Source organism: Amaranthus tricolor, chromosome 15 (assembly GCF_026212465.1).
Source record: "Amaranthus tricolor cultivar Red isolate AtriRed21 chromosome 15, ASM2621246v1, whole genome shotgun sequence".
NCBI classification, from domain to species: domain Eukaryota; kingdom Viridiplantae; phylum Streptophyta; class Magnoliopsida; order Caryophyllales; family Amaranthaceae; genus Amaranthus; species Amaranthus tricolor.
In genome coordinates this window covers 11204076-11268197 of record NC_080061.1, presented here as the reverse complement: position 1 = coordinate 11268197, position 64122 = coordinate 11204076, and the positions used below count along the sequence as shown (strand labels likewise).

The 64122-nt window shown below is 33.6% G+C and overlaps 3 protein-coding genes and 1 pseudogene across 10 annotated transcripts in view; 2 read left to right on the top strand and 2 right to left on the bottom strand.

Moving 5' to 3' along the window:
• Nucleotides 1-4993: 4993 nt before the first annotated feature.
• LOC130800629 (ankyrin repeat domain-containing protein EMB506, chloroplastic) lies at nt 4994-14845 on the bottom strand. 2 transcript variants are annotated; one of them, XM_057664182.1, is made up of 9 exons: nt 14640-14845; nt 10653-10975; nt 9193-9635; nt 7413-7492; nt 7169-7267; nt 6991-7089; nt 6823-6921; nt 6639-6737; nt 4994-5636 (listed from the first exon to the last, which is right to left on the bottom strand). In XM_057664182.1, exons 3-9 carry the CDS (start codon nt 9587-9589, stop codon nt 5532-5534), a joined length of 978 nt encoding a protein of 325 aa, XP_057520165.1. In that variant the 5' UTR covers nt 9590-9635; nt 10653-10975; nt 14640-14845; the 3' UTR covers nt 4994-5531. The 2 variants fall into 2 exon arrangements, with proteins under 2 accessions (XP_057520165.1, XP_057520166.1); XM_057664183.1 differs by having other exon boundaries at nt 6854-6921.
• Nucleotides 13022-13150, top strand: LOC130801981 (U5 spliceosomal RNA; annotated as a pseudogene).
• A 38775-nt stretch (nt 14846-53620) lies between the features above and the next one.
• On the top strand, nt 53621-55307 carry LOC130800628 (uncharacterized protein At5g39865). Its single transcript, XM_057664181.1, has one exon. It carries the CDS (start codon nt 54045-54047, stop codon nt 54930-54932), a length of 888 nt encoding a protein of 295 aa, XP_057520164.1. The 5' UTR covers nt 53621-54044; the 3' UTR covers nt 54933-55307.
• A 3031-nt stretch (nt 55308-58338) lies between these two features.
• The window catches only part of LOC130800626 (probable ADP-ribosylation factor GTPase-activating protein AGD11), an 8030-nt gene continuing 2246 nt past the window's right edge, over nt 58339-64122 (bottom strand). For 2 of the 7 annotated variants that reach the window (XM_057664175.1, XM_057664176.1), the window contains exons 3-11: nt 64045-64122; nt 63816-63900; nt 62877-62952; nt 60569-60732; nt 60370-60467; nt 60218-60300; nt 59656-59772; nt 59485-59580; nt 58339-58953 (exon numbers count right to left, since the gene is read on the bottom strand). The exon at nt 64045-64122 is cut by the window's right edge and continues 279 nt beyond it. In XM_057664175.1, the coding sequence (XP_057520158.1) occupies nt 58672-58953; nt 59485-59580; nt 59656-59772; nt 60218-60300; nt 60370-60467; nt 60569-60732; nt 62877-62952; nt 63816-63900; nt 64045-64122 (1079 nt within the window). In that variant the 3' untranslated portion in view covers nt 58339-58671. Of the gene's footprint in view, nt 58954-59484; nt 59581-59655; nt 59773-60217; nt 60468-60568; nt 60733-62876; nt 62953-63815; nt 63901-64044 lie in introns of all 7 variants that reach the window. The other 5 variants (XM_057664177.1, XM_057664179.1, XM_057664173.1 and 2 more) reach the window with 3 other exon arrangements.

Genomic DNA, 64122 nt, shown 5'->3' with positions numbered 1-64122 from the left:
TCCCACAACGATACCAGGAAATGAAATTGATGTTTTTAAGCGTACAATCAATTTGAACATCTAATTTTTGCCCAAGGACCGATGATTAAAATCCCAAATTAAATTGGAGAAGAACACAAAATTATACTCCTTAAATGTGAAATTAAGCAATTAGAAATGAATTCAAAAGTAATTAAATAAGACACAAGGTTTAACAAGGTTCACCTAATGTAGGCTACGTCCTCCCAACCTAAATTGTTACAATTGATGAGAATTGAAGCTTCTTAAAGCTTCAACGGAGAAGTTACATTGGTTCAAGAGCTGAAGAAGAGAGGGTGAGGGTTCTTGATTACAATTGAGAAAGAGAATATGAGGGATCAAATATCTAAGCATAATGAATTAATGTGAGATTAACGTATTTATAATTTACTAGTTGTGGGGCTGCGTGCTATGCACGCGATCTCCCAAGTTACATTATTAAATATAATAATGTAGTTTGATACATTTTTATTAAGAATATTGCGAATGAAAATATCAAAATGTAAAAACGTTGTAAAGGGTCACGATGCAAGGGTCGAAGGTGTATAGTTAATAGCAAGGAGCATAATTAAAGTGAGACATGGAAAATATTAAAGTCGAAATATGTGCAAGACACTTGTCTTGTTATGAATGTTTATATTTGTTTCATAGATCTACATTGCCAAATTGTTTTTTTTTTGTTTTTTTTTTTTTTTTTTTTTGCCTTTTGCCAGTCAATCTGAGTTTTTTTTATCTTTCAACACAAACTTTCCATTACAAACACATATAGTCATCATTGTAATTATGTTAACATCAGTTTGTCTAAGGTGTTAACATCTGTTGATTTAAGAAATTGAATATCATATTTAAGAGAATAATTTTGAAAAAGGAAAAAAATGAACTATTTAATTATAAGACTTAGCTTTATTAGCTAGAACCCTAAATCCCTAAAATGACATTGTACTAATGTAGCAAAACTCAAAAACAAATTGAAAATCAACCCCAAACAAACATAAAGGAGAAACAAAACTCACAAAATGCAATATTTAATCATGACTCTACACACCTGAAGTTGGTATGAAATTTTGCCCTCAAATCAAATTACTTCTATAAAGTAAAACAAACAAATTCAATATCATTATTTACATCTTTCAACAATTGATCTCAATGTACTTACGATAACTTAGTAGATAACAAACAAAAAATTGGCAGCAAGTAGACTTCTGTATTGGGGCAGATAAGGGTTGGGTCAGAATTAAATGAGACGGGTCGGGTCGGGTGGGGCCAAGTCTTACAAATGAAATGCGGGCTTATTACTGGATCTATTCATCCTCGGTTGATGAACAATTCTTTTGCCACTGGACTGCCACGTTGTATGCCATTTCATCAGCTATTTTGATTTTCTTTTCTCATTTTTCCCTTTCTTCATGTTCTCTCTCAGTTTCTTCCATTCTTATTTTCTTTGTCATTTTTTCAATTTCTTCATTTTCTCTCTCAGTTTCTTCCTTACATCTCAAATTCTGCTATTTAATTCAACAAAATCGGTAATTGTGTTGGTTTTTTTTATTTGATTTGATATGGGTTTATAATTCTTCTAATATCTTTTTTTTTATTTCCATCTATTACTTATAAAATGTAGAAAACAAAATACATCAGAATACACAATTTCCATCTATTAATATTCATAATAATATATATATATATATATATATATATATATATATATATATATATTTATAATATTAATACTAATTATTAATATTAAATAATAAATACCAGTTTGATCAATCAACAAGCCAAAAGCCAACCAAAAACCTAGACAAAAAGTCATAAATCAAACAACCTCAAAGTTATGAATAGTGAAAACACTATTCATCTTTGTTGAAATGAATAGTGTTAAAATCTTAGTCACATTTTATAATTAATTAAATAATAAATAATAGATAACAAATTTCTTCATATTCTCTCTCAATTTCTTCCTTACATCTCAAGTTTTGCCATTTAATTCAACAAAATCGATAATTGTGTTTAGTTGTTTGTTTGTTTTTTTTTTTTTGATTTGATTTGATATAGGTTTATAATTCTTCCATTTTCTTGTAATTTGTCCTCATCTCGCCATATTTCTTGTTTTTGATTTCCATATATTACTTATAAAATGTGCAAAATAGAATACTTTAGAATACAAGATGTCCATCTATTAATATTCATAATATTAATATTAGTTAATACTAATTAATATATATTAATATTAATATTAATTGTTAATATTAATTAATATTAACAACATTAATAATAGATAATAGATAATAGTTTGACCAATCAACAAGGCAAAAGCCAAAAGCCAAAAGTCAACCAAAAAGATTAGGCAAAAAGTCATAAATCAAACAACCACAAAGCTATGAATAGGGAAAACACTATTCATTTTTGTTGAAATGAATAGTGCTAAAACTTTAGTCACATTTTATAGTTAATAGATAGACACAAGAAAAGCAAATCCCAGCAAATGCATGATACTACCAGCAAAGGAAAGCAAATGTCAGCAAAGGCTGATGACATAGCGTGTGACATGGCATCTTGTTGGCAAAAGAACTATTCATTTTGCAAATGTGAATAGTGTTGAAGGTTTGTCCACATTTTATAAATTCTAGATTATAGATATAGATATCTTAATCCATGTACAAATGAATCAGTTGGAAAAAAAAGAGCAAAACAAATAGCACTCAAAGCATAAAGCCAGAATGGCTGCCAGTGGCCAGCCAGAAAAGCCAATCGGCTTATACATTAGCACCAAGCTCCTTTTATTGTTTAAGCCGACTCAACTTTTGGTCCATACCGAATGAAAGCCAACTCCACTTTTCCTTATGGACCAAAAGCACAACTTTATTTCTCCTTTACTCCAATGCCAGCCTATTATTCCCAAACAATAGCCCATAATAAAGCTGAACAAAGTTTAATCTAAAGTGCAAATCAATCCAGAACAAGACGTAGTTTAAGCAAATGGACTAATCCGATTAATGTTTTAAACAAATTATGGTTATCGGTTTGCACCTGATTTTTTATTTTTTTGACCATACTAATCTGAAAACCGTTGTAGAGTATAATACAAAATGAAATACTCGGTCCCAATATTGCATGCCCAACTTTTGATAGAATTTTACTGTCAGATTTATTATTCATGGTATTACACATAATACTTGTATAAATAATTCGATCAGCAAGCCCGAATTGAGAACCAACAATGTAAATTATAATTTTTAAATATTGGGTAAGAGGATATTTCATGATATACCACTGAATTTCTTCAAAATTCACCATATACCACACAAAATGTTTTAATTCACCATATACCATTGAGTGTTCGTCCGTTAAAACAGAATACCATTAATGACAACTGCCGTTAGTGTTCCGTTTGTGGTAAAGTATTAATTCACTATATACCATAATTTTTTTTTTTGCAAATCAAATACCATTTTTTTTAAAAAAATATAGCCGTTGGAATTGTAATAAACAAAAGAATTGTCATACAAACCAAGTAGTTAACGTTTTGTTCAGAAACAACTTGATACTAAACATTGTTCACCAAAAAAATACCAATATAAACATTGTTTTTCTTAAGTGCAATAACATGGAATTGTCTTCCAAATTTCAATGTCCTTTCTTCTCCACACGCCTTCAAAACACTACATATAGTATGTTCATTCAGAAAATATCTGTTGACCAACATTCGTGATAGCAGTGAGGGCGCTTTCTCACTGTAACCCTGTTGCGAGCACGAAGTGATCACCGTAGTCCAAGCAACTATATCCCGCTTGTTTATCCTATAAAAGATTCGTAAAGCACTTTGAAATTCACTAAATTGTGCCTAGAAATACAAGATACCACTTTCTACAATCAAATTGCTCCATCTACCTTTGATAATACAAGCATGAACTTACTTGCCTAGCTCATAATTCAGCCTCTTTCCACACATAATCAACACACACACATACATCGTCCCATTTGCTTCAATACCCGACTTCATAAACTCTTAAAAAATCAAATTTCAAATACCTATTTTGCATTGCAGTCCAAAAAACAACACTTCGTTCAAAGATTTCATCGAACACCTAACGGGCTTCCTCTAACTTTCCAAATCTCAAATACCCATTAATCAAATTATTATCTACAAACACATATACTTTCATTTTACTCTTCAAAATGAAATCATGTACCACCTTAATTTCTTTCAATTTAGAACGTGATTGAAGGCAAGAAATCAACCAAAATGGATCACGTTCAACCCCATCACAAACTCGTGTTCCAAAAATTCAGCAATTAAGTTTTCAGCTATCGTCAGATTTGACAGAAAAAAAAATTAATGGTATATGGTGAATTAATAATTTACCACAAACGGCACACTAACAGCAGTTGTTATTAATGGTATTCTGTGCTAACAAAAGAAAACTCAATGGTATATGGAGAACTAAAACATTTTGTGTGGTATATGGTGAATTTCAAAGAAACTCAGTGGTATATAATAAAATATCCGTTTATTATATATTGAGATATGACAAAGAGAATGATTTTTAAGTTCGTGTTAGGTTTTGCACAATTTACAACTTTGTCAATTAAAAGTTTAGGTTCTATATTTTCCTATTTACTTTATTTATGTTTTTGTCAATTTCAGTTGATGATTTAATTGCATAATTTGTATTGAATTTTATGTAATTATGACTTATTACACATTAAATGGTATCATGACTAATGTAGATTCAATTGAATGTGCAAAATATTTGCATAAAATGTACATTATCTTAGAAAAAAGATTTAAAAAGCAAAAAATCGTTGTCAGTGTAGAACAATATGCTATGGTCAATTCTGGTTTGTAAAGGTCTGAAAAATTTTGGAATCGAAAAATTTGTAGTCTATTTTGATTTTAGCGTCAGACCAAACCAAAAATGAACCACGTGCACCCCAAGCAGAAGTAAAGAAATCAAAAGCAATGGTTAGAACTTGCTTTTCTGTCCAAATCATTTAGTCTCATTAATTTAAAAAGAAAATTACATTTTTTGGTCCAAACTAAAATGTTGAAATGTCCATAGTCCATAGCTAGGTTGGACTTAGGGGTGTGGAGGATTCAACACGAGTGTTTGAGGTGTCAAAGTCTTGCTCTGAATAATGTAATTTGGAGCAATTAATGCCTCCAAAGTTGAATTTTGACTGCACACTCATACAAAACAAACCACATAAATCAAATCCATATCTGGTGCCTTCTGGTTTGTCTTGTCTAAACTAGCTAAGCAGCACTCAAACACTAATATAGTCTATAATAGCCCAAATACCCCATTGTACCGAACTAAAAAAGGAAAGCGAAAAAGAAGGCATAAAGAAAACATAATTCCGTTTTTAAAAAGAAATAGGGAATTTAATTCTAAATTATTCAACTTCTAGAGAATGAACATGGAAAATAAGCCTTAATATCCTATGAAGATTCTAACACCGTCGAAAATAGTTGGCATATACTACACTTACAAAATTAGGTCCATCTCCAACACTTATCGATCTCTGTTGGCAACTACAATCTTCAACAACTTTGTTAGATCATACGATTTGAAGTCTTTTCCATACGCTAAGCTCAGATCCAAAGGTGTCTTTCCATCCTAAAACATAAGGCGGGTAAAGCAGATCCATTAGATCAACTTAAAGCAATTCTTTCCTTAGGTTAGAATTAACTTGCAAGAATCATTCATGATATTTGCAACATGTTCCATATTTAGCAGAAACAAAATGTTGCTTACCATGCACACCTTGTCTAGCCAAATAAAAAATGAGAAACACGTGTGTGCGGTGGGGAAGAAGGGTGAGCGGTGTGCATGTGAGTGTGAGCATGCTTGTTCATGTAATTTTGGGATGGGAAGGGAAGATGACAATTACAATGACAGGCAACATGAGGATCATTGGAAAAAAGAGTTTTCTGAATAAAAAATGATATAATCACCATTCCCAAAGATGGCAACTTCATTGACAGTCCGAGGTGATAAGTTCGATAGTTGCATTGAAAAAGAAAATTAATTTCTCTCTCATTAGCTCCTGAGACTGAACACGCACAAGCGTGCACATGCACAGACATACGAGAACATATATACACAAATGCACAAAGATTTAAACCGATATAATCAGAGGCCAAGCCACAATGATTTTCTTTGTCTGAATTATGCTATTAGTATTTTGAAGAACAGCATTCTTCTTCCAGACTTATGCGAAAAATAGAAATAGCTTCTGTTATCATGAAATGAGCATAAGCAAAGACCAAAATTTATTTAGCTCATCTTTATTCTTTATAGGGCCAAGATCTATTGCATAGTCAAGATATTGCCAAAGTTTTGACATAAACCTCAAAACAAATTTGTCTTCATAGCACAACAAAAAAAATTCAGTAAAATGAACAGGTAAATCTTCTCCAAATTTTTAGAAATTCTCCTTCAATTCTTCCAAGAGCAAATGATAATTAGATGCAGTTGGATGTAGGGAAAAGAGTTGAGACATGAGAGTACTGAGGGTAGAAGATGGAAAAGAACATACAAGACATGATAAGTATTTCAGAGATGGGTCTCAAATTTTACATGTTATGCTACCGGATGCTAAATCATTGTTGGTTTTACCTTATTTTTCCTTGATTTATCTGCACCATTAATTATCAGGACTTTTGCAATGTCTCTGTCTCTACTTTGCATGGCAATATGTAAGGGGGTCCATCCCTCCTGTTGAAAGGAACCAAAACCAAAAAAATGAGCATAGTAAAAATTTGGAAAAACGAAAGGTCTAGAGACAAATTTATATTTTTACATTGTCTGAGGCATTCACATCTACATCGTACTTAATCAATAGCTTCACGGTTTGAATGGCACTAACTTGTACTGCATAATGAAGGGTGCTCACACCATCCTGTGAAAAAAAGAGTAAGTTGTTTTAATTGTAGTAGAGTTTGAGATTAAAAATCCGTAGGAGAATTACCTTGTCTGTTATATGAGGATTTGCTCCTTTTCTCAAAAGATGACTAATAACAGCTTCCTTCTTACCAATAATGCTGGCATGGAGAGCAGTAAGACCATTCTGCTCAAAAAAATTTTATGTTATTCCATGAGAGAGCTCCCTCTCCTCGAGAAAATACAATACATTGGATTAAGCTAACCTTATCTTGAAGATCAATGCTGGCACCCTTTTCAAGTAGCTGGTCAAGAAAATGGACTTGGCCAGATAATGCAAGGGTGTGAAGAGGGCACCAATTTGCCTACAAGGTAATTAAAAGGTAAGAACTTTAGTACTACTAAAGAAGTGAAGCCTAAAAATTCGACAGATACGCCTTTACAAATGATGCTTGACAGCGAAAGGAAATATGCAGAAGTACAGAACTTTCAATCTTCCTGAATACTCACAGTTGATATCCTCTCAAAATTTGGAGCTGGATTATTTTGCAAAATTTTCCATTCTTCTGGTTCCAAAAGGTGTTCGATCTCTAAAAAGTAGGCATAGTCAAAGTTCAGATTAGAAGCATGATGCCAGGAGATCCTTAACAAAAAGAATACTGTTAATTCTTGGAAAAAACAAGGTTATCATCAAATCTCCATTAAAAAGCCTTTAAGCTGTTAAAATTTCAAAAAATAGAAAGCAATTTGGTATCTTATTGCCAAAGATTACTTAGATATCTACCACAGTATATCCATCTAGAGAGAGATTTAACATCTTTATCTTCTGTATTCACAAGTATACACATACACAGTTAACACGAGGTTTAATCTCATGTGACATATTGATCTGGTGACAAGAATTCATCATCTACAAAACACAGCATAATACTTCTAGGAATTCTGCAATGCATCAAAATGGAATTTGAAAACACTAATACTTTTGAAGCTAGATTAGTCAATCAAGCACTGTACATGCGCTTCTTATCCAAGTATCCAACTAGTTGAGTAGAGCTTAAGATATCCTTCGTTACTGGAGCTTCTATACAACTTATTTAAATAGAATGGCTTGATTCCTTAAGACTCATTTTTGTTAAGCTCCAGAGAAAGAATACATGAGACCAATAATAATCGAATACTAAATGTCAAAACCTTAATCCCAACCAACAACTATTCAATATGGATTACCAAATTCAAATATATGCAGCCTAAGACTAATCAGTGTAGAACGAGAGATAAACGGGACTGTATTCCCAGATAAATAAACAACCAGAGTTATCATACAAATAGCAGCAAAATTGTATCAATGACCCCAATAAACATTAACCTATATTCCTTAATCTCAATGCATAACAATTCTCATACGATGTTTTAAATTTTGTTTCCACAAGCCAAACCAACCACTATTGACTTATCAGCAACAACAAGATGATGACTGGTAAATTTTCTGCACTACCTATCTCAATGATCAATCACTTCAGCTGCCCGTAATTGCATTAATGGTATTTCTATCCTAAGTTCAATGTCACGGAATTCATAATAATCACCAAGTCCCACAAAATTATCGCACTTTTTCTGCTCAAAAGCCACTAATGGACTTCACTGAAATGTGAAGTATTACACAAGTTGCTCAAAAATGTGAAACAGTTTCTGTTTAGTGGGTTGACTTACATTCATCCTTCAATCCCCATAAAGGATATAAGTGTATGACACAGGATATCACTTTCACCAGTGCTCTTTTAGACATTTTTATAAAATAGCATTTAAAGACACTGCCCAAGATGATTAGAAAACAAGTGAAAACATCGTATATTCATTTCAACACACTTCCGATTGAGAATTTTTTAATGGTTAAGTGTTGCAAAAAACCAGTTACGTATTTCCAATTTACAATCAAAATGAATAACCAACGTGTTATACCTGTTAATTGCACCCGTGCAACATAGAATCCCAATGGAATAATGAAATAGAATTAAGAAACAAAATAAACATCATCAAAAGAATAAAATAACAAACCATCGTGTTAAACCTGTTAATTGCACCCATGCAACATGGAATCCCAATGGAATAATGAAATAGAATTAAGAAACAAAATAAACTTCATCAAAAGAATAAAATAACAAACCATCGTGTTAAACCTGTTAATTGCACCCATGCAACATGGAATGCCAATGGAATAATGAAATAGAATTAAGAAACAAAATAAACATCATCAAAAGAACAAAATAAAAAAGGTGCTACTATTCAAAACCTTTTGCAAGCTCATCCTTGTACTTGAGTGTTGTTTGTTTATTATCTATTGTGGCAACTGGAGAGCCTTTTTCTTCTTCCCAGTCACTCTCAAAATCTAGATCGTTTTCTCCAAATTCCTGCTCTTCATCATCATAGTCACTTCCACTTCCATCATCAGGATCTTCCCATACCCCAACATTTGAATATACAGAAGTGTGCCCTGAGCCAGCCACACTAGCTCTTCCTTTTGAGTATTTACGAATGACATAAGAATTGAAAATTCCTTTGCAATGGGGATTGAAAGGTTTGAGGCAACATGTCAAGCAGCAAGACGCAAAACCTGATGTTCTAATAGGAACAGCAGACAATAAAGACAGCTCCTTCAGAGGCAAGGTAGCGGAACCACAGGATGCCATGCACACAACTTAAGATAGTTCTCAATTTTTGATTTGGAGCTAGAAGCTACAAAACATACATGTAAATGCACCACTCAATGTCATTTTTGGCGAAAGTAGGTCACAAAGACATCAACGCAAAAGTTTTAAAAAAACTATTACAGGAAATATTTATATTTGCATTTTAACTATTAACATTCCATTGATTTAGCACCTAGCAATGGACAAGCTCAAAAGATAAACCACAAGAACTGTGTTATACCAAACCCCAACCAAGTCAGACAAACCCATTAAATTCATCATGTTATATCAGACAAGCTCAATCACTACATTACATGACACATCAGACAAGCTCATTAGATTGATTCAACCTAGGGCTTGTTAGGCATCCAAGCCCTTGACCTTGGTGTCACAAAAACTCGTCGTTTGTTGCCTATTCAAATGCGGTAACTTCAAATTAACGGAAAGCATGCCCATCCACGCGTGATGAAGCCTAATATACCCTAATGAGCAATTATCCAACCAGCTCAATAACAAGTTATCATGATCCTAAAGTCATTAAGTGCATGCCATTTAGGCAGATTTGAGGGATAGGATATATGCAATGTTGCTCTTTGATAGCAGAGGTCATGCTAAAAGCCTGTAAGTGTTTTGTCCACTACAATGATACAACATCACTTCACTACAACACAAGATAAAAATATCCAAGCTTTTGATCAAACAAACAACTTACTCCTACATAAGGTATACTCGTATTCATAATGAATACAAAGAGAATAGGGTTTTGTCTCATTGGAGTAAGTATAGTCTCCCCTTCCCTCAGCCTATCATGTTATCCGTAAAAACTTCTGACTGGTTGAGTTGACACAAAATTAAAGATGCAATCAAAAAACAAAAACATAAATCACATTATTGCTCAAAAAGGGTATATTACAAAATTTATAAAATTTGTTCATACATTCGAGAAACTGTGCCAACAAATACAACAAGAAAGTAAGGAAAAGTTAATACATGTAGTCTAAATTGAAACTTGAAATAAAAACAAAACCCTAACTTTTGGGGATTTCAAAAATCAAAATAATACCTAAGTTGAATTGAAGCTGGGTGGTGGGCCGTCGGCGTTGATGGGCCTGATGGCCTTGATTTCACATTCACCAGTTCACGGCAGCAGCAGTAGCAGCCAGCAGTGGGTTTGCGAAGTGCGAATAGGCGAACAACGAACTGAGTTTTAGGGATTTTAGGATTCGTTCAGTGAGCAGCAGTGAGGGGTGGCGACTAGCGAGAGATGCCGGCGAGGGGTGGATGGTACGGGTCGTCACTCGTCCAGTCGTGGGTGGCCGTGGGTAACTGAGTTTTAGGTTTTTTGTTTGTGGGTGGGTAATGGTTAGGCACACGGTCCAGTTTGATCTGACATTAAAATTAAATCAAATTAAAAATTTCATTTGGAAAATTTTCAAATCGGAATGGATCGTTTAAATCACCAGACCGGATTGGACTAAACCATTCTACAACGGTTTGGTCTTGTCTGGTCTACCATTTTTTATTTTAAATTTTTTGCCAAATTAATATATGTATTTATACAAATATATGGCACCTATAATCTTCAAATATAACAATCCTTCCATTCCTTAATGAAGTTCCCAAAAAGATTGTTCACGGAAAAAAAAAAAGAATACTTTACATAATAGATATATTATTTAATTGATAATAAATTTGATCGGAGAAAAGTATGGACCACAAGCATTAAAAAAATATTTAAAAAAAAGTTAGTAGAAAAAACATGGGGACCACAACTAATAAAAAATTAGTTTATAAAGTTAGTGGGAAACATATGGGGACCATAAGGAATATTAAAATGTTAAATTGAAATTAATGGAGGATATGTGGGGCCCATAAGCATTATAAAAATATTAAAGTGAGTATAAAGAAAATTATTTTTGTTCAAAATTTGTTACATAAATGAAAAGATTCTCTATGAGAACAATGAAACACCCCAAAATGGCAAATAGGAACTTCTTTAAGAAACGGAGGGAGTAATTTGTAATTAGTTGATTTCATTACCATTATTCAAGTATATATTACTACATAAAAATAAGGGAAATTCCACATGGTAGCATCCAGTTTTCATGAAATGCCAGTGGTAGCACTTTTTAAAGACAAATCCACATGGTAGCATCCAGTTTATGCACAAACTAATTGTCGTAGCATTTTCCGTTAAGTTCTTGTTAATTCATCATTTTGTAAGTTTTTTCCACATGGTAACATCCAGTTTTTTTTTAATTCACAATTTTAACGTTTAATTTACCAATTTAATGTTTAATTCACCGTTTAATTTCTTAACGCCCATAAATGTTGTAATAATTTTGTTTTCATTCAAATTGTTGGCATTATAAGGTTCAAAAGGTAAGTAGCCAAGTACTAATACTAATACATATTTACTTCAAGCAAAATTAGAAATAATTCTAATAATAAAAGCAAGTATTTTCCTGCTAAAAAAGATTTGCTACAAAAAAGTTACCTTTTTTTTTTCTTTACAATTTATGAAAAAAAATGTATAAACCAATATTACAAAAAGCTAATGATTAATGCCGTTAACAAACAGGAAGATGGCAAGTAAAATTTGGTGTTGATGGAGACGATGGGGAACCAGTGTTCATAACCTCTAACAAAACCTTAGCCTTTTGTTGTATTTAGAGCTGTTCAAAACAAACCCGACCCGAAAATCCGACCTGGAATCGAAAATTATCCGACCCGAAAAAATGTAAGTTTTTTAGGTTTACCGAACCGCAATTACCCGAACCGATACTTCACTCGAACCGTTTGATAACCGAAAAGGGCAAAATCGAACTCGAACTGCAACCGAATTTTATAACCGACATATAAACCTTAATCGATGTTACCCGAACTGAACAGTGATCGACCCGAGTCAAATCCGACCCGAATTATGCACGTAACCGAATGTAACCTGACTAAAACCGATTAAGATCGAACTGTTTTTAACCCGAACTGATACAAACCCGATCGATTATAAATCGAACTGTTTTTAACCCGAACTGATACAAACCCGAACCGATTGTAAATCGAACTGTTATAAATCCGAATCAAATTTTCACCTAATTTTAGCAAATTAAGTCCAATTTCAGTTTTCTAATAATACGGAAAAAGGAAGAACACAAGTTCTATACAGAAGAGATTGCATGCAGAATATATATATATATATATATATATATATATATATATATATATATATATATATATATATATATATATATATATATATATATAAACTAATTGAAATAAATTGATCTGCCTATTAGGGCTGGCAAAAGCTGACCCGACCGGCTAACTTGATGACTTTCACTAACAAAGGAAGTTGTCCCACACTGGCTATGAAAGATATTAATAAAAGAAAAATCCTTTAAATCACTTCCACAGATCACATACCAACTTACGCAGCCACGCCGTGAGCACAAAGCGAACTATTCTTTCGCCTTTTACTAAAGAATACCGTGTGCTCGCTGCACTAAGATTAAATGGGTCAAATGACCTGAAATATATGAATTTAATGACCTAAAAAAAAATAGGTTAAATGGGTCATTAGCAGGTTGATCCGATCTGCTACAGATCAGGTCGGGGTTTCAATTTTTGACCCATTAAATAAATGAGTCAGGTTCAGGTAAAGGGTTTATTGACCCATTTATATATGATCCGAACCTGAAAATGACCCAACCCAACCTGTTTGACACCCCTATTTGCTATATCTGATAAAACAATCGGTATTTATTTTTTGTAAGTAAATGAGCATACATCAATTAAAAACCTGACTACTAACTTATTTCGATATTGACCCGATCAATAGTTATCTGTAACCGATAACTACTTGAAAAATAAAGCTCGAACCCGATCTGTACCCGAAAAACCGAACCAATTAGTAATCGATGACAACCCGAGACCGATTGACACTCGACACGAACTTCAACCGACACCAAACTGATGCTTACCCGATAGCTTGAATAACCGATCTCTAACCGAACCGTGACTAACCGACTCGACCCGAGTGTGACCCGCTGTAACACACAGCCAAAAAATAACCGATTCAAAATGCAACCGAACCGAATAACAACCGTCCGAAATCGACCCGATCAACCGAATGAACACCTCTAGTTGTATCCACTTGTGCATCATTTTATTATTATTAGAATTATCTCTAATTTTGCTTGAAGTAAATATGTATTAGTATTAGTGCTTGGCTACTTATCTTTTGAACTTTATAATATCAACAATTTGAATGAAAACAAAATTATTACAACATTTATGGGCGCTAACAAATTAAACGGTGAATTAAACATTAAATTGGTGAATTAAACGTTAAAATTGTGAATTAAACAAAAAATGGATGCTACCATGTGGAAAAAAATTACAAAATGATGAATTAAACGGAATTTAACAAGAACTTAACGGAAAATGCTACGGCAACTAGTTTGTGCATAAACTGGATGTACCATGTGCAATTTTCTTAAAAAAGTGCTACCACTGGCATTTTATGAAAACTGAATGCTACCATGTGGAATTTCCTAAAATTAACTATATCTCGAAATATTAAGGTAGCAACACATTTGATTTTTTTTAAAAAAAGATTATTGGTCATAGAATGGTTTGCGGTCTGGTCTGGTCTAAAAAATAAAAAACCAAGACCAGACCATAAACCGTAATGTTTTTTGAAAAAAACCTGTGATCAAATCGTTTAGACCGTAAACTAGACCAAATATTAAAATTACGATTTGGTCCGATTTATTTTGCGGTTTAGACCAAACTTTGTTCAGCCCTAGTAATGGCGAATTTGAGAAGAGAGGAAGGAGACAACGCCACCATTAATTTTTTTTCCTTTTTTTATTTTTTTTTTAAATGCCTAGAGGTACATGCCTCCTCTACAGATTTACCTCAAAAAAAAACAATAAGATAGGCATTACCACTAAAATGTAATAACAATATTATTTCTTCATTAACACTAAGCAATTGCAATATGAAAGAGATAGAAAGAGAATGATTAGTTGGGTGTACAAAAACTGACCTTTATGTTTGTATCAATGGTGTTAGAGAGCCCTTGTTGCAGAATAACCGGCGCTATTGCGTGGCTGTGTTGTCTTGGGGTTGTTCTAGTCCTAAAGAAGAGAAGTGAAGAGAAGAGATTTGATGAAAAGTGAAGAGAACAGAGGGCATTGTTGAGAAATGACCTCTCAAACTTAGCAGCAAGGGAACTCCAGATAAAATTTAATTTTGTGAGTTTCCATTTGCCCAACTACTTATGTGCTAAGTTTTTCTATTATACATATAAGATATGGAAAAATGTCAGAAACAACCTAAAAATTCTAACTTTTTTCAAAAACTATCTAGAATATTTTTTTTTGTCATAAATTATTTAGAATATTTTTGTTTTGTCAAAAACTATTTAGAATATTGTTTTGTCAAAAACTACCAACAAAATTTTTTTTTTGTCTAACACTACGTTTAATGGTTTTCATCCAAATTTTCCGTTACTTCTCTCACGTTTAAATCACATGACTATAGTTCTTTAAATCCAATGCCAAATTCATACACTAATCTTGCACTATAAACTCCTATTTTCGATTGAAACAGGTTATTTCTTCAAAAAAAACATGTTCCTTCTTCTTCCCCATTAAAACCTTTTGTGCTCATGCTTTGAAACTCACGCTTCTTGATCTATGTCGCAAAATTGTTCACCTACTTACCTCATTTGTATCAAATGGCATCAAAATCTACTAGTAACTGAAATGAAAATTTATGTCTTTAGGGTGTTCCATATACAAAGAGGGTTTTATGGACAAGGGAAAGTCCAGGAAAAAGATTCATTAGCGCTTGTAAATCCCATAATTTCAATTTGAATTTACTAAATTTTTCCAAGTTCCATGTCCATGAAATTTTCTAAATCCCTAATTTCAATTTGTGTGGAAGATTATAGGATTTAGGAAAATAGGAATAGTGTGGTATAGTATAGATATGTTGTTGCTAAAATCAAATCAGAGTGCACGTGATTTCTAACACATGTTTAACAGTAAACGTTAATAGATAGTATTTGACAAAAAATTAAATTTTGTAGGTAGTTTTTGACAAAAAAGATTATTCTAAGTAGTTTTTGACAAAAGTTAGATTTTTTTAAGGTTGTTTAGGGATTAGGACAAGTTTCCCGGTAGATATACCCTCGTAAAATTGATCCCATCTAATTAACATGAAATCCAACCAAAAATTATGAAAATTTGCCATCTGGCCCAAAAATGACTTAAAAGGAAAACAACTAGGTCAAATTTAACCGAAACAAACTCAATTTTGATCGATTAACGGTTTAGTTTAGCATTTTCAATCCAAGTTAACATTTTTAGTTGGGATCCACTATATTTTAAGCGGATTTTTTAATTTTGAATCATAATTTTTTATTTTGGCCCAAAAATCGATATATTAGTATATTTTATATAAAAACATATTCTATGAAAATAAAATAAACTATTATATATACTTTTTCGAAAAAATTGAATACAAGTAGAACTCCTTGACTTGTTTGATTGACCCAAATAATATGACCCACAACTAACCGACTTGAAATTAATCTGACCTGAAACTATTCCAATCGGTGATGACCCGATCCGAAACCTGCCCAACCGATCGTTTTGAATGGTCTATACCCCCAACTCTATTTGTTAATCTAACATTTATATTGATATGAAATTTGAACGAAAAATTGAAGAAAACACTAGTTAAATTCAGCCATTTTGACAATTTTATCAATGAGGCTTTTTACATTATTATTTATTATAATTCAGCAAATTTTTAGTTTTTAAATTTTTAGTCAAAATTCATTTATTATAGCTTAAAAGCCTAACGATGCAAAATCGGTAGCCAACAGGTGCCTAAGAAAGGTTATAATCATGGCTTGATGACGCACTAATGAATTTATAATATTTGCAAGTATTACGATAATTTAAGCATGAAAAAACCGATGCAAACAATAACACAAAGATTTAACATGATTTACCAATAATTATCCTATATCATCATGTTAGGCTAGTGTATTTCATTATGACTTTAAAGGTACAAGAGCTTGAAAATTCTATACAAACTTAAGAAATTACATTCATAATTTAAAGAGTGTATGTGAGAAAATGAGTATGAAGTAAAGAATATAACACATCATGTGTAGCACCATTCTATAGAATATTGATGATAACTTAAAAGCTAAATAATACTCCTTTCATTTTCATATGTTCTTCTCAAATAGAATTTACGAATTTAAGTGTCAAACTTTGACTATGATTTCTCATCGATCTATATAAAAAAAATTATTCATGTGGGATCTTGATAGATTCATCTCAATATATATTTTTAAGGGAAATTCCATGTAGTAACCGTGAAGTTTTGAGTTTTCCACGTGGTAACCAAAACTTTTAAAAAATCCACGCGGTAACCTTGAGGTTTACTAAATTGTTCCACCGTGACTAGTGATGGCCACGGTCCGGGTTGGGCCGGTTCCGTTCCGGTTCCACCCAGTTCCGGTTCCATGTGGAACCTGATTCGAACATTCCGGTTCCAGGCGATTCCAAATGGTTTCTTGGCGGTTCATGAGGCAGTTCCGGCAGTTCCAACTCCCGGGTCGGACCATCAGTTTCATTCTTATTTTTCCTTTAAATATAGTATAAAAATACTATAATAATGCGGACGTACCTATGATGATTACTTGATTATTAGCGAATTTATTGCTTGTCATCATTATTAAAATATTTACTAAAAAGAAGGAAAAAAAAAATTAATAAGAAACGATACAGATGATTAATAAAAAAAAGGGAGAAAATGGACTTGAACCTAGTACCCGAAGGAATACTAAGCTGCCTACGTATCCCGAAGGAATCAAAGCCCACGTAGTTCTTTGTTATACCTTTTATTTGTAATTGTTGAATGTTGATTGATCGTTGTCCGATATTCATGATCCTATTCATCTTCGTCATCATCATCTTGTTGCTTAGATGCTTCTGCTGACTCTCCTCATGACGATGATGCAGATGTATCCATCATCATCCGTGGATCATCATCGTCTTGATCATCATCGTAATTGAGTCCTTGTGTTCGGAGCTCCGCTTGATCCCAATCTTTCTTGCAAACACATATTTGAATAGCATGTGGAGCAAGACGAGATCTCTTTTCGTCTAGAATTCTTCTACCTGCACTAAAAGCAGACTCCGACGCAATCGTAGAAGCAAGAATTGCAAGGATATCCTTTACAATTCTCGATAATATGGGAAATTTTATGGATTTTTCTTTCCACCATTCTAAAATATTATAGCTACCTTAGTCAATTTCAAAGTGATGTTTAAGATAATTATCTAATTCTAAATATGAAACAGAGGGTGAGGAAGAAGATGGTCCTACAAAACTATCATCTTGGCTTATTATGTTAACTATTACGGGATTATAATAAGTGGGACGTGCTGAGACGCTAGCACGCCTAGACGTATCGCGACTTGGGTTATATACACTAAAATAGTAATCATAAAGTTCTGCTAAAAGTTTTTTACAATTTCCAACATAATTATGTACATCACTAGGCGATCGATCTAATGATTGGTAATAAAATCCAATTACTTTAGTAAGGATTTTCGTCTTAAAACATGGGTCTAAAATTGTTGCAATTCCATAAATAAAAGGAAAATCAGTAAAATACGTCTTCCACTTGTCCATCATATCTGCAAGAATCGGCTTTAATAATATATTAGTATCATCATGCGAATGTTTAAGAAGATGATAAAAAATAGTAATACATTCACTTATTACTAAGTGGACGTTTGGTTCGTAAACATATAAAAAAATCTTAGTTGCGTGGACATACGCTTCTAATATTTTCTGTACAACCTATAGCTAGTTCCCATGTTTCATCCCTTATATGGCTATCTGTACACTCACTATACAGTTGTGTTATAACCGGACGATAAGCAATAGCCTTTTTTAATAAATCATGGGTTGAGCCCCAACATGTAGGAGTATCTAATGACTAGGGGTGTTCAAAACCGGATACCGGGTCGACCCGGTTTTCCGGATAGCTAAAATTGTATTCCGGATCCGACCCGATTTAAACCGGGTACCCGGTTTAAACCGGGTCGGAAACCGGGTACCCGGTTTTGTTACTTTTTTTTTTCTTATTTCTTTTTGGTGTGGGTTTAACTGGGTCAAAGGCTTAAAAGGGTTTTTAGGTTAAAGGGTTTATTGTGGAAAAGGAAAGTTTCACTTCCTTTTTCTCTCTCTTGCGCCGCATGGTCATCTTCATCATCATAAACTTTCTGATTTCCTTCTTCTTTTCTGTGATTTAATACCATACAATCCATTCTTCCATGGCCGGTACTAATATCATCTCCACCATCTGGTGACCTTTTGCTGGGATCACCTACAGCCACGAGACGCGTCTTGCCGCCGGTTTCAGTTGTTGGAACCATGGAGGCGGTCGTCTCGTAGGGTGTAAAAGTGTGACGATGGTTGTTTTGCCGCCGGAAAGACAATGATTGAGGTAAGAAAAAATGGAAAGAGCGCCCTCATAACCGTTTACAGCCCCGACATTCTTGGTGAGATTTGGTTTTGTTTGTCCGTGAAGACTGGAATAGGCGGCCCAAGGTAGAAGGAATCTGATAGATTAAGTCATTTAGGGTTTTCAATTTCATTTTTGACATTTAAAAAATAATAATAATAATAAATTTACTCAAACCGGATACCGGGTACCCGGTTTTCCAAAATTCGTGATCCGTATCCGACCCGAATACCCGGTTTTAAAACCGGGTACCCGACCCGGATTATCCGAATTTGGAAAACCGGGTAATTTACCCGGTTTTAAAAATCGGAAATCGGGTTTTCGGATCGGGTTTTCAAGACCGGATATTTTTGAACACCCCTACTAATGACCAATACACTTTTTTTGGTTGATAATGGTCACATAATTGCTTATATCTTCTCTTTACTTGTCCAACTCTAAACCACTTCACTATGTCTTTAATGCGATCTAATAAATCACTTAGTTGTCTAATACATTCTTGGCAAGATAAGTTAACTATATGAGCACAACAATGTACGTGTAATAATCTACCACCAAGGATAAAACTAAAAGTAGGTTCATTATACAAAAGTTCGATGCATTTAATATTGGCGGTTGCATTATCGGTAGAACAACAAAATATCTTATCTAACAAGTTCCATTCTTTACATATTTCTATTCATCTGTATTTTATGTTTTCACTCGTATGTCTTTCGAGCATTACCTCAAAAGCAATTATTCTTTTTTGAATAATCCAATTTTGATCTATCCAATGTGTTGTTACACACATATAATATAAGGTTCTAAATGTGGGGGAGCTGTAACACCCTCAAAATAGGTCGGACTTTTGAAAACACCTTTAATGAAAAACATGAGCCAAAACCTACTCATGGGAGTGTTACCGCCACATCTATTTCTAATAAAATAAATGTAAGGCTTAACGACTAAGAAATAACTTAATAATTTTAAATCCAACAAAGGGTCTTACAACATAAGAAAAGACTGAAACGTAATCTATGTCCATATAAAATTTAAACAACCTAAGGTAAAATTTAAACTGAAATAGGAATCTAGTAAAAGCTATATTTCTAAGTGATCCTCACTCCGCGATTCTCATGCAATCAATATCCTACAACATAAGAATGCAAGAAAAACAAGGGAAAAACTCCCAAAATCAGAAAATTGAGTAATTCCAACTCCACCCCGTAAGACGATTAAGTTTGAAAATGATTTAACAAAATAAAATATAATCAAATTGAAAATAATTTTAGAAAATAACATATAGCTGAGTTTAATAGAAAAAAATTTGAGAAAACAATATATATAATATCACATAAACCAATTTATTAATTTGATAATTAATAATGACAAACACATAATCAATTTTTAATTTGAGGGAACGAGAACGCCAGTAGGCCGAGGCTTTACCCCTATACCTACTTCATCAAGAGGTCGTCACCCCAAATAATTCAAGGCCAGCAGAGTAGTCTCAGGGAACCCTAGTGTGCACACCCCTTCTACTTGGATCACAACAAATAGAAGGAAGACCAAACATCGTATCAAGTATCAGAAATAATAATACTTGTCGGCAGCTATACTAACCAAGCAGGACAACTTGTTCATCACCCTTATACTTGGATCACAACAAATATAAGAGCTTCATTTCCCTCATGTTACACTTTACGTGATTTAATATATTTTAATAATTAGTCGCGAGCACACAAATATACATTATACATTTTATTTTATGATCATAATTTTTCCCAATAAAAATATATCTCAGGAATATTCAACTGAAATCTCATTTTTCAAATCGTCATTCTAACATTAATTTGTGGCAATAGGAATTAATATCATAAATATTTCTCTTTCAAATAAATTGTATCAAATTTCGATATTAAAATAATAATATAAATTTTATCAAAATAATAATTATAAATTCAAGTTTAAAAAAAATAATAGTAATTATAATTTGAGAATATATAAAACATAACATCATATAAAATAATGTCATATAAAATCATGCATTCTATTTAAACACATTAATTATCACTTAGCACATAATACTAACGGGATAGTCCTAATTAGATGGACATTGGGAATTACCTTGTCACGCGATCCTAGACAACGTACGCTCCTAATAATCTCTGTCTACGAATCCGCTGTCTACACGAGAAAAATAATATATCTCAATTTAATACCCCGATTAACCCATCGAAATAAATAAATTAAAAGACTCTTTTTTTTATATATAATTTATTCAAAAAGGTAGTTTCAAAATTTTGTTATAAATATTAAGAGTATTATAAATGATTTTTAAAAGAAAAGGACAAAAGTTAACATAATAAAATTTAAAAGAAAAAGAAAATAGATAATATTTTATAATAAGTATAATAAGGTTAAAGGATTAAAAAAAAAAGAAAATAAGTGGGTAAAAAAACCCACTGTACCACGTAGAAAGAAAGAAGAGGGAGGGAAGAAGAGAGAGAGGGAGAAAGGAAGAAGGAAGAAGGTGAAGGTGCCGGCCGGTGGTAGCTCCGGTGGCCGCCGTCGCACGCCGGTGGTATCCCGGTGACTGCCGTATCGCCGGAATACTTAGGTCAGAAATATTTATTTTTTTTATCAAATACAAAATGTGTAATTTAGATTGAAATTGGTAAAACAATATTATAAAGAGATGAAATTACATACCTTTAGTATCAAAATCTTGCCTTTTTTTTTATTAAATTTTAAGCAATTGCAAGATGGAGGAAGAGTTTGTAGGAGAGAAAGAAAGTGTGAGTAATAATGTGAATGAAATTAAGGGTGATTGGTTTAATTTATAATAGGTAAGTGAGGTTGGTTATAAGATTTATAGGGAGAAGTGGGAAGTTATTGTTAATTGGGAGTTATGTTTTATTTTTATTTTTATTTTTATTTTTTTTTCTGAAATTTATTTATTTATTATTATTATTATTATTTAAAAAAAACGGTTGTTACAGGAGCAGACCAAACATCAGTTGTTTTGCTAACCCTACCATTAAAAGATTTAAACATTTCTACTAATTTATAGCGCTTTGATTGATATAATTTTATTGTGCCTCGTTTAAGAGTGTTTCTAGGGATTACTCTATATTGTGGTTGCAAAGTTTTTCTAGTGTAATACTCGCATGCCTTACTTTCACCATGGTTAAATGGAAATTCATCACAAATTACATATTTAGAAAATTCATCAATCATATCATTACGATTAAAATTAAAAGGCATACCTCCGCCGGAAATGTCCCACTGTCGGCTTCCACTTGTGGTCTCTTTGCCGCTTGCTGCATGAATTTCTTTTGTGATTCAATGCTTCTTTGCCAAATGTTTGTTAAAAGATCTCGTACCACCACTTAACACGTATTCATAAAACACAATAAATGAATTTTTAATACATTCTTGATTTACAAAATATAAATATCATGTATGTATAAAAACTTATAAAGTATTTACCCTTGACTTTCACAAATTTGACAAGTGTATGAGAAAACATTCGGATTGTCGGTTGGTTCTTTTGTAAAATACGATCACACATGTGAAACAGCTCTACCACTAGGAGGTGGCATTGTCGGAAAAGGTTATCTTACTGGTTCATCTTCATCTAAATTTAAATATAAAGACATACTCAAATACCACAATATATAAATAAGTAATAATTTAAAATTTAATCAATTTGAATTAATCAATTTGAAGAATAAAATTATAAAACTAACCGATACTTTGGAAATTGATTCGTTTACCACGAGCTTGTCTTTATTGTTGTTGTTGTTGTAGTTGTTCTTCATGTGATCTCGTTGATGACTGTGTTGTTCATACTGACGGAGTTGAAGTGGCTTTTCTTTTGAAGCTAGAACCTCCCAATGATTTTGCCACTTTAGTAACTTTTTTAGAGGCTTTTTTCAAAAAAGAAGACATGATAATATTGAAATAATAATGAAATTAAGAAATAAATAAATTAATTAAAAGACTAATTATGTAATTAAGAAAATATTTATGTAATTAAGTAATTAAGTGGAGAGAGTAAGTAGAGAGAGTAGGAGAAGAGATGAATTGTGAATGAAAATGATTGAAAGTGTGGTGCATTTATACAAAAAATCCCCAACGGCTAGTTTTTGACCGGTTCCAAAGAACTGCTAGGCCCGGTGAACCGCCCGATTTCGGGTTTGATTCCAAGGAACCGTTAGGCCGGGTGAACCGGTCCTGTCTGGTTCTCGGTTCCGGGGCGGTTCCTTGGAACCGGTGGTCCGGGTGAACAAAATTCAATGATGATGTCATTGTTATTATAACTTATTTTTATATGTTTGACTTTACTATAATCTAATCATTGTTTTTTACTTTCTAGGTCACATCAATTAATGCATTAGAGAATCATATACTTCATCTGTTTCATTTCAAATGTCTCATTTGATTTTTACACGTTTGTCAATGCACTAATTTAATACTTAATAACGATGATTGTGTATAATTAAAAACTATAAAAAACTAGATATTAATAAACCTTATGTTGAGACAAATCAAACGAGATCTCACTTGACTAATGCATAGATTAAGAATAAAAATACAAACTAAGAGTGATTGATGAATAATAACCCAAAAGCAAGTAGGACATTTGAAAAGAAATGGACGGAGTACTTTGTTAATTGTATTTTATTCATATTTTATCCCCATTTTTTGTTTCGATTATATTGGAATTTGGTACAACTATACTTGTTTTATTTAGGATTTTACGACTGGTTGGTGCTTTGTTGTTTTTGGGCATTTCAGGTAAAACTTGTCAAAAACCAAGCACAAACCGAGTTCATATGGCGCATACACTGCTCACCAACTCCGGAGGCTGAAAGAAGCAAACCTCGATGAGCCAAGTCAAGAAAACAAGCCCAAAGAAGACAAAGTAGGCCATTCTAAGCCCACTTGACTAGAATTAGGTCGACCCAAGGTAGCTCAAGCAGCCCAGAGGCCTGCACTTGAGAACAGAAGCTGAGCATGCCCTTTTGAAGGTCGCTCGACTTGGTTGAGCAATATGGCTCGGGTCCAGTGAGTTGCAACTTCATTTTTAGTAGCTTTTGTTAAACTGGTAGAAGCAATCCAAGAGGACACAGGTCGAGCGGAGCTACTTTCCACATTCTGTCTTATTTTTGAAGCTTCTGATGTTGTACATGATGGTGCCTCGACTAGGTTGAGTGGGCTGGCTCGGATCGAGCGATTTGTGTGATCAATAATAATTACCACTAGTGGAAAAAATCTTATTTGCTGCGGTTTTTTTAAGGCAGCATTAAATGGCATTAAAAAACGAGGGAAAAAATTACATTATATGCTGCGGTTCCTTGAAAATCGCAGCATATAATGTAATTTTTGTTTTAAAAAAAATAAAAAATACCTTATATGCTGCAGTTCTCAAAAAACCACAGCATATAAGGTGTGTTTTAATTTTTTTTGTACAAAAAACGCGCCTCTATAGTCTTCGTGAATACGCATTTGCTTAGGTACTGTTGTATTCTCCTAAACCCACGAAAAACCCTCTGCTTCTTGTTCTTCTTCATCGTTCTTTATCATTCTTCATCATCTTCTGCTTAAACCCATGAAGAATATGTTGCTTCTTCATCTTTCTTCGCATACATTCTTCATCATCTATTTCGTTCTTCGTTGTTCTTGTTCAACCCATGAAAAATCTCCCATTGTTGTCTTCTTCAAGTTCTCAACCCACGAAATTTGGCTTAGTTCTTGTTCTTCTTCAACGTATAATTTCTTAAAGCTTATTTAAGTTGTTCAAGCTTCATTTTGTTTTAGGGCTTAGTTTTTTTTTATACTAATTTTGACTTTTTTTCATTGTATAGGTTACACAACCCAAAGCCCACGAAAGTTCAAGGTATAATTTTCATTTTGATTTTGTTTGATATTTTTATGTGTTTATATATTTGATGTTATAATTAGTTTACATTTTTTTTATAGTATAGTTTAATGTCATTATTTTTTAAGCTTATATATTTGTGTTTATATATTTGGTATTTTCATTTTTTTTAATTAATTAAAATATTCATAGTTTGAATAATTTAAATAATATGAAGGTTAAATAGAGTTAAATAGGTTAAATTTGGGTTAACTACGGTTAAGTATATATATACTTATATATGTATTGTGTATTAATTTTGTTTTGAAATACTTAATCACACTTAGGATGACAAAAGGTCATTCTTGGATGTATGGAAGCATTGAATCGTTAGAATTTATTGATGGCGTATTAGAATTTTGTAGTATTGTCATTGAACATCAAATTAGGACGAGGGAGTTGGTTTTTATTGCCCATGTGTCAAGTGTGGCAGTGTATCAAAGGTAGATAGTGTTGATATCCTTAGGGAGCACATACTTCGACGTGGGTTTAGGCCTCAATACCATGTTGGGGGTTGGCATGGTGAGAAGGGAGTTTACAAAGAAAAGAGTGTTGTTGAGGATGTCAATAATGTGGATGTTAATAAGGATGTAGTAGATCGTGTTGATGGGTATGAGACAGATGAACAGAATGTCGATGAGGATGTAGATCGTGTTGATAAGATGATGGAGGGAGTCGAGGATGAGTTAGGAAAACGTCCTCATGTTTTTGACTTGTTGACAGAGGCTTCGCAAAAATCTTTGTACCCTGGATGTACAAAGTTCACCAAACCAACAGCTGTGTTGACAATTTTCAACATTAAGTCAAAGTTCAATTGGAGTGACACTAGTTTCACAATGTTATTAGAAGCGTTCGGTGAAATGCTTCATGAGTGAAATGAACTTCCAAAGTCAATATGTTATACCAAAAATCTCATGTGTCCTTTTGACTTAGAGTACCAAAAGATTCATGCGTGTCCGAATGATTGTGTGTTGTATCAGAATGAAAATGAGAACTTACAAGAGTGTCTGCTAGCTGCATTTTATTCATGTTTTATCCCCATTATTTGGCTTTATTGTATTGGGAATTTGCATAACTATGCTTGCTTTATTTGGGATTTTACGCTTGTTTGGGTATTTTGGTGTTTTTGTGCATTTTAGGTAATATTCGTCAAAACTGATCACAAACCAAGTAAATTTGGCGCGTACAATACTCATTGAACTCTGAAAGCTCAAGTAATCAAAGCCTTGATGACCCAAGTCAAGGAAACAAGGCAAATAGGAGCTAAAGTAGACCATTCTAAGCCCACTCGGCCAAAATTGGGTCGAGCCAAGCTTGCTCGAGCATACAAAAAACTTGAATTAGAGATAGAAGTTGAGCAGGACCATCCCGAAGGCCGCTCGACCCCGTTGAGTAATGTTGGCTCGGGTTGAGCGAAAGTACTATTCACTTCCAATAACTTCAGAATGTTGACAGAAGCATTTTCAATGGGTCGAGCGAGCTCGCTCGGTCGAGCGAATAGGTCAAGAGGAGCCTTTTTTGGTGACTGCTTTGTATTTAAAGATTTTGACCTGTGTACCTGATGCTCGCTCGACTAGGTCGAGCGGGCTCCACTCAAGTCGAGTGACATGGGCGGTAGCAGCTTTTGTGATATTTTTAAATATCATTTGAGGTCCAATTACATTTGTTTCTTCTAATTGCTGCTGGCTGCCAAGACTGCCAGCCACCTTACCCTATCCATTAGGGGTGACACCCCCCTCCTACAACCTAGGGGTGGTGGAGCAATCATGAAACCACCACCCCTACTTGTTTTTGAAGTCTATAAATGAAGAAGAGGAAGATGGAGCTAGGCATCTCATATTTCACCCTTCATTTTGAGTAATTTCTATGTATTCTTCATAGGTTTTCTTTCATTTCAATTAAGAATCAGTGTTCAGCATAATTTCCCTTTCAATTTAATTTAGTACTTTTAATATCTAATTACAATCTTAACTTTATCCTTTATTGTTATATTTACAACTTGGATTCTTCAACCATTGATGTATTATTATTGAAGCTTTTAGAGAGTATTACTTTGAATCATCAACTCATCTTGTTCATCCTTAGATTGAACCTAAAAGAGTAACTTCAATCTTTGCTTATATTGTTTTCAATTCATGTCACTTAGTTATCTTTGATTATTTTCCTTTAGTTTCATATATTCATGCTTGTAGTTCTTCAACTTATATTGCACTCATCTCTTTAGGGTACTTTAGTTTAATTTATTCATCTATGGTTCTTGGCTTGTTTGCAATCTACAATTTCAATATGAGTATGAGTGAGTAGTTTGTTTTGGCTTAGGCTAAGCATTATCACCATGTATGTAGTTTGAATTGCTTTCTTTACCTTAGGCTTGGTTATGTTGTTTATGGTTTAAGATAGATTTTGCTATCATGTTGTAGTGTCGTTAAATTGAGGGCAAGAGTCGATTTTTAACGATAATCTATGCTTAAAAGTTAAGACATCTCCATGAGAATAGGTAGATGCTTTGATTGGAAATATTGAATGTGTACGTCATGTCTTAAATTATGCTTAGTTCCATGAGAATAGATAGATACTAAATTGGTATACTACGAGCGGGTACATGAAATATGGAAGCTTGACTACTCTAGTTTCATTATTGGTCTTTTCAAATGCAAGTGGGTAGATGGTAATCGACGATGCGTAACGATGACCCATGTGGATTCACTCTTGTAGACTTAACTCGTTTGCGTGATAGTGAGGAGCCATTTATAGTATTCTGCATTTTAGACCCGTCTGATAAAAAATGGTCAATTATTGTATCGGGAAAAAGAAGTATCCTTGGTATAGATGATGTTGAGGATGAGGAAGAATATGATGCTTTTGAAGACTCCCTACCCTTTATCAATCCAAAATCCGTGGATGAAGAGGATGTAGATGTTGGTTATACGCGTGTAGATCACATAGAAGGAATACATTTGAATTAATTGATTCACAAGGTATGAAGTATTTATGCTTTTTTGGCACTTTCTAGCTTAAATTAATTCAAACTTGGTTTGTGTTGGCATGAAACTTGGCACACAACACTTTTTGGTATATATTATTATGTTTAAATGGTTAGAATCGAAGTCATATGTTTGAAATTACGTTCTAAGTTGCATTTTTAAGGTTTTTTTAATACTTTTTTGGCACTTTCTCGCATAAAGTAGTTCAAACTTAGTTTGTTTTGCATGAAACTTGGCACAAAAAACTATATAGTTTGAAATATATTTGCTATATATTATTGTGTTGAAATGGTGAATCGAAAAAAAAAATCATATGCTTGAAATTACGTGCTAAGTTGCTATTTTAAGATTTTTTTAAGCGCTTTTGGCACTTTCTCGCATAAAGTGGTTCAAACTTGGTTTGTTTGGCACGAAACTTGGCACACAAAACTATTTGGTATATATCATTGTGTTGAAATGGTGAATCGAAAACAATAGTAATATGCTTGAAATTACGTGCTAAGTTGCTTTTTTAAGATTTTTTTAAGCGCTTTTGGCACTTTCTCGCATAAAGTGGTTCAAACTTGGTTTGTTTGGCACGAAACTTGGCACACAAAACTATTTGGTATATATTATTATGTTGAAATGGTTAGAATCGAAAACAATAGTCATATGATTAAAATTACGTGCTAAGTTTCTTTTTAAAGGTTTTTTAAGCATTTTTGGCACTTTATCGCATAAATCCAAACTTGGTTTGTTTGGCACGAAACTTGGCACACAACACTATTTGGTATATATTATTGTGTTGAAATGGTTAGAATTGAAAACAATAGTCATATGCTTGATATTACGTGCTAAGTTGCTTTTTTAAGGTTTTTAAAGTGTTTTTGGCATTAAAATCTATTTTCTCTTAGTGTTTTCGACAAGATAATGGAGTTGATTGTAGCTACTACACTCTCAAATATATGGACGATCTCTTACAAGCTTTGAAGAACGTTGGAGTCGAAAATATTGATGCAGTATGTATATGTTATGTTCTTAAATTCTAATACTATATATATTTAATATTGGTAAAATCTAATGTATATGCATTATATAAACTTTTTTAATTATTTCATATAATATTTAAGTTTTATACGACACTCCAAAGGAAACACACACTTTGACAGAACGAAAAATGCGCGAATTGAAAGACAAGGTGGTCGTGTATCTTTCTAATTTATGTGTTGGGTAATGTAATTAGTTTAGATTTCGGACTTTTGTATGTGTATAAATATAATTAAATTAATAGATTTTAATATACATATACTTTTTCCATATGTATTATTTATGATATATTATATATATATTTGTTTATTACAATGATCGAGTGTATATTAGTGACGAATTTATGGTGATTATTTGTTGATTGCAATTGTGTATATTAGAAATGAATATGCATATATATATATATATATATATATATATATATATATATATATATATATATATATATATATATATATATATATATATATATATATATATATAGGTGTATATATATATATATATATATATATATATATATATATATATATATATAGGTATGTATATATATATATATATATATATATATATATATATATATGTATATATATATATATATATGTATATATATATATATATATATATATATATATATATATATATATATATATATATATATATATATATATATATATATATATATATATATATATATATATATATATATATATATATATATATATATATACATATATAGAGGTATTGGCCCCAAGCATTATTTACCAAGAACAAAAATTAGCAAGATACGCGGCAATCTTCTCTTTTAATTGGCGCATTTATCCATCTCTCAAAGGGCATGTTTCCCTTGGAATGTCGTATAAAGCCTATAAAATAATATTAAATTAAATGATACATAAACATTAGATTTTACTAATAGTAAATATATAATATTATAATTTAAGAACGTAATAAATACTTACGGGGTCAATGTTTTCGATTCCAACCTGCTTCACGGATTGTAAGATATCGTCCATGTATTTGAGAGTGTAGTAGCCGCAATCAACGGTATTATCAGCTTGTTGAAAGCACTAAGAGAAAATAGATTTTAGTGCCAAAAAAGCTTTAAAACCCATAAAATCGCAACTTAACACTTAATTGCTAGCAAAATACTATTATTTTCAATTCTAACAACTTCAACACAATAATATATACCAAATAGTGTTGTGTGCCAAGTTACGTGCAAAACAAACCAAGTTTGAGCTACTTTATGCGCGAAAGTGCAAAAAAAGCTTAAAAACCCATAAAATCGCAACTTAGCACGTAATTTCTAGCATATGACTATTATTTCAAATTCTAACAACATGATAATATAAACCAAATAGTATTGTGTGCCATGTTTCGTGCAAAACAAACCAAGTTTGTGAGCTACTTTATGCTCAAAAGTGTTAAAAAAGCTTTAAAACCCACAAAATCGCAACTTAGCATGTAATTTCTAGCATATGACTATTATTTTCAATTCTAACCACTTCAACACAATAATATATACCAAATAGTGTTGTGTGCCAAGTTTCGTGCAAAACAAACCAAATTTGAGCAACTTTATGCGCGAAAGTGCCAAAAAAGCTTAAAAACCCATAAAATCGCAACTTAGCACGTAATTTCTAGCATATGACTATTATTTTCAATTCTAACCACTTCAACATGATAATATACACCAAATAGTGTTGTGTGCCAAGTTTCGTGCAAAACAAACCAAGTTTGAGCAACTTTATGCGCGAAAGTGCTAAAAAAGCTTAAAAACCCATAAAATCGCAACTTAACACGTAATTTCTAACATATGACTATTATTTTCAATTCTAACCAATTCAAAACAATAATATATACCAAATAGTGTTGTGTGCCTAGTTTCGTGCAAAACAAACCAAGTTTGAGCTACTTTATGCACGAAAGTGCCAAAAAAGCTTAAAAATCCATAAAATCGCAACTTAACACGTAATTTCTAAAATATGACTATTATTTTCAATTTAAACCAGTTCAACATAATAATATATACCAAATAGTGTTGTGTGCCAAGTTTCTTGCAAAATAAACCAAGTTTGAGCTACTTTATGCACGAAAGTCCAAAAAAAGCTTAAAAACCCATAAAATCGAATAGTGTTGTTTACCTTTACTGCTGTCCATTTCGGAAATATGGCTCTTGATATAGATCCCATTTCTCCATGCACTTTCTTCATTGTGCTGAAACACATGGGAAAAGTATAACTATTTATATATCAATGCATGTAATAATATTAATGTAATACTATTTATATATATATAACACTTAATTAAATGAAAATTGGTAAAATTTATAAAATTATGTACGCATTCAACAAGGCTTTGAATTTTGTGTTGCGAGGCGGGCTTTGAGGTTTTTGTAATGAGTCAAAGACGTGCACAGTGTTCGCAAAAGGACATATGACCAAAAGTATCCAATGCAAACTACAAACACAAAGTTAAAATCAACAAATTAGAGATTATGTGAACTTAAAAATCAAAAGATAAATTCAATTTTCAAAAATAAAACTTACTCTTCCACATATGGAGCCAGAATGAACATGTGTTTAGATGCAAGGAAATTATTCAAAGAAGTCTCAATGTACGCTTTGACGTCATCTGGATCATTTACACTTTTAGTACCCGAAATCGACTCAGGACAAAACCATCCAATTTTTATTGGAGGTTCGCAAGAATTTAGCTCCTCGTAAGCCGCACTAAACTCACGAATAAGAAAATTTTGTCAGTAATTCGGTTATTAAAACAATTAAACAACAATGCCTAACTTGTAAGATAATGAACATCACCTCATGTAGACATGGATACGAGCTACGTTCAACATCTCTCCTCTCAAAAATTGCCCAATGTCACTAGGACCATTTGCACAAGTGTTCCTTCTGCAGGTTTAGAATGATTGGGTCCTCCTCACTTATGCGAGATGCACAAGTGTGCAGCCATTTGCAATCTTGAGAGAGATCTTTTAGCTCCGCATCAGTCAAAGTTGGAGTGATTGCCATCGACTTTGACCCAGTCGACACCTTTGATGAGGAACCGATCTCTCTCCTAGAGCCCTTTGGACTTTTTTGCTTTTTCAATTTTTACAATTAAATTAGTGTAAGCATGCAATTAAAAAAATAAAAATAAATAAGATACAAATGATTATTACCATGGTAGTGAATCGGACCCAAGCATATGGCCATGTGAGGAAACTACCTAGGGCGTCTGATAGTTTCTCAAGGCTCCATTCTAGCATTGGAACCGAGAGTGAGAAATCTTCAAACCCCTTTAGAATAGTTTCCACTGTCACACTGATGTGGCCACTTGTAATAGGCATCGAATGCACTTTGGCCCTCTTTTGTTGGCTGTGCTACACCATATGTAACCTCAGTTAAGTCGCCATCACTAGCAACACCTAACTGAGGCAGAAAAAGAGAACAAAGAGTCGCCTCCTGAAAATTGTGTCGTTTAGTATAATAAACATCATAATAAAATATTTAAACACGTTGCAATTTAAATTAATAAGTGCTTATATATTTAAAAACTATGTACCTGTACCACTCGCTCGGGAGTTGGCTACGGATTTTGAGCAACAGAGTTCATGGTCTCCGGTGTGGGATTTTGCCCTTCAAAGGTAGTAATGGGCTTGGGTGCTACGGGGGTAATGGCCTCGGGTGTTGGCTCGACCGAAGCGTTAGGATCCCCATGTTGACTTTGTTGATCCTCGACAATTAGGTTTGCCAAGTCAACAGTGCGTGCTCCCATCTTCTGCAACACGAGTGCCACTTTGGCGAGAACGTCCTTCGTAATTTGTGCTTGGAGGGTTGCTACTTCATCAGGTGACATCGTTCGGGATTGAGTAGCAACACAGTCTTTGCTGAATGCCTTCTTTAACCCCACGCGGACGCCTCCTTTTCCGACTACCCATCTTCTATGGTCTTTCCCTAAGACCATATGCAATGCATCAACATTGCCTCTTGGGGTGAACTCCCCCGTATCTTTTTCCTTCCAGACCATCTGTTCAAATAAAAAGTGACATATACAACAATTTGTATAAGTAAATCAAAGCCAAAAAATACAAAACAAATCAAGGATATACTTAATAATTTCAACACTCACCACAGCATCAACAACCTTCTTTGTTCCCGGATCAGTAATGGTAAATTTACCACTTGCATCTCGGGAATGAAGCCCGCAATACCAATCTTACACCCGATCTCCAGCAGGAGTATTCACGGATGCGGAGGTAGTCGTAGATGAGGGCGTGGCTGGACTTTGATTGGGTTATAAACCCGCATCCACCCACTCTTTTCGAACCTCATCGTACGTTTTTGGGCCCAAGCGATGGTAAAACCTCCTTTTGCTTGCTTATTCAGAAGCTTTACCACGCTTTCCCTAATTAATGAATAGAAATCAAATGTCATATATTAGTTTAATGATTGAATCAAAAGAAGTAAATTCAAATCAAAAGCTATAATATAATATGGAATACTTACAACTACAATGGGAGTTGTTATTTTGGCAACAAAAGCCTCACATTCATTCTTTGATATGCTTCTAAGGTGCTTGCTCACCACCTTCGTTTCCCGTTTTGACCTTTTTAGTCGTACGGGCACGCTTCTTCGTGATCCAGCCAGTTACTAGCTTGGATTTGAAATCTCTGAATCTTTCAGCAACCGCTGAAAGAAACACATTCTTCTTCTCCTCATCGTTCTCGATGTGAAAAGATTCTATCAAAAAAATTATATTTATTAGTGTCAAACTCTCTGGAACCTCGTTCCATACGTACAATATGGAAATCTTGCGGATACATAGGCCCACTTGTTTTCCATATTGCCTACGCCATTTTCCACAGGGTTGTGATTTTGAGGTTTTTCGTAGGACCTCACCCTTTTCTTTTCTTAGTGGTAGTGGGAGCATCCATTAGTGGGGCGTCTTCAGTGCCATAATCATTGTTAAGTTGTGGAGTGTCTTCAGCCACACGTATCTAACAATTTGGTCCTCTTCAGTGTCATAACTATGATGCTCATTATCTGAGGTCTAAATCTCGGGGACAATTTCGTCTCTGAAAAGATGCATTGTATATCAGTACCTGAAAAAGTATGAGTAGAAATATATTAGAACATAGGAACGTAAATTCAATTCTATGACTAAGACAATGATTTACAATTCTAACCACTTCAACACAATAATATATACCAAATAGTGTTCTGTGCAAAGTTTCATGCAAAACAAACCAAACTTTATGCGCGAAAGTGCCAAAAAAGCTTACAAAACCTTAAAAATCATACCTTGTGAATCACTTAATTCAAATGTATTCCTTCCGTGTGATCTACACGCATATAACCAACATCTACATCATCTTGATCCACTGATTTTGGATTGATAAAGGGCGGGGAGTCTTCAAAAGCTTCATATTCTTCCTCATCCTCAACATCACCTATACCAAGGATGCTTCTTTTTCCCGGTACAACAATAGACCATTTTTTATCAGACGGGTCTACAATGTAGAATACTTGCTTGGCTTGTGTGGCTAGTATGAATGGCTCCTCACTATCACGCAAACGAGCTAAGTCTAAAAGAGTGAATCCAAAAGGGTTGTCATTTTTTATGCATCGTTGATTATTATCTACCCACTTACATTTGAAAAGACCAATAGTGAAAGTAGCATCAACCGACGCTTGATCCTTGGCACTCGCGTAAAATGTAGATGACGCCAAAATAGAAACCCCACTATTCTGTAGATAAGATAACTTCTTATCTTGACCCACAGTCCAAAATGTGAAGCCATTAACATCGTAACCCTCATATTTGTTGAAATCATCACGAGGACCAAAAGCTAACCACTTAAAAATTTCTGATACACCCTTGAGTTCTTCACTTATTACTCGATTAAGAAACCAATCAATAAATGTCGTGTTATGCAACTGCATTACTCCCCTATCCCCTTTACAAGGATATTCTGCGCGCAATATATCTAAATGCTCACACAAAAAAGGATGGACTTCAGGAATATGATGCAACACATACAAGTGTGCTTGTAGAAGATTGTCTCGAAGAGGTGTGATCGATTTGGAGCCAATTGTTTCTTTTCCCTCAAGTCTTCCTTCATGTCGAGAGGTGTGAAGTCCAATAGGCTTTTCCATGGCTAAATACTCGGCTATAAAGTTACTAATCTCATCGCTAACAGTGCCTTGAATCATACTCCCCTCGGGTTGTGCTGGATTCCTCACCTTGTTTTGTAAAACACCCATGTGTCTTTCAAAAGGATAACACCACCTTAAAAAAACTGGACCCAAAAGCTTGATCTCACGAACAAGATGGACAATAAGATGAATCATTATGTCAAAGAAAGAAGGTGGAAAATACATCTCAAACTTGCATAAAGTTACAATCACGTCGACTTGAAGAGCATCAAGTTTAAAGGGATCAAGAACTTTACCAAAAATTGTGTTGAAGAACGAACATAGCTCGGTAATAGCATATCTCACATGTTTTGGCAGTATTCCACGGATTGTAATTGGTAAGAACACTTGCATCATTACATGGCAATCGTGAGATTTCATGCTTCCTAACTTCAGCTCTTCATTTAGGGTCACAAATCTCTTCATGTTAGATGAGTACCCAGACGGAACCTTAATGCCATACAAAGACTCACAAAATGCCCGCTTCTCTGCTTTGGACAATGTGTAGCAAGCTGAAGGCAAATAAACTTTGTCATTACTCATCTTCTTCTTATCGCCCTTTCCCTTGTTACGGCCACCAACTTCACCAGCTCTATTTCTTTTCTTACTCACCTTAACATGTGCCCACAACTCCAGACGAAGACCCTTACGTTCAAACAATTCTCGCACGGCCCTAACATCCTTTGTCTTGTCCGGAATGTTCATGAGAGTCCCGAGAATGGCATCGCATACATTTTTCTCTATCTGCATAACGTCAAGACAACGCCTAACCTATAGATCTCTCCAATATAGAAGCTTCCAAAAGATTGATTCTTTTTTCCATAATCGGTCTTCACCCCCTTGCACTTGCCCTGTTTTACCAAATACAGTCTTAACTCCCTTAACCTATTCATGAACCTCATAACCAGTCAACGGCCGACGAGCTACACGGTCCTCAACCTCCCCGTTGAACATCTTCTTCTTCTTACGATATTCGGTGATCTCGTGGGAGGAACTTTCGATGGTGCATGAATACGTGTTTGAACTTAGGAATCCACGTGGATTCCATGTCATCGATACATATTGGGCATGCTTTCTTCCCTTTGTTCTTATACCCCGATAAGTTTCCATATGCCGGAAAATCATTAACGGTGCATAAAAGCATTGCACGCAAGTTGAACTCCTCATTAGCATATGCATCAAACACGGAAACGCCTTCATCCCACATATTTCTCAAATCCTCAACGAGAGGTGCAAGGTATACATCTATGTCATTGCCAGGTTGTTTAGGACCCGAGATAAGAAGCGAAAGCATAATATAATTACGCTTCATACACAACCAAGGTGGCAAATTATAGATAGCTAACAGTACTAGCCAAGTACTATGTTGAGAACTAAGATTGCCGAATGGGTTCATCCTATTCGTACACAGTCCGAGCCTTAAATTACGAACCTCATCCCCAAAAGTCTTATGCAACCTATCAATACTCTTCCACTCCAGAGAATCAGATGGATGTGTGAGCAAGTAACCTTTCTTCACCCTATCTGTATGCCACCTCAAATTTAACACATCTTTCTTTATAGAAAACAAGCGCCTGAATCTAGGTATTATTAGAAGATACCACAATACCTTAGCCGGGGGCCCTTTACCATCTCGAGCCCCTATATGCTTGTAGCGCGATAAGCCACACCTAAGACACTCTTCTAAGTTCTCGTTTTCATTCCAATACAATACACAATCATTCCGACACGCATGAATCTTCTGGTACTCTAAGCTGAAAGGATACATGATATGTCGACTTTGGAAGTTCAGTTCCCTAAGGAAGCATCTCACCTAACGCTTCTAATAACATTGTGAAACTAGCGTCACTCCAATTGAACTTTGACTTAATGTTGAAAATTTTCAACACTGCTGTTAGTTTGGTGAACTTTGTACATCCAGGGTACAAAGGCTTTTGAGAAGCCTCTATCAACAAGTCAAAAACACGAGGACGTTTTCCTAACTCATCCTTGACTCCCTCCATCATCTCATCAACACGATCCACATCCTTATCGACATTCTCTTCAACTGTCTCATACCCATCAACATGATCTATTACATCCTCATTGACATCAGCCACATTATTAACGTCCTCAACAACACTTTTCTCTTTGTAAACTCCCTCCTTACCATACCAAACCCCAACATGATATTGAGGCCTAAACCCACGTCGAAGTATGTGCTCCCTAAGGATATCAACACTATCTACCTTTGATACATTGCCACAAGTGACACAAGGGCAATAAAAACCAACTCCCCCCGTCCTAATTTGATGTTCAACTGCAATACTACAAAATTCTAATACGCCATCAATAAATTCTGACGATTCAATGCTTCCATACATCCAAGAACAATCTTTTGTTATCCTAATTTCAAACAAAATTAATACACATAAATGAAAATATATACTTAACCCTAATTAACAAACTAAGTTATAATCACTCATTTAACCCTAATTAACCATAATAATATTTTGTATATTCTAATAACAACATTTATTCTAATAATAACCATATTCATACAACCCTTATAAATCATAATAATATTATGTGTATTCTAATGAACAAACTAATTATATAAACTAGGTAAAATGTGAAACTTCTGAATAACAACCATATTCATGAATAAAATCACATTCTTAAATAAAATCAAAATATATAGTTACAAACACAAACATATCAAAAATATAACTTAGAACAAATACACTAAGAATATACAAGTCAAAAACACAAACAATTCAATTCTTAAATTTGTGCGTTTGTAATGATCAAAATTAGAACAAATTAAAATAAAGTACAATGAGAAATTACCTTTAAAAAACTCAGCCCTAATTTGTGCGTTTGGTTTGAAAAAATTTGTTGGTATTGAAGAAGGTTGAAGAAGGTTAAAGAAGTACAAATTCGTGGGTTTTGTTCAAGGGTTTTGAAGAAGGTTTAAAGGTGAAGACAACAATGGCAAACAACAATGTATTCACGAAACCTAATGAAGACAATGAAGAAGGTGAAGAATGACGAAGTAGCAGCAGATGCAATGAAGAACGAAGACTAATGAAGACAATCAAGAATGAATACAACAGTATGAAGCAAAGGGTTTTTCGTGGGTTTAGAGAAGAATGAATACAAAAGTAATGAAGACTAATGCGTATTCACGACGACTATAGAGGCGCGTAATTTATAAAAAAATAAAATACACTTATTTGCTATGGGCATGCAAAAACCGCAGCATATACCACCTTATTTGCTATATATATATATATTTTTTTTTTCATTTTTTTTTTGCTATTAAATGCTGCGACTAAATAAAACCGCAACAAATGATTCGCAGCAGATACTTTTTTTTCCACTAGTGTATATATATATATATATATATATATATATATATATATATATATATATATATATATATATATATATATATATATATATATATATATATATATATATATATATATATATATATATATATGATTTAGAAATAATTAAATTAATAAAATAACAAGAGGAGTTAGGGTTTTTAACTGTGAGCAAACCTTCCCTAACAATTTAGAGACACACATCTCCCTCTTTTCTCTTGTTTCCTTCTTCTTTCTTCCCTATTTCTTTTTCCCTCTCCTCCTTCACTACTGCTACCGCAAGCTTGCTGTCCCATCGCCACCACCGGCGGATTCTGCTGCAGCCACGGCCTCCACCTACTGTCGTGAAGGCTGCTGCCACCAGCAGCTACGGTCCAGCTGCGTGGCATCCTACACAACCACCTAGTCTTCACTTCTAATCTAGTTGCCCCATTGTAAGCCTCACATCTTTACTCTAAGTAATTTTCCTAGTTTCTAATTAGAACTTTATTAAGTTGATGAGTTGTGTTGCTTGTGTATCATTTTTTTCATGAAATCTTATTAAGGGTAGTAGTTAAAGGTGGTGACTTTGAACAATGAATTAATTAGGGTTTAATTTAGGGATGAAATTTTAATTATGTGTGCTCTTATGTTATATATTAGTGGTGTGACGGTAAATTGGACAATTTCACAAGTTGTTTTAAGGCCTCTTTGTGTTCATTATGATTATAGTATATTTAGTTGGTGATGGTTGCAATCGTAGTAGACTATAGAAGTGGTTTTAATTGTTATTGGGAGTAATAATTGTTAATGGTTAGTGATTTAATTATTGTGAATTACAAATACCCTTATTAGGTATTGATGTTATAAATACATGATATTAGTGAGCATAGTGTCAACGTATTGTTGAGAGTTACTAAAGTTACTTGTCGTGATGTTTGATCATAATTCTTTCTAGCTTTAGAGAATGTAACAATTAATGTTGCGATTCGATAACTCTAAGATTTGCCTTATCGTTATACAAGTGTTATATTAAAATTGTAAGTCTTAGTTGTGATTAGTTATTTTTGGAACCATTCACATATACTTTTACTTTTAAATTGATGAAAAGGCATATGTTATGTTGAGTTAATGACTTTGACTTGTATTGAATGAGTTGTGTGCGTGCTAGAGTAATTGAAGACTCATATTGAATGGGTGATAGTGGTTACTTTAGTATTTAGTTGGTATGACAAAGTAGTTAAGGGAACTTATTAGTTCTATTCCTAACTTGTATAGGTTCCCAATTCATAAGAAGGACGTAGAACCTTAGTTGGGTGATTTTTGTAACTTTTAATCGTGCAGTGACGCTTACAGGTACGTAAACGCATTAATTAATTATCATATTCATTGTTTCAAGTTATTATCAATATTTCATGATTATATGCATTGTATTAGAATTATAGAGCGCCAGAAAGTAAACTATGCTATCGAATAATCATAATAGTGGTATAAGCAATTAGAATGAAAGAATTAGGAGACTATGAGAACAAACTCCTAAATAGTAGAGAACGCACCATGGTTGTGTGTGGTATCGAAGTGATTTCCTAGTTATTGAGCCTTGATTATGATTATTTGGCGTGATTCAACTAGATTATGTCCGGTTGATTAAGTAGTCCCCTAGGTGAGATCTGACTGGATCACCGTAAGGGGGGGTATGAGCATACTTTTATCATTGGGCGCCGGTGGCCGATATCGCCCCTTGACGTAGGTGTTAACATCTGGGCCTTGAAAACCCCAATATGGTGGCCTCTTTATTGGATTGGTACTCCAATGTGTTAGTTTTCTCGAAGGTAAGACCCGAGGGGGTATGAGCTCATACTTTGCCATGGGCGCCGGGTGGCCGATAACGCCCTTGGCCGTGTCACTATGCCATGAATAGAGAAAAGATCCACTACCTTTGAATATACTTCGAGGGATTAGTAGTTTGAAAGAGAAATCATGAGTAAATAGAGGTGTTTAGACAGATGAGTAGATTCGTTATTGCTATGCTATATTGTTGTCTATCTTTTTGTTCAATGACTCTAATTGTTATTAGTTCATTGATTGCTAACGTGTATGTGTTTATTGTTATTTGTTCATGACATTCTATGAAGTTTCTGCTACGACACATTTGACTATGGTCATTATGTTGAGCAGCAGGAGGATCATAGCTTGACATAACAGGTATAGGAGCTTCTTTTGCTTGGCATTGGGGAAAGAGTAGAGTGCGATTATAGCAATTACTAAACGATTAGCCTGACGTTGTAGCTCTTATATTCATCGTTAAATTTTGGGTTGTATAATCACTTTTTTTTGGATCCATGTGATTCCTTGTAAAGTTATAGTTTGCTGCGTAGTTTCTGGATGTATGATTGTAAGAATAGTTCTTTTGTATCCGTTAAACCGATACGTTAACACTGGAACCACGATCCGTGTTGGAATTAGTGAATTGATGTGCCGACGATGATTCATCATGTCGTGACATCTTTTAGAGGGCTTTGACACCTTTGATTAGTTTAGTTGAATTACTCCATTTATCGATCTACATTATATCCTCAATTTCAGTAGAGATGCTGCCGAAATTTCCACTCACTCACCTCTTTAAAATTAATCTTTAACGTTTATTTATATTCTTTTCCTTTTCTTTTTATGTAACACTCAAATTTCCTCCCATCCTTCACGATTTTTGGTTTCGTTTAAGGGGTTTGAAATTCATGGGTGTTACAGTTTTAGTTTGATTGGTAGGAATAGTGAAAATTAGGGTTTTCATAGTGTTTTATTATGAGAGGTTACAGCATAATTAAGGCAACATCTAATCTTGCACATTATTTATTTTTTTTTATTTGAAATCTATACACACGTTATACGACATCCTTACAAATACGTGACGTTTAAAGTAAAATGAACTAACTTGTATCATAATTTATATTATTATTAATTATCCATTATTCATAATTTATTATTATTATTATTATTATTGTTATTATTATTATTATTATTATTATTATTATTATTATTATTATTATTATTATTATTATTATTATTATTATTATTATTTTATATTATTATTATTTATTATTATTATTATAATAATTATTATTATTGTTGTTGTTGTTGTTGTTGTTGTTGTTGTTGTTGTTATTATTATTATTATTATTATTATTATTTATCTTGTAGGTAAGAAGCACCCGACGCAAGGACATTACCATGGTTAAGGTTTTGCGGTCAAACCATGAAAGAGAGGCAGCTACTGGGAAACAGAGTCGTCCATGTGAGAGCAATACCTTTTTCTTTTTCAGGTTAGTAAGTTCCGGGGACGTAACTTCTTTTAGAGGGGTAGAATGTGTAGGAATATCGCGCGTTGTTTACTCATTGAAGTGTGTGTGATATGTGTCTTTTTTTATGGTTCTTGTGATATGGTTTGACTAGTATGTGGAAAAAAATTGGTGCTAAAAAAACCAAATCTAGAAACGGTAGTTAAGTTTCGGGGATATAACTTTTTTTAAAAGGGGTAGTCTATAACACCAAGTTATTAAAATTTACCCACTCTACGTAGCACCTTTGACTTCAAGAGTATAGATTTAGTCATATTTCAGTGATAATAATTAAAAAAAACACTTATAACCCTTAAAAAAGGTAGTCATAAGAAAATACAGTGAGTATATTAAGAAGGAATCGTGATAGTTGGTGGCGTGGTGCATTAAATGCATTGGGCAAAGAAACAATGCAATATTTCCCTTTGAACAGCAAGTACACGGCATATCGTAATATGCTTAGCAAGTACGGGTCGAATCCACTGGGAGTGAGGGTTAATTCAATGGTTTCTCAATCGATTAGTGCGTTCAAAAACATATTATTTGATGGTTAGTGATAGAAACAACTAAAGTAAGAAATTTAAATTACTTAAGAGAAAACTAAGCATAAAAGTAAATGAGGATGCAATGAAATAAAGCAAGGATAAAATGATCAATAAGCAAAAGAGGCAAAGGCTAGGCTTTCTGAACAAAGTAGTGTTTACTAATCTTCAACCTAAGGTCATGGATATGGGTTATGGAGAAGAACGTATCTTGGATACTAATGTTCTCTCTCGAGCAACAAAGTAGTGCTTGCTTCATGATTTCGCCACTACCCTTATGTGTGAGATAGGTAGACTATAGATGGGTGGCATATAGCGGTGGTGGTGCTATAGAGTAGAGAGGCAAAAAAATGGGATACGCATCCAATCAGTAGCTTTTAGAAACGTAGATCGAGGTATGATTACTGCTTTAGTTGAGCGATGGAGACTTGTGACGCATATATTTCATCTATCAGTAGGTAAACTAACCATCACACTGCATGATGTTGTTATACTTAATGACTTACCAGTGAGTGGGAGGGCAATCATTAGTCCTAATTCGAGCCATACTAGAGAGCGGATACATAGGATGTTCCAGGTCCTACCACCTAATGAAGCAATGATTAGGTCTTCGGTGAAGCTGACATGGATGCTGATTTCTGGCTATTTGATTTTCAACAAATTCAAAAATGAGATGCAAGGGATCCTTTTAGAGCTCGTTAACCAGGACTAGCATGACATCCTGTCTTATAGTTGGAACAGTGTCGCACTTGCTTTCCTCGATAGACATTTATGTCGAGCCACTTCAATCAAGCGAGGTAAAGTAGCAAGTGACATTGCGAGTCCACTGGTCATTCTAAAGGCAATACAAAACACTACGTATAATAATTATAACGTTATTGCACAATGTTACTTATAATTACTTATGTTATATAATTGTGGATATGGGAGCAGATTACTTTTTTCTCTCATGCTATCCTAACTCGACGACGTAGGGGAGATGACGGGCAACCTATTCTTCTCCGTGTTGAGTCAATTGACCCAGCAGAGGACGAGCCATATGAATCAAGATGGCTCGTGCTTTGATTGACGCTTTCTCACACTTCATGAGGTGTACTTCCCTTGCGTGATTCACTTTATTGCAAGGCTAGTGAGCAGGTACTTTGATTGCTTTTCAGTTCACAATAATTTATTTCATTTCTCATTTTCAAGTAATCATTGTTATATGTCGTAGATGATATGGTATTCATATCTCTTATATAAGGGTAAAGATGATGGGTGACGTGTACAAACGCCTATGATCTTTTTTGACGTGGTGGAATACCATTACACTAAATGAGTTATGCAACATTAAGATTTGCTCCAGACTAGGCCTAATCCACCAAAAGACCATCACATGTTGCGTGTGACTATCTCATTTGAAATCGTGGTGTCACCAGATGGTTCATCACCCGAGTATATAAACTAGAGTGGCCACTTTCTCTGAACTATAATCCATCTGGCATACCATAAAATGTCATGGTGAGTCATTTATTTTTAAGTTTTATATAATTAATATTTAATGTTAACCTAATTTGTAATTGAAATTACTTTTTATAGACGCACAACTGTGACTACATGTGCTCACAACTACATGTATGTTATGAACAATCAAATAAAGTAGTCAAGATGTGCGATAGTGTGATGGTGGGCCTTGGATATGAGCACATGCTTCGACTATTAGCGCAAGACGATGTTCCTTGACACAAGTAGATGCTCCAGGAACTTCGACTGAGCATCAATCGCCATATACACTCAGTGTACATTTGAAGGCTCCCGGACCCTTTCAAAGCGAGTGTTCATATGTATCTCTTGTTCATCCCACTAGCTTCAGGGTTCGAGAGCAATCATATAGTGAGTGTACCCTTGTAGTTTATGCAAGTTTAGATATCGTTTATAAGGGTGATTCACCTACTACTGATTCTTAGACTATGTGCATAACTTTCTATATATTTGTATATGTTTGTATATGTAATGTATTCACATTGTATAACTTTTGGGTTCGAGAACAATTGTATATATTTGTATATGTAATGTTATTTACTTTGTTATATGTTGGGTGCTGGAATGAGAAAATTGATGAAAATTGGTATATAGATTTGATTTTACTACAAGTATGCATTTATGGCGTCGTGGAGAAAAAATAAAAAAGAATAAAAACAAAAACTAGGAAAATATTGCCTCAACCAACGTTTTCTTGGTCAAGGAATAGGAATTTAGCTGGTTGGAAAAAAAATTAAAACAAAAGCAATAAAATGATGGCGGGGCCAGAGTTTTCTTGTCAAATGGTTAAGGCTAAAAAATGTTTTCTCAAACAGTATTTTTCCCAAACGCATATTTTGGAAAATATGTTTTTTCGGGGCTTAGTTGGAGAATTTAAATTTTAAGAATAAGCTTATTTTGTTCGATGTTTTGCATTTCCAAGGATAATTATCTTATGTAGCAATAGCAGCCAAACAAGAATAATCTATTAGATATGTTCCCTTTCAGCAATATTGTCTTATTTACTTTTTAAATATTATTTATCAATTAAATTTGAATTATACTTTAATTTAATTCTTGATTTATAGGTTATAACATAATGTAATAAAACTTTATTTTATCTGCTTTAATGTAAACTTTATTACTAAAATAATTTTTATAATAATTCAAGTGAAGTACTTTTGCTTGGGGGAGGGAATAGTAAGTTAGTATTTTTCCCCCTAACTAAAGGCGTTAGTATTTTCCCTCTAACTAAAAGCAAAAATAGAACAAACTGTGAGTGAAGAAATTTTCACATTTCTTATTGTGACCACATTTTTTTAAAAAGAATAATTTACGAACTACAGCGTTAAAGTTTAACACTTTTGTGAATTATTGCCTCAATGTTTTTTTTATTCGGGCCAAAAACACAGAATTTCGACCACCAAAATGGTTGAAATCTGTGTTTGGCTTGAGCTTGTAAACTTTAATACTTTAGTGGTTGTATTTCGCAAAAGCGCTAAACTTTAATATTGTAATTCGCAAATTCGTGCTTAATAAAATTCAAAATTTTTCTATCTTTTCAAATTCATCAAATTCGATGGTCGCTCAACGTAAACGTAACTCATATGATTTTTCATAAATATTCTAAACATAAGTTTTTTTGTCAATTAATTTATAATAAATTAAAAATAAAAAATAAAAAATAAAAATAATTTTTTTGAAAATGGATGAAGTTGTATAAAGTGTGTTGTTGTACCTAGGTGCAGTTGCACATATATGCAACTTTGGCCTTTCTAAAAAATATTTTTTTTGTAATTTTCAATTAAAAATTTGATAAATTTTAGATAATACTCTCTCATTCTCATTTGTCATTTTTGGTTGTTTTATTTGTATCTCTAAGAATCTGTCTATTTATATCATAATTTTTTTGACATAATTAACATGTTCATCCTAATATTTATATTTTATTAATGCTTGTGGTCCCCATAGATCTTCCTTAACTTCATTTTAACAATTTTATGTTGCTTATGGTCCTCACATATTTTCTACTTACATTTTTTTAAATAGGTAATTATTATTCAATTAAAATTAAAAGGACATCAAGGAACTTTGTCGACATAAAAAAGGGACATCCAAGTGACTTCGTCAGCATAAAGACTTCCGTAGGAAAAAGTCATAAAGGACAAAAGATGTATCACGCCCTTTAATACATGTGCACCAACACCATAAGTGGAATATCTACTGAATACACCAAGACCAAACAAAAATTTTAGAACTAAAAACTATTAGAATATATTAGAATAATATCTTTTGATTACTAGAATATTTTGTATAATCTTCATGATTGAGTAGCATATTAGGAAAATATTTAGTTTCCTAAAATATGATTTGTAATCTTGTATATATTCACATTTCTTCTAATGAGAATGCAACCAAATCATTCTAACATGGTATCATTAGCCTAGGTTTTTTGATCCCTCACATTTCCTCCTCCCTTGCCGCCACCCAACCACCTTCTAAGAGTGCCGCCGCCTCTTTCTCCACCTCTCCTTGTTGTTCTCTTCATGGCCTCTCCCACAGAAATTCATCCCGCTCAAGATTCGGCCCTTCTTACAACAAACAAAGCTACTTTTTCCGAGAATTCCACTCATTCTAACCATCGTGGCCCTCCCCACCACCGTGGTGGCCACCGTCACCCTCGTCGTGGTGGCCGGACCCACCGTAGCAGCCACCCTAGCTCCGTCAATGCTGCTGGTCAGTGGCAGCACCATTCCAGGCCCAATTCCTCTTTTTCTTTTCGGCCCAACAGATTACCCACTGGCCCACCCTCCTTTCCTCCTTACTCACCTACTGGATGGCCTTCTTGGGCCGGCTCTCATTGGGCCCAGCCTGCTCCCTCTTTTCCCAATGCACCTTGGGCTCCTCCTACTTTAAGCAATGGACTTTCTGTTGGTCTTTCTTTGTCTACTCCGGATGAGCAATTCTATATGGATACCGGTGCCACATCCCACATGACTCGTTCTCAAGGTACTTTATTTCCGTATTTTCCTTTAAAGCATCAATTCAATAATGCTATTGTTGTTGGTAATGGTAATTTAATTCCAGTTCTTGGTCACGGGCATATTTCTTTTCCTTCTTCCAAAAAATCCCTTACCCTTAAAAATGTCTTACATGCACCTAAACTTATTAAAAACCTTATTTTCGTTTGTAAATTCACTCATGATAATATGGTTTCCGTCGAATTCGATCCTTTTGGCTTTTCTGTGAAGGATTTAGTCATGGGGAGCATCGTCCTGAGATCTAATAGCACAGGTGATCTTTATCCTTTCCCATCCGCACATGGAGCTACTTCTTCATCTTCCCCATCATCGGCTTTTTCCGTTTTTTCTTCTAGTCTTTGGCATTCTCGTTTAGGACATCCGGGCAATGCAGTTTTAAATTCCTTGATTCTTCTCGTTCAATTCAATGTAATAAAAATTCTCCTTTGGTTTGTCATTCTTGTCCTTTAGGAAAACATATTCAATTACCTTTTGCTAATTCTATGTCTATGAGTTCTAAACCTTTTGATATTGTTCATAGTAATTTGTGGACATCTCCTATTTCTAGTCGTTCAGGATATAAATATTATGTTCTTTTTCTTGATAATTATACTAATTTTTTGTGGACGTTTCCTTTAGTTCGCAAATCTCAAGTTTATGATGTGTTCGTGAATTTCAATACTTTTGTTAATACCCAATTTAAGCTTAATATCAAATCTTTCCAATGTGATAACGTGGGTGAATTTGACAATAATATGTTTCATCAATTTTGTACTAGTCGGGGTATTACTCTTCGTTTTTCTTGTCCTTACACATCTTCTCAAAATGGCAAATCCGAGCGCAAAATCCGCTCCATCAATAACATCATTCGTACTCTTTTATGTCATGTTTCCCTTCCTCCGTCTTTTTGGCCTCACGCCTTAAACACGGCTACTTATCTCCTTAATATTCTTCCTTCAAAACTTCTTGGTAATTTCACTCCCACTCATTTTCTTTATCATAAGTCTCCTACATATACTCATCTACGGGTTTTTGGGTGTTTATGTTTCCCTCTCTTTCCCTCCACTACTATTCACAAACTTCATCCACGTTCCACTCCATGTGTCTTTTTAGGATACCCGTCCTCTCATCGAGGTTACAACTGCTATGATCTCTCATCCCGTAAAATCATTATATCTCGACATGTTCTATTCGACGAGGCCACCTTTCCTTTTTCTTAATCTTCTTCCCCGTGTCCCCAAAACTACCAATTTTTAGATGATAATCTTCCACTTCATTTCCTCAAAACATCCTCTACTGGGCCTGCTCATACGCCCAGCCTAACTCCTCACCCTTCTCCTATTCAGTTTTCACAACTTAGCCCACCAACTTCCCCTCCCCAGCCTATTCTACCTTCTGGGCCCAATTTCTCACCTAGCCCAATACCTGCTCCCCCCTACCTCTGCCAGCCTCTCCTTGCTTCAGGCTCAACAGTTTCCTCCAGCCCATCAGACTACATTCCACCCCCATCTCCTCTTGGGCCTACTGATCCTTTAAGCCCATCAGCTTTCTCTCCCTCCACCTCTGGGCCTGCTACCATTTCCGGCCCAGCTGCTATCCCAACACCTACTAGGCCTACCTCACACAGCCCAGCCCATTCCCACGCTTCATCATCACCACCCGGCATGGTAACGCGTAGTCAGCATTGTATTTTTAAACCCAATCCCAAATACTACTCCAAAGCTTTATATGTTTCTTTTTCACCTTTACCTAAATCTCCTCTTCATGCCCTTCGTGACCCGAACTGGAAGCTAGCTATTGAAGAGGAATTTGATGCCTTAATTGAAAATCATACTTGGGATTTGGTACCTCGTCCTCCTAATGCTAATATCATTCGGTCTTTATGGGTGTTTCGTGTCAAGACCAAGTCCGATGGTTCTTTTGAGCGCTATAAAGCGCGTCTTATTGGTGATGGTAAATCTCAAAGGGAAGGCATTGACTGTGATGAAACTTTTAGTCCGGGTGTGAAACCTGCTTCTATTCGCATTTTTTAAGTATTGCTCTTTCCAGGTCTTGGTCTATTCATCAACTAGATGTTAAGAATGCTTTTTTGCATGGTCACTTGACTGAGACCGTTTACATGCATCAGCCTCTGGGTTTTCGTGATCCTACTCATCCTGATCATGTTTGTCTGCTTCGTAAGTCTCTTTATGGTCTCAAACAGGCTCCTCGTGCTTGGTACCACCGGTTTGCCACTTTTGCGACTATTATTGGATTTTCTAACAGCATTTCTGATAATTCTCTTTTTGTTTATTGTCATGGTTCTGATGTTGCTTATCTGTTATTATATGTGGACGATATTATTCTTACGGCTTCTTCTGATTCACTCCATGAGTCTCTTATGTCCAAACTTAGCTCTGAGTTTGCCATGAAGGATTTGGGTCCTCTTAATTATTTTTTGGGTATTGCTGTTAATCGTACTTCCACGAGTCTCTTTCTATCTCAACAACGGTATGCATCTGAACTTCTTGAAAAGGCTGGCATGTCTCAATGTAACCCTGTTGCTACTCCTGTTGCTACCTCCGACAAACTTTGTGCTAATGCTGGTTCTCCTTGTGATGATCCTACCTTGTATCGTAGTCTAGCTGGTGCTTTGCAGTATCTTACATTCACCCGCCCAGATATTTCATATGCTGTTCAGCAGGTTTGCCTCTATATGCATGATCCTAGAATTGAACATATGGCTGCTATTCATCGCATTCTTCGCTATGTCAAAGGTACTATTCACTATAGTCTGTAGTTGTATCATTCTAATCTTTCGACTCTTTTGTCCTATACCGATGCTGATTGGGGTGGTTGTCCTGATACTCGCCGCTCCACTTCTGGGTACTGTGTTTTTCTGGGTGATAATTTAATTTCATGGTCCGCTAAACGCCAACCTACTGTTTCCAAGTCTAGTGCTGAGACTGAATATCGTGGTGTTGCTAATGTTGTTTTTGAAACTTATTGGATTCGCAATTTACTTCTTGAACTTCACTTAACTATTAATAAAGCTACTCTTGTCTATTGTGACAATGTTAGTGCGGTCTATTTGGCTAGTAATCCCGTACATCACCAGCGCACTAAGCATATTGGGATCGACATTCACTTTTTTCGTGAAAAAGTTAAACGTGGTGATGTTCGGGTGCTTCATGTTCCAACCCGTTATCAGATTGCTGACATTTTCACCAAAGGTCTTCCTCAAGTATTATTTGATGATTTTTGTTTCAGTCTCAGCGTCTCTAAACCTCCCGATTCGACTGCGGGGGTGTATTAGAATATATTAGAATAATATCTTTTGATTACTAGAATATTTTGTATAATCTCCATGATTGAGTAGCATATTAGGAAAATATTTAGTTTCCTAAAATATGATTTGTAATCTTGTATATATTCGCATTTTTTCTAATGAGAATGCAACCAAATCATTCTAACAAAAACTCCTAAACCATAAATTCCATACGCCTGAACCGTCACAGGCGACATACAAAAACACATAATTATTTTATTCCAAAAGGAGCAAAAAGAATGTCCATCAACGCATCCAGGCCTAAAATCAAGCACCAAAGAGCCATCAAACCCTAGGGAAGTTTTAACCCTAACAAAACGTAGCCAGGCACACCGACAGAGAATCTCTTATTTAAAACGGCACGCCGTCTAAAGCAGACGCCATCCACTGAACCAATTCCAGGAGGAGTACTCAACCAGAGTATATTAGATCAATGCGTTGCCCTCGACCATCTGAACACCACTAAGAAGCTGCAAGTTTTCTACTAACATCATTTAAATATTTTTTAATGGTTTTTATATTTTTCCACTAACTTTATTTTAATATTTTTAATGCTTATAATTCTCATTTGTCTCCATCAACTTTATTTTTTAATAAAATAATATAATCACCATCTAAAATATTTATTTGTTCTTATTTCTGGTGAACATTCCTTATGGAAATATCAATAGGTAAGTATTAACTAAAAATTTTCAAATTTATTTTACACTGAAATCAAACATTAATTGAGAATCGCAAAGTGGGTACTTGAAGCTATAATCCTTTTTTTTTAAAAAAAAATATTTGCATTAAATTAGTTATTTTGATATTTTTGATATTGAATTTACCTTTCATATATGCTTTAATTTTGAAATTGAGTGAGTAAAATTTATTTTAGAAAGAAGACAAAGAAAAATAAGTTATAATAATTTAGAATTTCAATAAAAGAAGTTAACTAGACAATAAAAAAATGTGATGATAAAGATTAATGTCAATTGGTTTTAGCTTAGCTATATCTACTCACTGGATAGTTTATTGATAATTAGTTTAATAAATAATTAAATATATATTTAATATATAGTAGGAGAATAATAATTGCAACTAATCTTTATATTCTTATTACTATTCTAGGAGAGTAGTAAACCCGCCGAGTAAACAAACCTTTTTTCCATTTTCAAGTACAAACGAATTATAGTTTAATGTAAGTAACGATGATTGATACTCCTATCTTTAGTTTAGTGCAAGTGTAATAGTTAATTAAGTAAGTATTCTCTTTGTTTTTTTTTTCTTTATTTTTTTACATATTTTTTAAAATAAATTTTAAATTTCAATATACATTAAGATGAATCTAACAAGATCTCATATGGATATATTTTATCTTCTAAATATGTGTAAAAAACATTAATTAAATTTATCTCTCTTTAAATGGAATAAATGAAAAAAATATTAGAGAACATAGGGAGTATTAATTGATATCTTAATTTAAGTAGCCCAATAATTATGGTATCTCAAAAGAACAAGTATATATTATTTGAATCACATTCGTGAGGAATAAAAATATTGGGTATCAAAAATCTTTTAGCTGATCAATGATCACCACGATTAAAATTTCACTTTGCAACTCACAATTCAAAAACTATTCTTTCTAACCTTTCAGTTTCTTGATTAAGTTTGAAGTATTCCGTTTAAAATATTTTGTATAATGAAAAATGATAGCATAAAACTTCAATTTCATAAAATAAAATAAAAAAAAATTAAATAATCTAGAAAAAGGAGAAATATAGACGTAAATTACTCTTTGAACTATGAATGTTGCTTAAAACAATTAAAATAGTTTTTTTTTTAAACAATAATATCAGGAGTCATTATATAAGTCGTCATGATCATATCAGTATATTTCACTTATAAAAGATATAATCAGATCAATGTTGTCATTAATAAATTTTTTGTAAAGAATAACTAAATTACTACGAAAAGTTTTATGTATAAGAAAAACACTAACAATAATAGTGATTTTTTCAAATAGAACCAAAAATTAGAGAATCATATTTTAAACTATGCAATTTTCTCTTACATGCTTACGATTACAGTTTAGTTTCACCTATACGTAAATTGAATTACTATCCTTCTGAGCTGAACAATATAGAGAATTCACGAATAGTCTTTACACTTAAATTGAGAAATAAAAAGAACTAGCAACTCAATCCTATGAACTAGTAGGATGTAAAAATAATCGTAATTATTTACAAATTTTCAAATGAAACACTTTACACTGATATTATGTTTATTGTGCTGGTTGAATGTATATTTACTATTTTAAAGTGATTACTTATAACTTTAAAGTAACCACTTATTGTTTAAAAGTGATCACTTGTAACTTTGTAATTATTTACAATCTTAAAGTGATATATTAGAAAAATTGACTAATTATATGGATTCGTCTCATGGTCTTATACAAGACATGCTGCTATATATCATTAGTACCATAGTTCGTTAATAATATTACCATTTACCATTCTCATTCATTTCATTTATTGTTTCCATAAGTGATAAATTAGATCAATAGACTAATTACATGGATTTGTCTCATGATAAGATGGTCACATACAAGACCTGCTACTATTATTACTCTCTCAGTTCGTTAATAATGTTCCCATTTCACATATTAAGCCATTTCATTTGTTATCCCGTAACAAATCTTTTTATTCATATAAAAAACTTTAGACATAAATAACTTTGTTCATTCTAATTTTAAATTTTATTAATGCTTATGGTCAACACATATCTTTCACTAACTATTTTTTTATATTTTTATATTGTTTTTCACCACAAGATTTTCACTAAAGTTATTTTAATATTTTTATATTGCTTATCACCACATGATTCCCACTAAATTTATTTAAATATTTGTTAATAATTATATTTTCATATTCTTTTTCTATTAATTTTATTTAAATATTTTTAATACTTATCGTCTCTAAATTTTTTCCATAATCTTGTTATTTAATAAACTAATACACCCATCATCTAATAATTTAATTTTTATTAATTCTCGTTAACATTCATAACACGAACATCAATATTTAACTTTGGGAGTATAAATTTTAAAAATTTGATTATTTATTAAAAAAAAAAAAAGTCATTAACCGCGTCAAAATTGACCAAGTGATAATGACATCAGGAACCTCTTTCTTGCTTCTTTGGTGTTTCTATCTGCGTAGATGATGGTGTCCTGATATCCTCTTTTCTGCATCATTATTCAAAATAATAATAATAATAATTGTAGCACTCCAACTCAAACTAACAGTAAATATACTTTTTTTCAATTTTAAATGCCAAATAAATAAATAAACAAATATACTAAACACAACAAATTTCCTCATTCCATTTTCTCTCTCCTATCCCTTCAATTGTAATTGGCTTTGTATTCTTCATCTTCTCGTCCCTTTTGTTCCCTTTCATCCAAAGAAATCTCTCCTTTTCTCTCTCTCAAACACAACCACTTCCAGAATTTTCCCACCTCAAATTTCAGCTCTCCATACATCACCTAACTATCTTCTTCATTCTTTTTTTTTCTTCAATTTCTAGTTATTTTCCTTAATTTCACACTTACCTTTTAATTTAATTTCAAATTTTTTCTTTTTTCTTTTTTTTTTTTTCAATTTCCCCTTTTATACAAACCCTAGGTTTTGATTCTCTATTTCATAGATTATATTTATAATTGAACAAAAACCCATAATTCATAATTATGACGGGTTATGAAAAGAATTATGATTTATCAACTACCAAACCTTCAATTCCTTCGTCAACAAAGACTTCGGTTTTTAATCGCTCCATTACAATCCATTCGTCAACGAATTCTTTCTCGAAGAAAGCTTACGCTTCGTCGATTGTTGATCGAAATGCAAATCCCGGGAAGAAATGGTATAATTCAATTGAATCCGCTGGTACTTCTTTTAAAGGAAAGGTCAGCAAGCTTCGTACTTTGTTTGAATCCCAGAAATCTATTAATTGTGATACTAGTAGTAATAGTAAAAATAATATTTGTCAATCATCATCAAATGATGGTTCATTTCAATCGCAGCTTCGTAATATGAAATTGAGACCTACTAAATCATTTAGTACAGATTTTAAAGATTCTTGGTCGATTTTAGATGCTTCCACAATTCGATTTCCCGGTACTGAGGATCGAGTTGTGATTTTTTTTACTAGTTTGAGAGGAATTAGGAGAACTTATGAGGATTGTTATGCTGTTCGGATGATTTTAAAAGCTTATAAGGTGTTTGTGGATGAACGTGATGTTTCTATGGATAATGCATATAAGAAGGAATTGTTGGGCTTATTGGGTGAAAAGAATGTTGTGAGTTTGCCACAAGTGTTTATTAAAGGAAGGTATGTTGGTGGTGTTGATGTGATTAGGCAATTGAATGAAACTGGTGAGCTTCGGAAGATTCTTCAGGTGTTGCCAATGAGGGAAAGGCGGTTCGTTTGTGATTCGTGTGGTGATGTTCGGTTCTTACCCTGCTCAAATTGTAGTGGAAGTAGGAAGCTCTTTGATGAAGATGAAGGGGTCATAAAGAGATGCTTGGAGTGTAATGAAAATGGGCTTATTCGATGCCCCGAATGTTGCTCATGAAGTATGTGTTCGATATTTGTCTGTGTGAAAAAACAAAAAGATTTCGAAGTAGCTAGTTGTGTGGTTTTAGTAGCTTATGGTCTGGCTTGAATAACCCCCTTTTTTCGGTTTCAGCCTTATCGCGGAGATTTGGTTGTACATTGTTCATATACACATGATGAACAACAAATACTTATGTCATTATAGTACTGAACTAGTTTGCTGCAGGAAAGGAAAAAAAAACATCAAAAAAAAAAATGTTGTATAGAGCATATTAGTGGTTATGTGCTCCATTGTAGCTAGGGAAATGTGTGTTTTCCCTTGACTTGCAATGTATAATTTCTGTTCTGTATATATTAATGACGAATTCCCCCCTTTGCTTCTCTGCTAACTGAAGATTGTGTTGCTTTTGACCCACTGGATTGATGGAGAATTCTATTGAGCTTATGATTCAAGTTTTAAATGCTTCAATCTTCTGTTTAGTATTAGATTTTGGTGTGTGTTTGTTGAATAAACTGCTCTTTAAACTTTTGTGAGAAATGAAATGAGCCTGCTTGCTACTTGTATGAACCTCCACTTATACCTATATCTGCACCAGGTGCCTTCACCTATCTTGCCATGTTCAATCCCGATTCGGGTACTTGTTTGTAGTAGTTGTACTGGCATTTTAGGCTGAAGTTTGTTTTTATAAGAAATGTATGGATTAGTATATAGCAGATGCAAAAAATATGGTTTCTGTCAAAGTTGCAGTAACGTTCATGAAATGGATCTTGCAGTCGATGGGGCTTATACTTCGACTTGTATGATTGCTATATTACATAGAAGTTTTCAGTAAGTACCAACTAATATCAATTTGTAGTTGGGCATTTTCTTCTGCTGCTGCATCTAAGGTCTGTTCTGTATCTTTATTGTGCATTAAGTGCTTGAGCTGGATAGATTTACGTCATTTGATTGCTTTACATAGTGTAAAGTTTCTGCTGACTATAAATGAATGGCTTAGCCTTATGATCACGAAGGCAATTTGGTCCCTTTTGTTACGCCCCCCATCCAGAATACAAGAAAGGGACCCTGCCTTTGGGTGTTAGTGACCTTTATTTGGTGAGCAAAGTGATTAGTGGGGCTGTATTTATTGCTTGAATGATAGCAGAAGCTTATGACTTATCAGTTTTGTGGTTCTTCGTACCTACGGGATTGCTCGTGTAGAAAGATCGGTATTGGAGTCGTTGCTGTTAGAAGCGAAATTTGAAGAAACATATTGGTCTTGTGTAGATGTATGGAATACCATGTTTCTTTTTATGCATAGATTTTTGTTCTTTTTCTTTTCCTCGAAGATTAAAACAAGTGTTGCACACTTTTCTGTACCTCGTCCGATGAGTAAAATGGTATGTAGGTGCCTCTTGCAATAGTGTTTTATTAAGGGACCAGAAAGGAGATAAAAGAGGAGGTTTCAGTAAATAATGAGAGTTAATAAATTATCTTTATGTAGTAAATTAATTTTGATAGGAAGAGATTTTGATGATTTTAATTTACTTTTTTTGATTTTGTTTAGTTTATTACTTTCTCTGTTTTTTAATGTCCTTTCCAATTGGAATATTCTACCCTAAAGAGAGAGAAATTTAATTAATATTTTTGACATATATTTAGAAGATAAAATATATCCTTGTGAGATCTCGTTAGATTTTTTTTAATGTATGCTTTTTTATTATGTATTTTTTATGATTTTTTATTATGTGTATTTATAGATATTGTAGTTTAAATTTTTATTTGAAAACTGTGTAAAAAGTAAATGAGAATAATGAAAGAGAAATACAAGAAATATTATTTTTTTTATATAATAATTTACAAATATCGGTTATTGATTAGGAATTATTAGTAACCGAATGGTTTTTTAAAGAGTGATAAATGTGTAGCGATTCAGCAAAGAATCAACACAAACTTTGATGTTGGACTCATTTGGGCAAACACCAATTTGACGCTAATATCAAGGATTTTTTAAAATTGTGTGTCACCTTGGGATCCTCTTGCTTTTGCTTTAAGATTACTTCATTCTTTTCTAGGAATCTCGCTTATTCAATTTATAATTTTTCCAAATATGCTTTATTAACAATATAGTTTTTTTTTTTTTTAAAAAAAAAAGCTATGTAACCTTATTTGACTTTGGCCTTGTTTAAATTGAAGGTCCCAATAATTTACAAGTTTTTGAACTTAATAGTTAAAATTTGGACTACCCAGCTATTATAAAGGAGACAAGGGATGGATCGACATGAGATGACCTGCTCATAGCTTGATATGACATGACACAACTTACAATCGTTGCGGTGGGTCATAGGCATGTTATATGACACAATAAAAAATATATTTGATTTGTGTGCTAATGCGAAATGGTACGACATGACTCACAATTTTGATAGACCTATTATAGTTTAGAGTTTTTGTCATGCATAACTTGACTTGTTGCTCATTAGGCATATGTCTATGAACTAAATACTTTCAAATCAACTATTCAAGTGAACAAATTAACAATATCTTTGTTAATTTTATCATTAACAAGGGTAAAATTGCGTATATTCGACCCTCTTAAACCCATTGTAGGTAAGAGTCACTTAATGACATACGAGTAATGGAATGTGTTGTTCGGTCTAATGTCAAGAAAGATTCGCTTGTTACCAAAAATCGTCAAGGACTAAGGTTTTCAGCTCTTTGTGAAAACCTGTACATTTGCAAACCCAAGTTATCATCCTCCCAAAGTTCAATTGGAGGGATTATAAAGTATTCCTCTTTGTACATCATGCAACTTAAAACCATCACATTATTATAAAAGTCATATCTATAATCAAGTCAATTCATTTTAAATTATAACTTCCTTATCTACAAATTCTTGTTGTGAGATATTCGAAAATTTAGTATTTTGATAGTATATAAGTCATGGATCGCCTCATTTCTTCTTACCATCAAGTGATTTAAAAACTGATTAATATAAAATCATCTAAAAAAGATAAAAAGTAGGAAAGACAACATATATTCAAGACCAATTTCCCTATAAATTCTTATAAAAGTTGTCCTGAATTTTCTAAATTATATCTACAAAGCTCTTATTTGGACTTGTATAATATAGCATTTTTAAGGGAGGGAGCATTATGGCATTAATCATTAAAAAAATAGTCTTTTCTCTTCAATTTTTAGGTTTCTTTGTATTTCATCTATCCCTAAGCATATTAATCTTCTTCAAATTCAAACTGCAAAATCTGTTCTAATCTTTTTTCCTGGATTCTGCATTCATAAATTTGCTAACAAAATTAAATCATTCTTGAGAAAACTGTGTTTCAATCCTCATTCTCGATTTAGTTATACAAACTCATACTATACATATACGAATATTCACTATACATTCCAAAGTAAAGGAAAAACACCCCGAAAAACGAAGAAAGGAACAAAATGTGATCCATTCTTGGAAGTTTCAAATTCAATATACATGGTTGTTACAATAACATATGTATATGTAACTTCTAATCAACAATGTTATGTACTAGGATTACTTCATACCAAATACTAATAACAAAAAAGAGGGATGTACAAAATATGGTAAGTAAGTTTATAGCTAGCTGTCCTGTATATTTGAAGGGTCACCCCATTTTCCTCTATAGTTCATGGGTCATAAGATTTTTACTCTACAAACATGTATTTTATATCCTTACATTCTATTCTCGAGCAAGCAACATTGTTGTAAACAGTCTAAGTATTTCTCGATATCTCTTATAGATCATTGTGTGAGAGGTACACATTCGAGCTCGAGGTCTAGAAATCCTCGTTCTACATTCTGCAATTTGATTGTCATTTTCTGTTTTACTGCTCCATCTATAAGGGAGATTATGCTGTCGCTTGTGAGCGTATTCTCTTTGCTCGCTTCCCACTTTCCGAGCTGTGTTTTCTCGTTCTGTGCTGATTGCTCCGCATCCCTTGCAGCAGAAACTAGGGGTAGGATGTCGATTTCAGCTTGCCCCATGAAGTCGTCCGTGGTGAACGTATCTTTGTCATACACAAGCTGCAAACATAAACCAAATAAGGTCTTAATAAGACATGGAGTGTTGCCTAATCTGTTAATATTTTTCGTTACATTTGTGAGATCGAGAGGTTAGTGACCGATGTTGCTAAAATTGTTGGCAAAATATTCTTTATCATCTCCTAAAACAAACAAAGCTTACCCTTTCAATGAATTTCATAAAATTACCCGAAAGATCTTTTGAATTAGTCATTCATTAAAAATAACCTTAAAGTGTAGGTCATTTATAAAATTATAAGCGCAAAGTTATATATTTTCATGTTATAGCCACTATAAATCAAAAAGTGTAAGCATTGTAACCATCTCACCGGATTTTGATCACCGGATTTTTAATGACCAACTAAACTCTTTTATGACTTTTAACTCACCTTAATTACCTTTAACTACCCGGATTTTTAAATGACCTGCTAAACTCTTTTATGACCGACTACCGGTAATATTAGCACAAAACATGTGATACGAACCACACAATCTTCGATTACATCACATTCTTTAACGCAGAAAAACACTCACCAATTTAAGGGGAGGCACACAATCAGGAATCGACAGCATCAGCTTTTCGTTCCACACAGGATTCAAGTTGTTTTTTATAACACGAGTCTTTACTGACTGCAAGGAATTTCATCGACTTGTATCAGTACAAAATTCAAAGTAATACCCGGAGAACTTACAAGAGATTCTCACTTGTTGTCCCAGAGAAAGGATAACATATGGATCACTAGATACCATATCTCGGATAGCCAGGTTGGTGCCTCTTACCACATTTACTTTAATCAGTCCAACAAATTCGATCATGCCTGGCTGCGAACACAACAATTAGATCTATAAGTTTAACCTTGAGAACGCTACAAGTCCGTGGACTACAACCTATTTAGTATAACTTACAAGCTCTGTTCGGAGACACAAAACTCAGTTTTTCAACCGATAGAAAAAGGGGTAAAACGTAAAAGTATAAGAAATAGCCGAATAGGAGATAACTATTATCAAGAAAACCCTCAACAGTAGATACTCCCTCGTCTCCATGAAAAAGTTAAAATTTCTATTTTTATCCACTCCTTTAACTTCAACGTTTCCTTTTATGGAAATGTACCCATCACTTTTTTTAATTCTCATCCACACAATTTTTATATCTTTATCACTTGATCGTTGTGCCATTTGAAGGTGGTGCAATTTCATAGGGATTGAGAGAATATTAGAGTCAAATATGAGATAATACATTAATGATGCATGAAATATAAATATTTACCGTTAAATCACCCCTTTTGGAGTTTCTGATCTCATCTCTTCTTTTCCAGCTGCTGCAGCTATTACGAAACACATGCCCAATTCCTGAAATACGAAGTGTGCTTACTTGTTTGTCTATATGCTTCTTATCAAGGGCTAGAACTAGATTCTTGCCTGATGGACTCCGATAGTTTGACGAACTTATAGGGCGTGGAAATGGATATATCATGCACTCAGCTGAGTTTAAAAACTGCTGTATATCATACTTCCGTCTATACAGGCAAAAAAAAACAAGCTTTAATAGATTAGCACGTCGTATTCTTGCCTTTGCAGAAATCATTACGAGGAAGTGAGGCATAAGTCGGCACATTACCGGATAAAATCGGAGCGCTCCTCGATGGAGGAATCTGGTTTGGGTTTCACTATGTTTCCAGGGATATAGGCTTCATACTTTTTGTTGGCAACTAAATTTCCTCCCATTTCTGCAAGGGTATCTACTTGTTCCTCTGTCCAATCATCCAACTTCACAGATAAGACCTATAAAAAAATATAGATGTTTTTTTTTTTATCACAATAACAACCACAGAAAATATTTAATACATTTTGCAATCTCATGATTCAAAGTAGCAAGACATATAGATTATATTGCTAGAAGTACACCCTATACTATGAACTTATTTGCACTCATGATTCATCTTTAAAAAACATAAGGGAACACTATGACTTTACAACTTTACTCCTAAATGAATCTCCTAAGGAATACACCTCTAATACCAATTATTTTTTTTTTTACCTTTATTGGCTCTTGTCACCACTTATAGTTGTGAATGTTTGCAACTGAAAACTCTACAACAACATTACAATACCCCAATGTCATTAAGTGGCTCACACCTAGGCCGAATTTGGAGGGTCAGATGTATGCAACCTTACCCTCGTCAATGATGACAAAGAGGTTGTTTCTGATCGGCCCTTAAGAGCAAACATCACCTGCAACTTCAGATATATAACAAGTGTGATCGAAAACTCTACAACAACAATGCATGAGTCTTGATTCCAAAAGATTAGGGTTAGCTATATGAACCAATATACTATAGCCAATGGTGTCTACATGAATTTTTCTTCTCCATTCATTTCGATTTTCCCTCATCTCAATTTGTAAGTCTATATCCTTTATATCCTTTTCCACTCCTATCCTCCAAGTCATCTTTGGTTTTCCTTGCCCTCTTTTTAAGTCTTTCGACCTCCAACCTTCTATCTTCCTCACTAGTTCTCCGTCTTTGCACATGCCAAAACCATCGTAACCGATTATCTTTCATATTTCCTCAAAATTCGCAACTCCTAAACTTTTATTATATCTTTGTTTCGAATAACATCTCTCAAGATATGTCCACTCATCCATCAAAGCATTTGCATTTCTGCTACTCCCATATTTCTACAATGATCCTTTCTAGAGCCCAACATTATGATCCATAAAATAAATGGACCAAAACTCTAAGAGAGAAAATTTTGTTTGAGGAGATGCGTTACTTTGGACATCAACATAAACTAGATTTAAAAGATAAACATTAAATCTTAATTTGCTACCTTACAATAAATAGACATTGTGGTTTTATCAATTGGCTATTAAATTGACCTAAGAAAGCTCCCATGTTATAAGTTACAAGTTTATTTTCCAAAAGATACTCCAATATTAGTTACTCCCAAGCAGATCAAAGCTTAACATCAGAAGAATGGAAATAAATTGATTACAAAGCTATAATAGCAGTCATAACAGATTATTATGGCATTGCCTTCACTTTGTTGATCTAACAGAAAAACTCTGGTCACTTATCTCTTCTTCGCTAATCCACCAATAACAGAAGGGAAGACTTGCTTAAGCAGTATACTTTAAGATTGTAATATATTAAAAAATTAAAACTTATCGATACTATATTTCTTTTTGCAGCATTAAAAGCCTTTTCAATGCCAAAGCATCATCTAAAATAACACAAGTTCTCTTTCTGCAGCACAAGTTCTATGATTTGAGACATTGTATCAATCTATCAAGATTTTTTCTTTTAAACAAGAATCAACCTATCATGCTACACATGCAAATAAAGAAGAGGCTGTGGGATCATTATTCTTTCACACCATTGATCACACCAAGCAGCATTCACCACTTTGATTAATCTCCCGAACTCCCAAATGCTTTGACAATAATACATGTAAGATGTTCTTTTTGATTAACCTAACATAGTTCATTGATTTGATTTTATATTTGTAGCTTTTAGATTTGGTGACTTCGATAATGTTTGATATCCACTCAAAGATCCCTTTTATTCAACCTCCAAGTTAAGCTTCTATGAATATTTGTGAACATCCTATTGGTGATCTAATATTTTCAACATAATGTCCATCTGCACAAAGTTTTGCCTTCAAATGTTGTATTGCTAAAAGTAGTTTTACGACTAATAAGGACATAATAAAAGAAATCAAAATCATAAAAAAAAATGTTATACGAAGTAACTTAAAACACTCATCAACTTCACGAGATTAATCTGCGTTCATTGTTGCACCAATGCCTGCTGATAAAAGAATTCTTATGCAGTTCCTTGTAGTAAAAGAAAAGTCAACCGTTTACTTGATCAACCATATGTATATCTAGTCATGTAATTGAGTCGTTAAAATTTTCAGAGGCATACCTTTGTTACATGTACTCCAAGGCTTCTGTGTATACCAGAACACTTGATACAGATGAATACCCCAACACCCATAGACCTGAGATGCGCAACACAACATAATCATTATACCAAGAGCTTTATGATGTTTACAAGTTCTTTTACTTAATTTTCAACTTCTATGCTTCCGTTTTTCTTTTTGCAAGATATATTCAACTTCATCCCATTTTAATTCCCTTTAAAACCACCTAGATTTTTAAAGCCAGACCAATATAGCAAATCTTCCCTTTTCTGTGATTCTATTTTCTAACACATGAAGGTTGTCAATGACATGTTACAATTAATAAGCTTCAGTCTACTGAAGGGGGAAACCTTGGGGCACCAGTTCAGGCGTCACTGCGTGACTAAATGATCACAGGTTAGTGTCCTATAAGCAAACTCTTGCACAAATGCAGGGTAGGGTTTGCCTCCATGACACCTTTGCGATGGGACCCTTCTATGGACCCTTGCTCTGAAAAGACTCTTTGCGCACCAGGTTTCCCTTCTCTTCTGTCTACTTTAGAGAATTTAAAAATATTAGGTGGCTTTTTTAGAAGGCTACATTCTTGATGGTTTTGGAAAAATAGGTCATTTTGCTAGTGTTACTTCCTACACTTTTTTGGTTAGTTTATTCTTTAAAGGATTCAGGCCCGATCATCATTTTCTAGAAGCAGAAAGATAGCACAATAAGTTAAAATAGCATTCTATGAAAGGCTAATTTGCTAAGATATACTCCATTACACAGTAAATGAATTTGGCAGTATCTTCACCCTTTTTTTTTTTTTAACGTCCCAAACAAAAATTTTAATAGTGCTTTCACTTTTGGTCACAATTCGCAAAGTAAGAGTACCTCAATCAAAGATGAAACTAACAAAAAAGTCGGCATGAACAATCTTTTAGCGAACTTTGAAATGAAATACTTACACCCATTTTGGTTCTGGGGATCCACAGTCCGCACAGTATTTATTTCCAGCATGGGACAACAATTGCTCTAACTTCTTTTGAGTCTCTGAAAAATCATATATTATCTAAGAATGTTAAGATTATAGATGACAATGATTTCCAAACCAAAGATAGTGTTTCAAACACAATTTCTTTTTCTGAAAGGTGTTTGTTCGAACATAATGGTGTTTTCATAAGTTTCACAAAATACCAGGATTTTCCCTTCTCAGTTTGCTGTTTTCAACTGATGATTTTCTAGAGTGTTGCTTTTCCTTTGATTCCTTTTCTG

Coding starts and splice junctions, on each gene's coding strand:
- LOC130800629 (XM_057664182.1), bottom strand. CDS start 9,589: ATGGCATCCTGTGGTTCCGCTACCTTGCCTCTGAAGGAGCTGTCTTTA. Junction 7,090..7,168: donor GCATTGATCTTCAAGATAAG/GTTAGCTTAATC, acceptor TTTTTTGAGCAG/AATGGTCTTACTGCTCTCCA. Junction 6,738..6,822: donor ATGTGAATGCCTCAGACAAT/GTAAAAATATAA, acceptor TCCTTTCAACAG/GAGGGATGGACCCCCTTACA.
- LOC130800628 (XM_057664181.1), top strand. CDS start 54,045: ATGACGGGTTATGAAAAGAATTATGATTTATCAACTACCAAACCTTCA.